General features: G+C 37.7%; 1 protein-coding gene across 1 annotated transcript; it reads right to left on the bottom strand.

The window, feature by feature from the left end:
* Positions 1–40,252: 40,252 nt before the first annotated feature.
* LOC134805772 (uncharacterized) lies at positions 40,253–44,888 on the bottom strand. Its single transcript, XM_063778998.1, has 4 exons — positions 44,210–44,888; positions 42,229–42,396; positions 40,595–42,179; positions 40,253–40,283 (listed from the first exon to the last, which is right to left on the bottom strand). Exons 1-4 carry the CDS (start codon positions 44,886–44,888, stop codon positions 40,253–40,255), a joined length of 2,463 nt encoding a protein of 820 aa, XP_063635068.1.
* Between the last annotated feature and the right edge of the window lie 27,201 nt (positions 44,889–72,089).

Raw genomic sequence — 72,089 nt, 5'->3', positions numbered from 1 at the left:
CGGAGCAACGGCTGTTGAAGCAGCCAGAGTGAAATTTACAACTTTAGTGGGTTCAGAAGGAACCGAGTCATAACGCATCTGGAAAGCGTATTAATTAACCGTGAAGAAATGTATGAATACAAGTTGGAAATCTGTGTAAAATGCCGTATGTAAAGTGTAGTGTATCTGTGTGTAAAGTGTAATAGGTAGGCATGCCTAATGTTATTTGTATAAAAGGTACTGAAAACTTTGTGAATGCGCTTTATTAATGTCTATTTTTTTATTAAGTTGCCAGTTGCCAGTTTTCAGTGTATATTTTTGTTATATGTAAAACATTTTTTAATAAATAATATATATAATGTTATAAACATAAACATGCCTTTTATTTAAATCAATTGATAATACCACAAACAAGGGGTAATATTTGCATCTTGCATATATTTCGTGATATGAAGATAACAAATATGTTTATCAACAAAATTACTACCTACCAATACCCGCCAGGCTAAACCGGTTGTCAACTTTAGTTCCATTGGTACACAAAGACGGCGCCACTAGTATAAACGTATTAACGGTTGGGACATTTTTTTGTATGGAGTTACCGTTCTTCTCCTAGTGAGTATTATATTCTTTGGGTCCGAATGGCCATGACAAGACGTGATCGGGCGATCCGGAAGTACAAACGCAGCCGGTGTGACGAAGACTGGCAACATTATAAGGCTGCTAGGAATCGGTGTAATCGATTGGTAAGAGCGGCTAAGCGTAAATATATACATGAAAATATTATTTCTTCATCCCAAGCTGACACTTGGAAATTCCTAAAATCTATTGGTGTAGTCAAATCTCAAAGCCCATGCAATTCATTCTCTTCATTTTTTATTAACGATTTAAATCAACATTTTGCAAAACGTTCTTCTTTAGACCCTGACACCAAAGATTTAAGCATTTCGTACATTTCTTCTTTACCTTCTATTTCTAATAAATTTTCTTTCGCACCTGTCACTGATGATGAGATCCGTAAAGTAATCTTGTCCATTAAAGGGTCAATTGCATCAACTATATTTCACAAACTGATCAACGTCAGCCGGCGCGCCCCGGCGCTTTACTATGAAACTTTCCATATATAAAAATTTAGCGAACTCTTTAACGATACGAACAGTTTGGTGCAACCGACCCTAAGTCCAATGCAGTTGGTCATAACGACTTGAGTAGGTTAATGATTATCTGCATCCTAGAATGCATTCTCCCAGTTATGACTTCTCTGATCAACTCTTCAATGTTCAATGGGGTTTTTCCTTCAGTGTGGCGGAATGCCCATGTTATCCCTTTACCCAAAATTTCTAACCCCATTTTACTTAAAGACTTTCGGCCAATATCTATTTTCCCATTCATGTCAAAAATATTAGAAGCAGTGGTTCACAAACAACTATCCACCCACATTTACTCAAACCAACTGTTGTCGTCTTTTCAATCCGGCTTTCGCCCTGGGCACAGTAGTTCGACAGCTCTGCTGAAAGTGGTTGAGGATGCGAGGCAGGGCATGGAGATCTCTCTGCTAACTGTATTGGTTTTAATAGATTTTTCCAACGCCTTTAATGCGGTTAATCATGATCTTTTACTTGCTGCGCTAAAACATTTAAACATCTCATCATCGGCGGCGGAGTGGTTCTCTTCCTGCCTCCAGGATCGTCGGCAGGCGGTTCGCGCTGGTCAGTCCTTTTCTGACTGGCTAGAACTCACTTCAGGCGTTCCACAGGGTGGTATACTTTCTCCTCTTCTATTCTCTATATTTATAAATTTGATTACTAATAGCCTTGGCTGCTCTTACCATTTGTATGCAAAAATGCCAATGACATCGGGTGTGCAGTCGTAAAAATTAACGACCATCTTAACCGCAACGCTGTTTGGTCCCGTGACTTTGGAATCGCCGTTAATCCCACCAAATGCCAAGCTATTGTTTTGGGAAGCCCCCACTTGCTTTCGTCAACTGATCTTTCTCTCGTTGCACCTATCGTATTCGAAAGCACCGTGATTCCCCTGTCAGCGCATGTTAAAAATCTGGGCTTAATTATCGACAGTGGTTTGAGATGGGAGCCACATGTGTCTGACGTCAGTCGCAGGGTGACCAATACATTGCGGGCGCTTTATAGACATAAAAACTTTTTACCGGCAAGCACTAAAATTTTACTTGTTCAGTCCCTAATATTACCAATCATTGACTACGCTGATGTGTGTTGCACAAACATTACACAAGCCTCGCTGTCCAAACTTGATCGTCTCCTTAACAATTGCATCAGATTCGTTTTTAACCGCCGCAAATATGACCAATTGACCATGTCTCTGCCTTTCGCCGTAAACTCCAATGGCTCCTAATTCGTGAACGCAGGTCATTGCGAATTTTATGTACTCTGTATTCAATTTTATTTGACCCAGCTGCACTGCACCCAGTTATCTCAGGTCTAAATTTGAGTTTATAACAGCCCGTCCTGGTTGCATTCTCCGTGCTTCTCGTAGTCTAATGCTGGCTGTCCTCCCTCATCGGACTGGATTCTTGTCCAACTCATTCACCTGCCAAGCAATTCGTCTGTGGAATGCTCTCCCTCTGCCTATCAGACAAGCTCAGAGCAAACATTCATTCAAAAGCAAGTTGCGTAAGCATTTATTTGAAAGCATTCGAGACTACGTGACGTGGGTCTACGTGGTGTCTCACACTAGGTACATAATTATTATATATATGTATGTTTATTTATATATATTGAATTTGTATATACGTAGGTATATTTAAAATGTATATTTGTGTAAGTAAGTATAGTATCATAGTATGTAGTCTCGACTTGTGTCTATTCTCATATCCACTATTTACAATCCTGCACCAAACTAACTGTCTCTGTTTAGCCCAATGGTTGACTGGTAGAGAATGCCTCAATGCGTTAAGTCCGCCAATTGTACTTTTTTTGTAAATTTGTGCAATAAAGTTTAAATAAATAAATGTCAACTGACCTTCAGTACATAATATATGAACAATTGGAAAATATAAGAATTTCACTAAGAAAATTAGGCAAGCGAAGGGAAAAGTACCAAGAAAATGTTCACTTAAAGTTTCAACGCGGTACTGAATTGTATGAATGTTATAAATCGATTATACTCGGTTTCGTCCTCTATATTAGCATAAGAGACACATGTAGTATCGCATAGCGCATGCCATTTCACACTATTTTGAGAATTTAAAAGTATTTTTTTTTTGTTTATTGTAAGGTAGATTGCCTACCCGCTCTCGACTTCATATCGCTTTTTAGTGCCCCGCCGTTTCACATCGCGCTCCCGTATTAAAGTGATAAAATATCAGTGATTAACGTTTTAAAAGATGCCTAAACGTAAACGTGAAAAGGATAAAGATAGTTACGATTATCTTTTAAAGAAAATGAAACGGCTTGAGAAGAAATTACGATCACCAGATCGTGACAAACATCGTGACTCGCAGGATGAATCAGGTGGGTCATTTTCTGAACGCGATTCATTTTGTGGCCGAGATGAAAATCGGAAGGTAGCATCAGATAACACGTTCCCTTTTTTTTATAAGGAAGTCACACTTCCACATCGCGGTCAACATGAATTCACTGATTAATTTGTTTTTAGGGTACACTTAAAAATATTTAAAGCCTCAAATTACTACTTCCGTGCCCTGTCCGGAATCTGTTTTTGAGTATAATGAAAATTCCTACTAAAAATTGTACATTAGTATCACTTGTTGAATATTAAATACTTAAACTAGATGATATTTACTATCACTAAGCATATAAAAAAACATTAACTTCTTTGTGGTAAATAACTCGTGATCGATGATTATATTTTGTCCGAGCTCGAGAGTATTTTTTTGTTGAAAATTTTCAAAGCCAATCAACATCGCGCGTGAAGCCTTGACTTGTACTGCACTTCCCTTTTCTTGTTCTGTCGTGTGTCTTCTAACAGATAATATAGGTACGATTTTGACAAGCCACTGAAGTTTCTCGATATTTACGACAGAACAATGAAAACGGGTAGGGCGACAATTTTTATCTAATTTCCATGGCCACAATAATAATTTCCGTGGCCACAATAATGTATATAATTTAAACATCTTTTCGTTAACGAGCACTAGTGTGACATAGCCATTTCTATCTTCATATTGAGGATAACATAGAATTTCTGTAATATGCGAGTTACATTTTAGACGATTTTATTTCCTACGAAATCTAATTCCCATGCCTCGTTTTCTAGGCACGGTAATTAGAAATCATCATTTATTTTAATTATTAAACGCTATTACTATGGACGTTATAGTCTTTTAGCGTTATTTAGGTCATATATCGTGGAACAATTACAACTGGGCCATTATTATGCGAATTTTAATGAATACATAGTAAATATCGCTTTTTTATTAGTTCACTGCGAATCCACGAATGCTAAACAATTCTATCGTTAAAGCTTACGATTCTGATACTCAGACTCATTAAAAAACCAAAACAATCTATGTTATTCATAAATATTAGTAATATACTACTTTTAAACAAACCTACATAAAGGCTGTCCAAGTGTTCATACGATATTCCATTATATAAAATTGAAATCAACTACGACGATGTTTCTTAAAGTCAGATGATGGCTATTAATCATTAATAATAATCTGACTAAAAAAATAACATTTATTCTTATTTAATTCAGAAAGATCCTTAACTTCATTAGTTAAGTTTTTGAATCATTAGTTTTATTTGTATGATGCTTTAAAACCATGCAATAGATCTCAAATGTGAAATAGGTCATTAATAATCCTAAAAGTCCAATTTTACTTTTGATTAATAAAAAAACATAGTTTAAATACGAATAATTCTTAGAAAACTAATTCCCGTGCTAGCAAAATCCAATTCCCATGGATAGAAAAATTCCCGTGCCCGGATCAAATTTTCAAACTGAAATATCTTTCAAAATTTCATGAATATGTGTACCCTGAAAGTAATATTGGCTTTATTTTATTTTTCTACGAATTATCACATCACATTTTGTTATATCTTATCAATATTTCAAAATTCCATGGAAATTTGATAAAAACGCTCGTTTGGTGAAATTGACCCAGGTATGCGATAGGCAACCTTATTATAATAACCGATTCGTTGCGCGTTCCATTTTCGAAAACTTTTGGCTGTGGCGCGGAACAATCATTTCATGACACGGCACCCATGCCATGCGCCATAGAATATGATGACACGCCTGCCGTGTCATCAGCCATGTGTAAAAAATTATGTACTTTTTTGTTTTTTTCACGGATTTAGATTTGATTGAGCTCAGTTGACATCAAACTAAGGAAGTGAACGGATTAAAACGTTGTTTTAAATTTTTAGTAGCGCTTAAACTACGTGGTTTACTTGAAATGGAGGGTAAGTGACTTTAAAAATTCAGATGTTATAAACATTTTCTACTAAGTAAGTACCTATAATTTTTATACCACGTGTCCCAAAATTCACCGATAAGCTGGCACCAGAAGATGGACCTGCTCATGACTACTCGAGGAAAAATAATAAAAAAAATATATCTCAATTTATTATAGAATTACAAAAAAGAATTAAAATCGACACCTCTACTCGGCTTAATGCAAGCCCTAACCTCTAGTAGTATTTAGCTTTGTTCTTATCCTGTTTTAATTTCATTCCAAATTGCCAAAATTAAACATATATTTTGCACCCGAAAATGTTTAAAATATAGGGATTTAACATAAAAAACAACCACTAAACAATGTCGATTCAAGACGTGATATCGCCGCACTAGGCTGTACGAGAAGTCTTTTATACAAGACAACGGCGCGCATGGACTGCCCGCAGTGCAGACTGACAAGGACTGTTTCCGCGCGGATCAAGTAATAATAGTCTCTAGGTCAACGGCGTAAGCGCTTGTTGGTACGTAAACTTTATTGGCGTAACGTTAAAGCTGCGCATCATGTGTCGATAAAGTCAATATACCGGAACTGTTTTAGTGAAAATTACACGTGGGTTGAATTTTTAATGAGTGAAAGATATTATTCCGGAATTAGAATCTATCATTATAATTTCAGTTTGGTTTACATTAATCTATAGGTAAACTCTTATCAAAAAAACGTTCAACGACTTGTTATTAAAAAATTACACATTAACTTCAATGTTATAACAAAAAACTAAAGTCTGATAAACAGGTATGTCCCTGTACCACTCTTGTGCGAAGCGGTCGCTGCGGTGTATCCCTTCCCACTAAGCTATAAAATAACATCAATTATTATTTTTATTTATCTCTTCTGCAATTAAATAGTCCACAATCTACAAGGGCAAATTTACTTGTCTGACTCTACTTTATAGAGCCAAAGAAGCTGCCTGAACTTTAAATATAGTTATGCCTATCTGACTCTCGTTCTACGTATTCTAGTAAGTAGTTACCTACTGTTCGTTGAAAAAAATTGGCGATTAACAAGTGTTCAAATACTTAGATAAAAACATATTTCTGACTTTATATTTACTTTAAAAATTCCCATATCGAGTTAACATTCCCATCCCTAGCTGTCTTTTATACAAGACAACGGCGACGAGAAACATAAAAATTTTGAAAATTGGAGCAATTTTTTTAAATGCCTTATATTAAAAGAAGGTATTTATATAGCGGCTTAAAAAGCAAATAAATGAAAAAACAAAGACCTTAAATATGAACACGAGTGTAAATGAAATTGCAATTGTTATTATTTTCACATTAACTCAGTGGTTGAATATCTGTCTTGTATACAAGACGACGGCGCCAGCGTATCGGTCTATCGTTGTCTTCTATACCGGACAACGGCGGTCAAAGGGTTAACCGAATAACTTTAACCACGCATTTCTGAGGTCAAAAGAAAGAAAAAATGTAATATCAGTTTAGGTCTACTTCGCCAAAAAAAAAATTTTTTTGTTTTGTTTTTTAAATTTTTTGAATGTATTTGTACATAATAAATAAATGTTATTTGATGTTGATTGGTAAACTTTTCACTTAAAATTGATTTTTAAATTTTTTTTCGTAAAACCTATTTTTTGCAAAGTGTTAGAGTGACATTCCATTTCCAACTGCAGCTGCAATACTGTTCATTTTACTATGGAAACGTGTCGCTGTCATTGTCAATTTCCATAGTAAAATGAACAGTATTGCAGCTGCAGTTGGAAATGGAATGTCACTCTTACTTGTCACTTTTGGACATCTATCAATAAGGATATTTAGACTACGTCTCATAGCAGCAACATCACACAACTTGTAACAATAAAAACTTGTTTTTTTTTTAATCATATTATCTTTGAAACTAGGCGAATTTCAAAAAAGTTTATAGGACATTTTTGTCTCTAAATATGATCAGGAATACGCTGTTAAAATTATTCGGCTTCCTAATGTTACACGGTGTATGTGTCCGCGATTATCTCGCGTTTAGCTGAACCGATTTTGATGTGGTTTTCAGAAAAGTGTTTGTTACATTCTGGAGAAGGTATTAGTATACATAGAGCTGAGCTGATGCTGACCCTGGCCGTACCTAGTGGAACTAGAAAAGACAAAACTGTGGAAAAATACAATTGGACAGCGCGGCAATGCCGCCAGCCTTCTTGGCACCCTGCCCAAAGGCACAGAGCTGGAGCCAAGTTTTTATTTATAATTTTAGTTTATCTTGTAGTTAGTTGTAGCTTTATGTAGTTTTTATTTAGTTCATAATTTTTTGTAACATATTTGCTGTGACTTATTTTTAAAAAGTATTTTTTTTTATAAAAAGGACGTCATGATCGATTACCTTTTTTCTAATTGGGGCATTTTACCCTATTCCATATTTACTTAAAAATTAATTGGGAGGAAAACTAACTTTTTATCCCGCCAGGCCCCTATTTCACGGAATTTCGTGACAATTGTCGTATCGTATTTCTTGTGACAATTGTCATTAGCTTCGCAAAATAAGTACTTATTAACTGGCACACCGCCCGTCTGATGGTAAGCGGTTACTGTAGCCTATGGAGGCCTGTGACGTCAGTAACAGTGATGTCGTCAATTGTCGGACCTGTCACGTTGGTGAAATAGGAGCCTGGTGGCGAATTAGCGATTTTACCTCGCTTTGACATAAAAACTGTCAAACCACATACATTTTTTGTTTTTTGTAAGTAAGTTATTCTAAACTTGTACAATTTTCTCAAAAATGCCTGAATGTAGTGCGCCAAATTGTACAAACAGAGGAGCTCATTTATTTCCCAAGGACCCAACACGAAGAAAACGTTGGGAAACTGCTCTGCGTATTAAAAACTTTAGGGCAAGGGATTCAGCCCGCTTATGTGCAATGCATTTTAAGGAAGATGATTATTTTGGAAAAAGTAGATATACAGGTAAGTAAATTAATAAATGAATAGAATAGAATATCTTTATTAGCACAAAATGAAATACAATTTAACTTTAATGCTAGTAAGTTCGGCATAATTGTCTTGAATTCTAACATAAACTGTGTCACTTAACTTCAAACTTAGGTAAATCAATTCTGCTGTAAGGTTGGTTATTTAAAAAATAATATAATAATCTGAATAATAATCAACCTTAGAGTAGAATTAATTTACCTGAGTTTAAAATTAAGCGGCACAACTGATATGAGGTGATGTGATGTGTCCTAGTTAATACATACCTGGCTCAGTATTAGTACTATTTGTACTTTCTAAACATTATTTTTTAATTTTCAGACAATGAACCAGTTGCAAAGTTCTTAAAAAAGACTGCAGTACCAACCATATTCTGTTTCACTAAAATAAAACAAGTAACACCAGAAGCGCTTAAACGGCAGGAGCGTTATGAAAAAATAAGTCACAGAAAACTGTTTAAAGATGTCAAACAGGTCTTAGTAGAAGCAACACCATGTGTATTACTATTGTATTGTTCACAAGCATAATGCTGGATCTATAAGTGACAGGCAGACAGTTGAACGAAGTGGTCTAGTGTCAAAGTGTGAAAGTGGTGACAGTGTACTAGCAGATAGAGGATTTACAGTACAAGACGTGTTTATAGACAAAAACATTACTGTAAAGATATATATATCGCAGTCAAAAGTGTGAACTGGTCAAAAGAACTTTTAACCGACAAAAACAGGCAAAACTGCTTTTGACTGAGCATGTTGGTCAAAAGTAGTTTTACCTGAGCCCGTTTTTATCGGTTAAAAGTTCTTTTGACCAGTTCACACTTTTGACTGCAACATATATACTTTTATGAAAGGAAAATCACAGATACCAGGTTTAACAATCATAAAAGATAGACAACTTGCAAGTAAACATGTCCATATAGAAAGGATTATTGGATTGACAAAATCCTGGTACCCTGATAGGCTATAGCCATACCTTGCAAAAAACAGATTTATATAGTAGAAACACTTTTTGTATGAGCATAAAAACCTATAATAGACTGGATAATAACATCAAACAGTTGCCTTTGAAAATGTTTAAGGGGAAACTAATAGCATGGCTCGTACAAAAGGCCTTCTATTCCATCGAGGAATACATGGCATCTTTTGACTGAGGTGGGTGACATAATATAATATTAGGCCTCGACTATTATGACTTATGACTGTTTAAACTTAGTTTTAGTTGTAGTTTTAGTTTTTTGCATGCCAGATGCTGGTGATGTGTTACCCAATATTGTCTGACCATCTTTTGTACCATATTTCATGCAAAATAAAGTTATTTGTATTTGTAAAAACCTACAAAATATTAGTCTTTTATTGGAATATAGTCCATTTCGGCCGCACATCAAAAGGCTCCTCTTCACGTTGGGCCAACCCCAACGCCAACGAGGGACGCATTTATGCGTTAGAGGGAGCAAGTGATATTGCTATCTCATTCTACCGCATGGCTGCGTCCCTCGTTGGCGTTGGCGTTGGCCCAACGTGAAGAGGAGCCTAAAGGGATTGGCCAAGCGTGGTCCAATCGGCACTATCGGCAGTGCGCGGTCGAGGGTGGACGTTCATGTTTTTGTGTTTTTTAAAATTAAAAATGACGAATACGTGGCCGCCCCACGAAAATATAAATTTTTTAGAGCTATATAGGGGAGAAAGCGTAATATGGAACCCCAAACATATAAACACCACAAGGATAAAAATAAGGTAAAAATATCGTTTTACTTATTTATATGTTTGTACAGTCAGCAGCAATAGTTGCTAAGCTGGCTAGGTGTTCAAAATGATCTTGCCGCGACTTTATTGTTACGAGAATAAGAGCGTGTCAAGGTAATTTTGAACATCTCGTCCGCCTAGCAACTTCTGCTGCTGACTGTATGTATTACCTGTTATGTGCAATAAAGTGACGTACATACATACTGTTTGTTCGCGATTATTTCGCGTTTGGCTGAACCGATTTTGATGCGGTTTTCATAAAAGTGTTCGTTATATTCTAGAGAAGGTTGTAGTATACATAGAGCTGAGCTGATGCTGAACCCTCGCTGTACCTAGTGGAACTCAGGTTTGGTGCAACAATAGACACACTCTGTTTTGGTCATCCGACACGCCTAGGTGAGCACTTGGGAGAGCAGTACCCAAATAGAGCTGATGCTGAACCCTGGCTGTAACTGGCTTCCACGTCCACCTTGGAAACCGGTCAGATCACAACTGAAAGTCGCCATCGTGTAGTAGCGTTCCGACCAAGGCACGGCTAAAGGCTCCTCTTCACATTGGGCCAACGCCAACGCCAACGAGGGACGCATTTATACGTCAGAGGGAGCAAGTGATATTGCTATCTCATTCTACCGCATGGCTACGTCCCTCGTTGGCGTTGGCGTTGGCCCAACGTGAAGAGGAGCCTTAACTCATGGGCCAAGCGTTGGCGGAGCGTTTGGCCAACGTGTAGAGGAGCCATGATATGAATATTTGGCATATTTATTTTTAGAGACGTCAAAGACGAACCCAAATAAATAGGTACCTACGTAGGTATGTATGTAGATTGTAGATTTCGTATTAAGTAACTAAGTATTTCTATCTTTACATAATATTAATGAATCTATTTATCTTTAAGTAGGTATTAGTAGTAACGGGGTGGTGTGAGCACAAACCGATTTTGCCTAAAATTTATTAGGTAAGTACCTACTTACTAAGTAAGTAAGTACCTTTAGTACCTTCTTAATTTCCAGCGCACGGGCGGCATTCTCAGCAGGTTAAAACTTGTTCATGGAATTGTATTAGGGTTTCCACGTGTCCAGTTTCTGTTTCTTTGTCCAATGTGTGTTTTGTCTCACATTTTGCTTGAGAGAGAGAGAGTGAGATGCCATGACATTGGACAAACATATCATTGGACACATTACCGCACCGCACCAAGGTCATTGTGCGACGCACCCATAAGTAAGACCTTGACAACAACCTTGACAATGTCCTTGGTGCGGTGCGGTAATGTGTTAGCACTGTTAGCAGCTTTATGGTAACATTCCATTTCTAACCGCAGCTGCACTACCGGTACTGAACGCGTCGATGTCATTGTCAATTTCCATAGTAAAATTGACAGTAATGCAGCTGCGGTTAGAAATGGAATGTTACCATTAGGCATTAAGTAGTTTGTTTTCTATTCTATGTATGTAGGTAAAGGATAACTCACGCTCACGTTAGACCGGGCCGCATCCGGGCCGGAGCTTCCGGCGCTTAGGTACTTTTCTATGACATGACAGGCGAACACGTGATGCTTTCCATAGAAAACGATGCGCCGGAAGCTCCGGCCCGGGCACGGCCCGGTCTAACGTGAGTCACCCTTAATGGGTACTCGTATGTTACCAGTGTTGGGCACGCAAGAATAAAATCATTACTTATTTGAATATATACATATACCTAGTAGTTAGGAGTTCGTAAAAATAAAATCATATCGATTTAATTCCCGTCAAAATTATTCAAATAATTTCTTCGGGAATCCATATCCATACTTCCATACTATATATAAATAAAATAAATATAAATGCTAAAGCTAATAAATGCGAAAGTGTGTCTGTCTGTCAACAACCTCTTCACGCTTAAACCGCTGAACCGATTTAGTTGAAATTGGGCATAGAGATATTTTGAGTCACGGGGAAGGACATAGGATAGTTTTTATGCCGGGAATCATCCTTAAAGAGAGTGAAAAGGGGGGATGAAATTGAGAGAGAGTTAATGAATTGCCTGATCACTGATTGAATGAAACTTATGCTCAAATTGAATGATTGCTATTACACTTTCTTCAGGCGCTATTCTTACACTAGCTGGTAGCTGCTGTTACTGATTCCACGCAGACAAACTTGCGGGCAATAGCTAGTAATTCATAAATGTGAAAAAAACTCGCCCACCGAGGATTCCGTACTTTTTAGTACTTATTTATTGTTATCACTCACACTTAATAATGAGAGAGTGAGACACTGACATTGGACAAAGAAATTGAATGCAAATTTGACAGGTGGAATACCACCCTAAGGGCCCCTTGCATCATTCCACTAACCCGGGGTTAACCGGTTAAATCTGGAGTTACCTTGGTTACCAGTACAATTTGACACTGGATTAACGGTTTAACCGGTTAACCCCGGGTTAGTGGGACGGTGCAAGTGGCGCTAAGTTAGTTAAGTAGTGGTTTGGTATTTTTCCTTTTATGCTGTTTGAAATGAAATGAAATGAAATGAAATGCGTTTATTTTGCTTAACATTATGTACAGATAAGTTGGTAGAGTCAATTGTATTATGTCCAGATAATGTCAATACCTTATACTAGTAGGCATGCAAAATATTTTAAAACCTATTTACATTATATTACAATAAATTACATAATCAATTACAATAACATTAAATAAGAATAACAATAATTAATAATAAATAAAATGTCACAATATTAATAAAAATCTAAGTTTAAATATTCCTTAATGCTATAAAATATGTGCTCATTTAAAAATATTATAATTTCTTTTCTAAATTTAATAAGTGGCATGTCTCTTAAGTATTGTGGCAGTTTATTATATATTATGTATGTCATCCCATCGACATTATTTCGACAAAGAGCCAAATTGCTTTTTGTACCGAGAAGTTTGTTTAACCGATTAGCTCTAGCATTTGGATTTACTTGAGCTATAAAGGTAAAGTATTGGTAATGTTTTTTTACAAAAATGCATATTTCTGCTATGTATACACATGCCAATGGCAGAATTTTAAGTTTTTTGAATAAGGGCTTGCACGATTCTCTTGTACCAATACCGCCTAATGCTCTAATGCACTTTTTTTGGGCTTTGAATGCTCTATCAATATCAACACAGTTACCCCAGATTATAACGCCATATCGTAACACAGATGACACGTAGCTATGATAGGCGTTTAAAGCTGTGTCTAGGGATGCGATTTGTTTTAGCCGTTTGAGTGCGTACACAAATCGGTTCACTTTAGTGCATACAAGGTCAATATGTTTCTTCCAGTTACAGTGTTCGTCAAGAGTTAATCCCAAAAAGACAGTCGAGTTAACCATGTCTACTTTAGTATTATTATACATTAGATTTAAAGATAATACATGGCTCTTATTTGTTCTAAATTGTACAGCTTTGGTTTTACCAATATTAATTTTAAGATCATGTATATTCAGCCAATTTACTATGGCTCTAATAGTTTCATTTATTTCATTTTCAAAGGTATCAACGTTCGTACATTTAAACAATAAAGTCGTGTCATCAGCAAATAATATACATTTGTGTGTTGTTACATCGGGAAGGTCATTAATATATAAAAGAAACAATAATGGTCCTAAAATGCTTCCTTGCGGAACTCCTCGTCGATTAAGTTTATATTCTGACATGACACATACTTTTTCGTCATTAATTACTTTAGATACTTCTGTACACTGTCTCCTATCACTTAGGTAGCTAGTAAGCCAGTCATGGGCTTTCCCTCTAATGCCATAATCGTAAATTTTATTGAGAAGCGTTTTATGATTTACAAAATCGAATGCCTTAGACATATCTAAAAATAATGCTATAACAGGCTCTTTACGATCAAGGCACTCAGTAACATATTTAACTAAGGAAAAACTAGCCAGAGACGTCGATTTACCTGACTGAAATCCGAATTGATCCGTGCTTAGTAGTTTGTTTTTTTGTAGAAAATCATATAATCTCTTAGCAATCACTTTTTCGAACACCTTTGAAATTATTGGGATAAGAGTGATAGGTCTATAGTTATTCATGTCTAGAGCGTTACCTTTTTTGTATATTGGCTTAACTATCGAGTATTTAAGACGATCCGGAAATATACCTGTGGTGATAGAGAGATTAATTAGATACGTCAGAGGAATAGCTAACTTCTGGGCGCATAATTTTAATAATTTGGTGCTTATAAAGTCATATCCAACCGAATTTGTGTTATTAAGTGAAAATATAATGTTTAACACCTCATTTTCGGATACGGGGGTTAAAAACATAGAGTTTATTTGGTTGTATTTATGAGAACTATGTAGAGGCGCTGTAGTCGTGTTAATTGTACAAGTAAGATCTATAAAGAAGTTATTAAATGCTTCCGCTAGTTCTAGGGGATCATCTATGAGTTTTCCATTGTTGTATACTTGGTCTAGCTGTTTTACAAATCCCTTGGTGTTAATATTCCGATGAATTACTGACCAAGTTGCTCTACATTTGTTTCTAGCAGTTTTAATTGTCTTTTTGTTGACCATACGTTGGGCTTTATTAATGCAACGTCGTAATGTTTTTGAGTAGTTAATGTAAATACTTTTACGAAGTGGCTTATCACTTGCAGTTGATTTTCTGTAAGAGAGATAGAGACAGCGCTTTTGCTTGCAACATTTCCGTATCCCTTTCGTTATCCAAGGCGAGTTTTTAGTCTTTTGAGTAATTCTCACTTTAATTTTCGGAAAACATAATTCAAAAAAGAGAATTAGTAAATCATGGAACTCACTGAACGCTGCATTTATCTCATTATTAGTATATAAATTATGAAAAGACAGAGAATGCATAGCATTGATAAATTTCTGTGTATTTTCCGCACTAAAGTCTCGTCTATGTTCGTACCAGTTCCTAAGATATTTTAGTCTCCCTAGATCAAATGAGATAAACTGTCCTGTATTATGATCTGACAAACCTAAATGGTCATTTCGGCTCAATACCTGCGCTATGTTGCTGGCAACGAGGTCTATACACGACGATTGTCGCGTCGGTGTAGCGGTATGAATTATAAAATTATTGGCTTCCAAAATGCTAATTAATTCTTGGCTTATCTTATCAGTTTTGAGTATGTTAATGTTCCAGTCTCCACACAAGATAATTTTGCATTGTTTTTTATTTATTTTAGAAAGCAGATAATTTAGTTTTTCTAAGAATGCCAGTACATTCGAGGAGGGAGTTCTGTATATACAGATAACAATCAGTCCCATCTGCTCTATCTGTATCCCACAACATTCAAATATATAGTTTTGTGAAATTTGATCGCAAATATTTAATGTTTTATAATCTAATTCATTTTTAAGCAAAATACATGAACCACCTCTTCTTTCACAGAGGCGTGAGAAAAAAGCTGCCATTTTGTATTTGTTAATACAAACGTTTTGTTCCATTCCTTTTTTAAGAAAAGTTTCAGTTAGGCATAGAATATCAATTGGCTGTTTTTGTGCGGAATATTCTTCCAAAACAATTTCTAGCTCATCCTGTTTTTTTAAGACACTAGCTATATTCTGATGCAATAACTGGAAACTTGTATTACAATCGTGGTGAGTTTTTGTAGTTTTTAATTTCGTTTTAGGCACGAAAGGAATGAGAGTGCGTTGTTATATTAGAGTTTTTTCTTAGAGGTGGCTGCGGGTCCGTTTGTATACCTATATCATTTTTTTTGGGCGAGAAAAGAGCTTTCGGTTCCGGTTGGTTGAACTTATTAAATTGCTCTATATACAAGATAGTTTTCTTGATACCTTGAAATATCTGTTTTACACCGTTGTTATTTATAAATCCAGACGCTCTGCTAAACATATCGTACTCAAATGACAGTTCGAGATTTGAGTCAAGTAAAAATGAGTACTCATATTTTAAGTTATCACAATAAAGTAAATTATTAAAAGTTTCAATCCTCCAATTAAACATTATACCTGTATTTTTACACCTGAATGTTGGTGAACATATAATGAAGTTTGTGTAATCTAATTTTGATAAAGTGTTTCTTATAATGTTCACTAAACGCTGGTAATCTTTAGTTTCCGTAAAATCTTCTTCCCCGATACAGACAATGCAATAATCTTGTTTTGTGAAATTGATTGTCTTTTTGTCAATGTCACGAAACAATTCTGTAATTCCACAATTCGGCATTAAGTAATGACATATCTCTAAAGTGTCTGAAAGTGCATTCTGTGCCACTTGCAGTATTTTGTTTCTTTTGTTAGCACTTATTAGGCAAAGTTTCGACTTTACTATATGTTTCGTCGTTTCTATTGTGACTGATGGTGACCCACTTATTGAAGAATCAGCCTCCGGTGTTGTAGTCCGTTTCTTGGGATTTGCAGGCGTCGAAAGTTCTTTTTGGGCTAAGTCCGAGATTGGCGTGCTACTTATATGTAATTTCGTAGGTAGAGGTAATATAGAGTTTCGAGATTTAGTCTTGCTAGCGGATTTTTTCTTTTTCTTCCCTCTTCCGGCTGAAATTGAATTATTTGGTGTATTTTCATTTAATATTTTACGATAAGTATTTATTTTGACATTGCATTTGTCAACTGTATTTTTTAGTTTAGTAATGTCACTATTCAAGCGAGCAATTTCTTCGTGAGCACTTAGTAGCTGTATCGTTAATTGCTGATTTGCAGACTGCAAGTTCGCTATTTCAGAGCTATTCAAATCGGGTATATTGGGTAGACTTAGCTGTTCCTGTATACTACTCGATTTTGACATAGAGCCGTCCGTATCTGTAGATATATCAAGATTTTCGTCCGAAAAATGGTGAGATTTTCTAGCCTTTCGTTTTGTGACATAGTCGATACTGGTATTTATTTTGCTATCGCAAGAGCAATCTTCCAATGCCTTCGAGGTGTTAACGCGTGTAGGAGACTGTTTAGGAGACGGAGACGTCCTCGAGGTGTTAACGCGTTTAGGAGACGCTTGTGTCTCACACAGGTTAGTACTACTTATGGCAGGCTGTTCCACACTGCACCGATTGCCGACACACGGGTCCTCGTCGTCGCGCTGTTCCTCGTCATGTTCCACTTTGCGGTGCTCTTCGTCAAATTGTTTGGAGTGGTTTTGCACCGTAGTAAGTTGCTTCTCGGTGGGCTGATCTCCGTCAAGCGGTTTCAACTCTCCCCGTATTCCGCTATCTTGGAGGCACTGACTCTCGTCGCTCTGCCGCTCCGTAGACTGTGAAATTTGACTCTTTTCACGTTCGTCAGCTGTACATGACGTTTTGGATGGTAAATCACGATGTATAGAGTTTGGTGTTAGTTGTGTAGAGTCCTCGTTTAATTTGCTTGATGATTCAAGAATATGAGATTCCGATGTCACACTCTCTGTTGGTGTGTTTAGGTTTGTTACGCAGTTGCTACATTTCCATGTCTGTTTATTTTGATTTGTCATAAGTAAAAACCTTTTGTAGCTAACATTAGTGGTGCATTTTTGATGGTATGTATGTTTACACGTAAAGCATTTCAAATATTCTTTTGTGGTAATAGTCGTTTTGCAATTTTTGCATACAATTTTAGTCAATAATTTTCTGGAACTCGAAGCTTTGTCGGTTTTTGTTGACATGGTGCAATATAAATATAATAAATAGTGATTCTTAATATTAACGCCCTCTTTGATGGATTCCGTGTACTAAGATTTCTCTATGTCTTCGATCACAATCTTGATTCACGTGGTAACGCTATTTCATCATAGATGGCGCTGTATTCAATATATGTAGGCGAGTCGAACAAACTGTTATTTTTTGTCTAAATTTAGAGATTATGTTGTATGTACTGTCCAAAATGAGTAATTATTCCGTTTTTTTATATTGTTGACACATTAGTAATGTATGTGTTATTAATTTAGTCACAGAAATCCACGAACTCTTGATATTGTCACTCAAAAACACTTAGTCACTGTCTAAGTTTTATGCACCGTTTTTTTTTTTATCCACTGATCAGTTTATATAAATAACACGTGTTGTTGCGAATTGGTCCATTGTTGCCATTTTGAACACACTTTAAAGTCAAAAACACATTACAAACTATTTTTTGTTTATTTTAAGTTAAATACGACACACAGAGCACTGTTGATAGTTGTAGCGCCATCTAGCGAGTGTTTAACTTGTTTGAACTAAAATAAATAAAAATGTAATGTAAAGACACACATTGAAATAGTAAATTTGCAGAAAATTAACCCATTGACCGCCACAGACGGCTGTGGACGTCATTGGAAAGTTTTGCCAAGGGCGCCAACGACGGCTACAGCCGTCAGCTTCGCCAATTCAACAGGGAGTTACGGGAGACTCCGTAAAGTTCAATTTCGCTTAAATATTCGCGATCGACTGGTGTCGGCATGTTCCTTTGCCGTCTGGCGTTCAAAGGGTTGGGAAATTTCATTGTATTGTTTTTAATTTTACTGGCATTTTTCTGAATATTACATAAAAGATAAATAAATTTACATAAAAAAAAAATTCACGAAAGTATCACGACACACGACATTATGTAAAGTTCCCCAAAGGGTTGGTCGAGCACCACCTAGGTCTGACCGTTTGGCCGGGCCGTCTAACATTTTTCTGACCGGAAGCGGTCAGACCAAAAGTCGGAATTTTCTGGAGATCACGAGACCGCCCTCTATATGAAACTGTCGAAGTCTAACACACCACGAACCTCCTTCTGGGAGAACAATTGTGTCATCAGTCAGTCGTGTTGCAGCTATATAATATAGAAATACGTACATAATAAAATTATTTTTGTCCCTGACATTCCATGTAATTTTACAGATTTTATGTAAAAGTCCATTGTCTTAGTGATTACTATACAATACATATTGAATATGTAAAAAAAAAACATATTCACGGCCTCCTTAGCCTATTAGTTGATAGTGACCTTGCCTATAAAGCAGGACGTCCCGGGTTTGCATCCTGGTTAGAGCATTTATTTGTATGTCTATTATCACGTATATTTGTTCAGGAGTTATGGATGTTGCCTATGTATTCAAGAATTTATCGATTATACATATATATATACCTAAAGTGCCCACAACACAATCCTTATTGAGCTTACTGTGGGACTATGTTAATTTGTGTAAAATTGTCCTATATATTATTTATTATTTTACCAGTAAATTTACAGAAAATATATAGGTATACCATTAAGAAGATATTGGTAAATATCATAATATTGTTTGTAATATTACTGACATGTTTCGGAATATTACATAAGACTTAAGTAAATTTACATAAAAATGTATTTTTCAAACAAAATAGTAAATTTGCGAGTTTTTTATGTAAAATACCCGTTCCAATTGTTGAAAATCAATTGTAGTATTACAGATATTTATGTAAACGGGCATTTCTTAGTGACTATTACATATTTATCGTGTAAAAAGACACATTTGAACAGGAAGTTTACAGAAAATTTGTAATATTAAAAAAATGTTGGGAAATTTCATAATGTTTTTTGTAATTTTTCTGTTATTTTCGGAATATTACATAAGAAGTAAGTAAATTGTAATAAAAATGTGTTTCTCAATAAAAAATGGTAAAATCACGAGATTTTTATGTCAAATTCCCGATTTAATTGTTAAAAAAATACATTAAACAAGTATTTGTCCCAAAAATTCCATGTAATTTTACAGATTTTATGTAAACTGTCATCTCTTAGTAATTATTACATATTTATTATGTAAAAATACCATTTAAACAGTAATTTCTACAGAATATATGTAAATTTGAAGAAATGTTGGGAAACTTCATAATGTTTTTTGTGATTTTAATGACAGTTTTTGGAATTTTACATAAGACGTGAGTAACTTTACACAAAAATGTAATTTTCACAAAATTAGGTAAAATTATGAGATTTTTATGTAAAATACCCATTTTAATTGATATAAACACATAAAAAAATGAATTTGTCCCAAACAATCCATGTGATTTCACAGATTTTATGTAAACTTCTATCTCTTAGTGATTATTATATATTTATTATGTAAAGCGACACATTTAAACAGTAAATTTACAGAAAATATGTAAAATTAAAGAAATTTTTGGAAATTTTATAATATTGTTTGTAATTTTCCTGACATTATTCCGAATATTACATTACACGTAAGTAAATTTACACAAATATGTAATTTAAAAAAAAAATGGTAAAATTACGAGATGTTTATGTAAAATTCTTTTTTTAATTGTTAAAAACACATAAAAAAAGTATTTGTCCCAAACATTCCATGTAATTTTACAGATTTTATGTAAACTTCCATCTCTTAGTGATTATTACATATATGTTATGTAAAAAGACCATTTAAACAGTAAATTGAACAGAATATATGTAAAATTAAAGAAATGTTGGGAAATTTCATAATGTTTTTTGTAATTTTACTGATATCTTACGGAATATTACATAAGACGTAAGTCAATTTACATAAAAATGTATTTTTCACGAAAATAGGTAAAATTGCGAGATTTCTAAGTAAAATTCCCTCTTCAATCGTAAAAAATACATGCCAAAATGTATTTATCCCGAACATTCCATGTAATTTTACAGATTTTATGTAAATATTCATGGCTTAGTGATTATTACATAAATTTTATGTTAAACTACATAAAAATTATTGATTTTACCGAAAAAATTTAAAATTTACGAGAATTACGTAAAATGTCATATTTTTCCGTAAATTTCCCAGATTTTTCGGGAATTTTACAGGATTATGTAATTTTTTTGCATGTAAAATTACATAATTTTTAACAGTGCACTGACGTTGAGTTAAAGTTCAAATTAAGTTTTTAACTAACCTGGATTGTTCCTAAAGCACTTGCGAACACTCTTTATTTATTACACATACGGAATCCACTACGCAGACGCCGATGCCTCCAGGAAGCAGGTCCAGGGTTAAGTGGTGACGTGGATGACCAGCTCGGACACCAGATGCCGGCCGGAGCTCATCCCTCGAAATCGTTGTCAGGTCAACCTAAGGACCCAGTTTTGGGATTTTAAGTGTTCATGAATGCGACGACTCCTCCAGTTTTATAATTTATTTTTTACATACTAACTAACGTTGAGGTAACTTTGAATGCCAGGAATGCGGCCTACAAATATCTTTTGGCTTCATTTTGAATTTAACTCTTACAATGTCCTTCCAGTCACCTCGCCGTTCGTATCGAAAAAGGCCGCATCCTCTGTGATGCGCCCCTATCACGGTTGCGGATTACACCTGAACTAATTACTTATCTAATTCGCTAAATTCGCTTGCGCACGAGTTGGGTTCATAGGTGAGCCTAATCGTTTTGTGAAGCACACAGAGAGGGCGTTTTTATCAATAACTAAATTTCTTTATATTTTTTTTTTTTTATGTATTTATCTTAAAGATTGTAATATTTATGTTACAAGGTGTTCCTTTTTTTTCTAATATCACGGCACCTGCACCGCACCGCACCGGCACCGGCACCGGCGGTGAGATGACGGCACCTGGAGGATCCGGAAAAATGCCGAGATCGAGGAGTTAGTGGCCGAACCTAATATCGTCGGCGAAACGAAAGCGCAGCACAGACTTCGCTGATTCGGTCACCTACTCAGAATGGGAGAGGATCGGGCTGTCAAGAAGGCGTTCTTGGGACGACCGACTGGTAGCCGTCCGGTGGGTCGGCCCAGGTATCGCTGGGAAGATAGTGTGGCGGCGGATCTGCTTCAGCTTCGCGTCAGTAACTGGCAGGAAGTTGCGCAGGATCGGGACAGGTGGCACGCTCTCGTTTCGAAGGCCAAGATTCTCTTTGGATCGCTGAGCCAAAATAGTTAGTTAGTTAGTTTTTTTCCTAATAAGAACACACACGATACTGATTACGCCGTTAAACGAATAACCAGCATTTTTCTTACACCTATGTAAATATGTGTTGAGTCTTGCAAAAAAAAAAACGCATAATAATTATTATATATAAACAAATCCGATAACTTCCTAACCCTTTCCGACCGGTTCGATATAATCCTGCAAACTACTTTTAAAAAATCCTGTCCGCAAGCAAATCGTCTTTTCGAGCTCAAACCTATTCCGATCTAAACTGCAGATATTAGCGACACGTTTGAGTAGGTCAATGGCCATAGTCTAATAAAACATGGTCTTCCATTCCCAGAGTGACACGGGGCTACGTCACAACAACATGGCCGCTATATATAGCGCTATCGCATATTATCATATAGCGCTGTCGCATGATGACGTAAGCCCGTGTCAGTTAGGTGACCTAGAAAAGACGGAAATGGAGTACCAGGCGGAGTATATTATTATACCATGGTCAATGGCATCAGTCGGTCGCAAGACAGTGTTGAAGAAGGTGGCGTATTTTGGTGTGAGTCACGTAAGTTCATAATTTCGTATAATTTTGGTTTGGTGGGTTTTTTCAAAGTTGCTATTTAATACTTAATTATTACAGTAAAAGAGTTAAATGAGTTTATTTAGCACAAATTAGAGTAAAAATATGTTATTTAGGGAAAACTACACGTTCGTAAAAAATAAGTGCACGAATTTGTGGGTTCGGCCGTAGCCCGTGAATCAATTGTCATAATTATTTGCAAGTTTGTGCGTATCCGGCTTTTGCGCAAGAAATAAAATCACAATAGATAGCATATGTATGATCATTTTATAATATATTCCGTTTCTTATGTTAGACGTCCATTAGGAGCCAGACAAATCCTTTGAATTTTGTGTTATGGTGATATAGGTATCAAATATTGAAGAACTTAACGACGACCTTATTCCCCTTATTCGGCTTCGCTGCGTCAGGTAGTGGTGTATAAAACCCGTCCAGTAGGGTTAAAAACATGGTGATTATAATTCCGCCGGATTAATGCTTGATTTTGTTACATCCATATAAAGAAGCTTAAACCAAGTTTGGCTGTGATATTATGTCACTGGGGTTAGGTCCAGCTGTTGGTCTATACTCGATCTTTTCTCGAAGTGTATGCCAAGGTAGTTAGTTTATATCGCCATAGATTCTTTACAACTATATTACTTGCTGTAAAACTCAACAATAGCAGATGACACAGCACGGGTAAAGTAATGGTGAATCGAATTCCTGACAGATCGAGTTTGACATTCAAAGACGACAATGATAATATGTGACGTGGAGAGAGTCGGCTGATGGTGACAGATTCAGTAACATTCTAGTTATGTGGAAAGACAGTATATTATATGTTCCCCGACTTCAAACTGTTCAAGTGTTCAGGCACAATCAATGGGTTGTGAAGAGATGAGAGAAAAATATTCGATCAAAACGTTGATGTTACAGCTCCAGAATTAGTTATAAACTATATTAAACACATTTTAATTTTTAACAAGCAGAAACGTCTGCGAACGATGCTATTAAGCTTAGAATAAATTTAAAAGTGGAAAAATTACTGTCTTGGGTGAGACTTGAACTCACGGCCTCTGGATCGATACTCCAGCGCTCTGCCATCTGAGCCACCAAGACCTCATCCATAGCCAGCAAATCTTTCCACCATATTACAGGTCAAGGGGACCCTTATCGACATCTACCGCAAGAGTGTTACACTACTTAAACGGCTACCGGAGTTCCAAGTCATATTGGAAATTCACCAGTTACGATGTGCTACCCATATTAATTTTAATTTTTAACAAGCAGAAACGTCTGCGAACGATGCTATTAAGGGTCCCCTTGACCTGTAATATGGTGGAAAGATTTGCTGGCTATGGATGAGGTCTTGGTGGCTCAGATGGCAGAGCGCTGGAGTATCGATCCAGAGGCCGTGAGCTCAAGTCTGACCCAAGACAGTAATTTTTCCACTTTTAAATTTATATTAAACACATGCCAATACTTTCTTTTTACTTGTGAATGAATCAATATTCATTTTATGAGAACTTTTTCAAGGATTTCCATATGATGTATGTAGTTGAATTGAGATTACTTTATAATTGTTGATTATTGTTTTCAATCATTCTATAATCGTTTCGGTGTTGATTCTTATAGAGAACTGTGATGATTATGTAAAATTAAGGACTTATTATTATACTAGTGTATTGTTGTGTAAAATGTTGCGTTTTTTTTCATATTATTTTACAAATCCAAATGAATTTGCACGTTCGTGCATTTACAGATAATTCTTGAACGTCACTTTCGTGCATGCGATTTTTTTTATGATGAAGGGTCGTTGGATTTTGTTAATCATTTTTTACGTGTATTTTATAACAAATGAAAACGGTTCACATGCATTTTTCATGAGTTTTTGCAAAATATTTTTCCCGGCCGTAAAGGGCTAATTAGTTACGTCACTAATAATAGAAAAAAACCGGGCAAGTGCGAGTCTGACTCGCGCACGAAGGGTTTCGTACCATAATGCAAAAAACGGCAAAAAAAAACGGTCACCCATCCAAGTACTGACCCCGCCCGACGTTGCTTAACTTCGGTCAAAAATCACGTTTGTTGTATGGGAGCCCCACTTAAATCTTTATTTTATTCTGTTTTTTGTATTTGTTGTTATAGCGGCAACAGAAATACATCATCTGTGAAAATTTCAACTGTCTAGCTATCACGGTTCGTGAGATATAGCCTGGTGACAGACGGACGGACGGACGGACGGACAGACGGACGGACGGACGGACGGACAGCGGAGTCTTAGTAATAGGGTCCCGTTTTACCCTTTGGGTACGGAACCCTAAAAATACTTTCAGTTACAATTTAGTTGACCAAAGGAAACCTTGTAGACGTAAATTAGAATCAATTTTAGATTGGACCATGTTATATGACAATATACCACAACGTTACTTTTCTTTCTGATTGAAATAATCTAAACGAACTTTGACGTTACAGCGAGAAACCACATGTTATCAAAGATAACAATATTCATCTCCTGTAACCGTCGGCACTTTAAAACAATTTTAAGACAAGGGCTTTCTCCACTAAATGGGCCGGATTCGATACAATTCCCTGTTTAGTTAATTTTAAATTGCCGATAAATTATCCCTTAAACAGGTAGTGTATCTATAAGTACCACATAGCAAATGATTTTTTTTGGCGAGCTGAGTAAATACAACGACCGCAAAATGTCATTGACGTAAAGTCTATTAAGTGGGTGATATCGGAACGTAAAAAAATGACAGGTGTCAAAACAAATTTCTTTGACAATTTAGTTGTCAAGTTCAAATCGACAACAAATGGCAGTTTTTGTACGTTTCTCCCGCTGTATAAGTTCGCTACGCCGAAAAAAAGTACTGTAAGTATTTTGTTTTGTATTTTTATTGTAGATTATTAGATAATGTATGTGTAGTAAGTCATAACTTTCCTTAGTTATTGTTTTCTGATAAAATATTCGATCTAAAAGTTTGTGGTTTGTATGATCCCTCTGCCCGTCTGGGGCACGTTCGAGTGGTTTATAAGTGGCCTCTGCCCTGCAGGGAGTTTTACATGACATTTAAGGGTAAGATTCATTACTATGAATGAACCCTCATAGTACAAAAGTAATATATTTTCCTTTGGTTTTTAAATTAAATATTTATTCAACGGTCAATCTTACGAGCCACGACATCCATGCGAGCCAAGAAAGTGCTGGCAGTTAGTGCATTTTGTGACGCAAGTGTAAATGTGATGTGCACATGACTTACCCTTAAAACTACTCTGTATGGCTAACAAGGCAGTGGCCATATAAGGACCACGTAGCACCATTGGTAACGAGCAGTGGGCATATAAAAACCACCGGGTTTTTTATGCGTCAGGCCTGTTTAAGGGTTTAAACATGCATTTTATAAAAAAAAAAACTGTTTGCAACCGCAGTTTCTAAATTATATTACTGTCTAAAATATGACGATACGATTGTGCTTATATTATTTTAAATTACAGGGAACTGTTTTTGAAACCGTGGGTCTCTTTTTTTGTTATGAAGACTATTATCGAGGCCTGTTAGTTAGGGAAAAAATAATGAGTTAATATTTGAACAATCTGACTCATCCATAAAGTTAACTGTATTAAAAAAAAAATGTGATTACTTTCTAATAAGTTTCGTTATTTTAATTTATTTCAATACTTACATACAGTTACCACGTCATTAACTTTACCTTGTATAATGACCTTATATAATGACGGGAGTAACCCTATACATACATGAATTTCAACATGTCTGAGACTCACGGGAGTTTTATTAATTTGCTAACATAATTATTTCGCCAATAGTGGAGAAATACCCATAACACAAATTTAATTAATCAATAGCGAAGAGGGTATCCATTACTTTCTTCGACTTGTTTGAGTCTGCTTTTCATGCTCGCCACCATGTTTGAACAAGCGTTCGAGTTCCTCAACAATTCCCAGGTCCTGTGAACTTCGTCGTCTTGGTTTTTTTATGGATCTGACTTGGGTAGGGTCCCAGTTAAGCACCATTTGACCCCACAAGTTCTCAATTGGGTTCAGGTCAGGACTTTTAGAAGGCCAATCGAAGACTGTAATGTCCGCCTGAGAAGACAACCAGTCTTGCACTATACGCCAACGATGCACGGCACTATTGTCTTGCACTAAATAAATTTGGCCCTCAGGGTAGGCGACGCGAACTGATGGCATCATTACGTCACGCAATACCTCAAGGTATCGCTCACCGTTCATTCGTCCTCCTACTTCTACAAGCTCACCAGGGCCCATGGAAGACATCCACCCATGAAAATTTTTTTTTTGATAAATATCGTTTATATCTGTGACGTTTACACAATAAAAGTGCAGTGCGAACTACCTGCAAGTCGACATTCTATTGTCAACTGTCATGGCGTGCGGGCGGGTCGCAAAGCACCTGACTGACCAACTGAGTTTTATTTATCACCTTGTAATACAACGGAACCTAGCCGTCACAATGGCGACGAGGATAAAGAACGTAAGAAAAAGAAAAAAAAAACCGATGTAGTTGCTAAATAACCGACAATAAGTTATCAGTTTGAAAATTTTTTTTTTCAATAAAAGGGAGGGAGACGAATGACCCAAATAGCACAGGTATGATGGACCCATTGTGGACTTAATTTATAGCTCTGAGCACATAAACATCTTTATAAGGTACACTTCTGGTATTTAAACTATATTTTGGTCGAGAAAAGAACTATTTTTACGCTAATAGTATTACTATAGGGCACATTTCAACGTCTTATTCAGTTTAAATACTATTTAATGCTTTTACCTTTCAAGAAACGGGTCGGTGAACAGAAATTAAGCCAAAAACACTAAAATAAGTTATTATAAAATAGAAATGAAACTTTTATAGCGACTGTGAATTTAAGGAAGCGTGTAAAACTATAATTAAGCTATACGTATAATAAATAAACTGTCGCGCATATTGCTGTGTAGTGCTGAATATGTCTGTTCACCGGTAATTTACTACAGGTAACTAAGTATACCAACGTGGTGCTGTCTGCGTTAACGGTTGTTGAAACAATATCTGGGTGCGCTGTAGTTTATTATTAGCTCACAAATGTATCAAATCAAATTTTGTGGGGTTATATGGCAACTACGAATAAAATGAAAAGAACTACAAATAACTACAAACGATTCTGAACAAGAATCAATCGTTAAAGTGTAGAATTTTCCAAATTTTTCACGAATTATGGAATTGTCATGAAAAAAGCTCTCGTAGTGAAATCAAATCAATTTTTGTGGGGTTATTTGGCAACTAAGAAAGAAATGAAAAGAACTACAAATAACTACAAACGATACTGAACAAGAATCAATCATTAAAGTGTCGAATTTTCCAGATTTTTCACTTATTATTGAATTGTCATGAAAACAGCTCTCGTAGTGAAATCAAATCAAATTTTTTGGGGTTATTTGGCAAATACAAAAGAAATGAAAACAACTACAAATAACTACAAACGATTCTGAACAAGAATCAATCATTATTATTCTAGGGATTAGCCTGGCAACCCCGGCCAGATAAACATTTGAAAGAGAGTGCTCGCTAAATTTTAATTATAAATAAGTGATAAAAGCTTACGAATATTGTGGTGAAGTGAACAACAGTGGTGTAGGGTAGGTCACCCCGCGGACCAAAACACATCGAATTCAACTACGGTGCGCCACATTTCAACTAGGGCTTCCAATACCGGGATCCCGGGATCCCGAAATACCGGGATCCCGTCTGTTTAAACGCATTTTTCAATACCGGTGTTTTTTAATGCAATACCGGGATCCCGGTATTTTCAAAAACAAGGAAAATGTGCCGATTATAACGTTAAAATCAACTAAAATGATCAAATTCGGCTGTATTAAGAAGATTACTTGCCCATTTAATTAAAGTAGATCATTTAATTGAAACAAGATCTGTGGATATGCGTTAGATAAATATTTGGTAATGAATTCTGATGTTCAGGATATTATATTAATATAATTAGTTCTTAAAATTTTATCAAACAATGGAAAGAAATGAACTGTAGTATGGCACACGAATTTTTGGTGTCAATTTCGAATATTTATTGGCTGGTTTATAGGTTGACCTAAAAATGTGACTGGTGAAGCCAACAAGGCGGTTAAAATGATTGCCAACCTGGAGGATGAAATGATAATTATTGCAGATGGCGATTATTGTTTAATATCCTAAGCCAGGCGTGGCCCACTCCGCGATTTCGTCGCTTTGCAACAGGTAGCTACAAATACATCCGTTCCACACCAATTTTGGTGGCTACCCTTAAGCCGCGCGTGGCGCTGTCGCCACCTAGCGGCCATATCTGTCCTGATCGTAACAGACGCATTTTGTTAGAGAGTGAGTCTTCTGTACCTAGTACTATTATTTATTCGGTGCCTAAGCTAAGAACATACATATCTGGTGTTACAGTGAGCCTTTCTTAAATATAATTCAAAATTTTTAGGCGATTCATAGTCAATACCGGGATCCCGGGATCCCGGTATTGATGAAGACAGTTTCGGTATTAATACCGGTATTGAAAGAAGTCCGGTATTTGGAAGCCCTAATTTCAACGTTTTAGACCACGGTAAAGTACACAGAAAACCGTTTATAGTTAAAATCACTAAATTTCGCCAAACATAACGGGATAACACAGTGACGTACACAGCTGTTTGTGCAAACTGACGTTGACACCTTGACAGTGACAGACTAGCGATTGACACATGTCCACGCATACCAACATCATAAATTGCGTACCTACTGTCAGCGGAAGGGTGCGTTCGGAAACCACAGCGAGTTGACATAATTATCATAACCAACATACTTAACGGTCTCATCAAATATGGCTTTGTGTGCTGGTTGTCAATTGGAAGCCGATGATGGCAGATACATGAAATGCAATAAATGCGGTCAATCATACGATTTATTGTGTGCAGGATTGACTTTGGATATGTACCTAACTTTGTCAAATGAGGACCTCAATTGCTGGATTTGTATGGATTGCCGACGTACAATACCGAAAACTGGAAACACAAACACCTGTACGTCTCTTTCCTAGCTTAAGCAACTTGGGTAATGGCAGTTCAATTGCTGAAATAGTTGATACCTCGGTTTTGGACTTAGAGAATGGCTTTGAAGATGTCACCATAGGACGAGGACAGTACAAGCCACAGAACTCACAGAATATTAATGTTTAATGTTTTTTTATTAGTGTTTTTAACTATAAACGGTAGAGAATGCCTTAAGGCATTAAGTCCGCCATTTGTACCTTCATGCATTGTGCAATAAAGATTAAAATAAATAAATAAATAAATATTCATCGAGTGGACGAGTTGCCTAAGTGTGCATGCGGGGGTGCGACGCTGAAAACAATTATAAGGGAAGAGCTTAAAGCTCTCTTTACTGACGCGACCCTTCGTGGCTCTTAGATGCCGTCATGCCCAAGACAGCTTACACAATTGATGAATGAGTTTCTAAACACCCAGAGTACCCAGACAGCGCTGTTAGCTAGACTAAATGAGTTCACCACCCTATCGTCATCTGTAGCACCGTCTAGCACATGTAAGAAAACGCAGCCGGCAAATATATCTGCACATTTACCACCCAAACCTGAGACATCTAAATTGAACTTGCTTATTTCGACAACCGGCAACTCCGTTGGTAGAGTAAGTTCCCCTAACATATTGACTGCACCTAGCCCCAAACAGCAGCAACAACTCATTCCAGACAGTGCTACCCTTTTTTTTTAATTAGGGGGAAAATGCATTCCGCATACCACCCGGGTGCGGGGGGTGACCCGAGTGGTTATGTGGGACTCCCGTCTAGGCTAATGAGGCCCACGGTATACCCACTAAAAACCCCCCATATGCCGCCTCGCCGCCCTATTGGTGGGGTTACAGGAACGCTTGCGTACTCATCCGCGACCCCACCGGCGGCAGCCGCCCACGAGCGGCTCCTTCGCGAATGCCCGAAGGCCCTTCACGCTAGGCGCGCCAGATGGTTTGACGCGCCTTCCTCCTTGGCCTCCGTTCTGCACTGTAGCGGACCCCCCCGAGCCCGCCACAAGGAAGCCACGGGCGCCAGAAAGTTCTCCGGCACCCGGCGACAGATCAGGTCTATGGTTCTGCCGCAGAACCACAATTCGGCTGCAGAGGACTGGGAGAACGGCACATCGTAACACCGACACTCCTCTTCCTCTGCAGCCCCACAAACGCCGCTACAGCGGAACGGCCCCGCCAAGTTCGCAGGGGATAGGGAGAGTGGCGCATCGTAATACCATCACGCCTCTTCCCCTGCGATCCCACCTTGGCCGCCGAAGATAGGGAGAACGGCTCACCGGAATACCGACACTCCTCTTCCTCGACGGTCCACCTCCAACGCGTCGCAAGCGGGCTTAACACCTAAGAAACGAATTGATGACACACATTCAATCGCATGACCATCATAGTTTATATTCCTCGGTTTACCTTGTGGTGCATAAAATTCCATAAATTTTGTCTTAAGTAGATTAACTTTTAGATTATTATTAACTAGCCACAAGTTTACATCATTAAAGACTTGGTTGATTTCATTCTCATAATTTTGGGTATCTTTTTCTTGTACTACTATTAGATATGAGCGCCGCGCCGGCGCGCCGCCGCCGCCGACAAAATTTACGCGCCGCCGCCGCCGACGCTGCGCTATCGGCGTGGCATCGGCGTGACCTTGTTAGATACTACTACTTTCAGAATCATATAATATATATTTTATCTAGTTTAGATCTTTAACGGCGCCAGTCTGAATAGCTTATAGACATTCAAAAGGTATTTTAGGACCATATAATTCTAAAATATCGATGGTAAATTCAAACTTTTCTGTTTGGTAACCGCGCTACTAGTGTTAGAGCAACGAAATGACTAATTTTGCCAGCTGGCTAGCTCATCCGTCATTCACCGCGAATTCAATTATTGCAAGCATGGTTTAAATGTCTTAAAAAGGTGTAAAAGGGGGTTAATTTCAGATATTAAGCGTTTTCACGCCCAAAGGTCCGGCCGTTGGCTTTGCACGGAAGGCATCGGAAACGGAATCAGGTCTCATTTTAAGCTTGGCCATTGTTCAAATTTCAAGCTTTGCTCTCTCGCAGACCAATCTTTGGCCTCGCATCGCTCGCATAGAAGTAAGCCGCTATCTGAACCTCCAAGTTTTCGGCCCTGTTTGGAGCGTAACTTTTGACCTCGCCTTTAAAATGCTTGGTTCTTCTCCAATCTTAGCTCCACTGCAGCACGGCCTTTGGCCTCCCACGAATGCAGCTACAGGAGAGCCCCAGAGGTCTTTAACACTGTGGCCACGGTCTTTATCGGCCTTCGGTCTTGCTTACACTGGACCAATTCCAAGCTCTGCCCTCTTGCAGCTTGGCCTTCGTCCTCGCACAGAAGCGCGCCGTAATCGGCACTCCGCGCATTCGGCCGTCAGCCAAGCTCACACTTGGCGTTCGATTCTAAGCTGTATGCTTACCTGCAGCTCAGCCTCTGGCCTCGGATGGGAAGGCGTCGGAATCTGGTCTTCGGTGTTAGGTGGAGCTCGGCCTTGGGCCTCACTTTTTGACATAAACCGGTTTGTTGGGTCGATATTGGTTAATAACGGAGCTTGATTTTCCTCACTTCGGCTCTTTGGACAGTCGACCAGATGTTTCCTGATACAGTCAATCCGCTACTTTTTGCTTAGGGGTCATCCATTTATTACATCACACGTTTAGGGGGAGGGAGGGGGTCACGAAAATGTGACATGTGTGACAAGGGGGAGGAGGAGTCACAAACTTTGTGACGTCACTTTAACTTCATCAGTAATCGAAAATTTATTTAAATTATTTTATACGCTAATATACATTTAAATAACAAGTTTTTGAAACGAGAATCGTTTTTATTCGTTTAATTTTATTTCTTAATCAGTTTGGGTTATAAAATTACTAATATTTCTTTTGTCAAAAATATTAAATAAATATTTGCCGATTTCGGTGAAGAAATGTGACGTCACACCAGGGGGGAGGGGCTTGCCAAATGTGACCAAGTGTGACAAGGAGGGGGGAGGGGTAAAAAAACCTAGAAATTCTTGTGACGTAATTAATGGATGACCCCTTAGCACAATAGATAAGGGCCTCGCAAAGATCTTCCGGCCAGGGCCTCGCCAAGATTAAGACCGCCTCTGATGCCGCTCGATACCGTTTATACTATATAAAACTTTTTTCGTACCTTTATTCAATAAATTTTGCTTGCAATTGAAAAATGCACTTATTTTATAACTTTCTTACAGCAAAAACGTGTAAATTCGGTAAAATTTTGGTTTTAATTATTTTTTCATTAATCAAAGGTGTTTCAAGGCCACGCCGCCGATTCGCCGCCGCCGCCGACCGATTTTGACCGGCGCGCCGCCGCCGGCTAAATGCCTATCGGCGCTCATATCTAACTACTATAGAACAGTCATCAGCAAAAAGCGTCATCTTGTGATTAGTAAGAGATGGCAAGTCGTTAATATAAACAAGAAAAAGCAATGGTCCAAGGACGCTGCCTTGAGGGACGCTAGTTGTAACTTTAAGACAATCGGATCTATATTTTATTAAAATTTTTGTGGTATCGTCATATTTCGGTATTTCTGTACATTGCACACGCTGGTTTAAGTAAGTTCTTACCCATTCATGGCAGTTCCCTCTAATACCAAGGTGGTATAGTTTTGTTAATAATATGTTATGATCTACTCTGTCAAAAGCCTTTGACATGTCCATAAAAATGCCAGTGACAGGTATTCTATTATTCCTACAATTCAAAACATTTTCCATAAGATCTAGTACAGCTAATGTTGTAGATTTATTTTTACGGAAACCAAATTGATCTTTTGATAAAATATTATGTTTTTCCAAAAAATCTGTCATTCTTTTATGCAAAATCTTTTCAAAAATTTTGGATAATATTGGTATTAGAGCTATGGGTCTATAGTTTAATGGATCGGTTGTGGCACCCTTTTTCAGTAATGGTTTAATAATAGTGAGCTTAAGTTTGTCAGGAAAGACGCCTTCAGCCATTGACAAGTTTATCAAATGACTTAGTACAAAAGCAAACACTGTAGTATTTTCTTTTATAATTGACGTGGGTAGTTCATCATAACCAGCTGCTTTAGAGTTTTTAAGTGTCGTAATTACTCTTGCAACCTCAACTGGGCTTGTCGGATATAAGTAGAGTGTTGAATCTAAGTTATGTAATTTATATTGGTATTTGCTTGTGTTACTGTGTACGTTGTCTGTTACAGTAGTGAATTGATGATTTAGTTTATTTGCCATTTCTTTTGCATCAGTAATTTGTTGACCGTCAAAAATCATACTGTCAGTGAAATGGCTTGGCTGGCGCTGCCCTATATGACTGTTTATAACTGACCACGTTGCTTTCCCTACATTATCCGCTTTATATATATAATTGTGATTCTGTAACCTATGTGACTTCTTAATGCACTTTTTTAGTAGAGCTGAGTATTTCTTATATTTTGCTTTATGCATGTTGTCAGATGAATGAATGCATTGATAGTATAGTTTTCTTTTTGTCTTTATAGCTTTTTTTAATCCTACAGTGATACACTTAGGTTTGCAACTTGCATTTATTCTCACTTTTTTTAAAGGAAAGCACAGATTAAAAAATAGATTAATTATATTATGGAAGTTATTAAAGGCACTGTTCGTATTATTGGATGACGAGATAATATCAGAAAAAGATAGGCTTTGTATAGCTTGCTGAAACTGATGTGTGTACGGTTGAATCCCTTAAGCCCCGTGGGAACTATTCGTCATTTAAACTTGGAGTGCCCACAAAGTTCTCTGAGCTGGTGCTGTCAGCTAATAACTGGGCCGAAGGAATATGTGTCAAATATTGGCGACAGAACTTTCGTTCGGGCCGGGGGAAAAGCCGCGTCAGCGGCGCGCTCCCGGCTCATAAAAAAACTTTTATTTTATTACCAAAATATTCGGAGACTGCGATCTAAGACTGACATGTTTGTTAAAAATGTTACCATTTGTAAGTTTGACATCATTGGCCTTACTGAAACCTTCTTGACAAGCTCCGTGCGCGACGCTGAGCTCTTCCCCAGTGGGTGGCGCGTGGCGCGACGAGACCGCGCGGGCGACGCCGGCTGGGGCGGGGTGCTGCTGGCCGCACGCGAGCGCTACCGACTCAATGCGTGTCCTTCATGACATCGATGGGCTTACCAGATATGGAGTTGTTATTTGCAACAATTAAGGCAGGGACACACTTATCCCACGTACGCAACGTTATGCAATGCATTATGACATCTGACAACTGAAAAAAAAATATTGGTCTCTTACGGCATACGTGGCAATGTTCTTGATCTGCTTAAATCATACCTTAGCGACAGAGAACAGGTAACTGAACTTGTGCAAATATGTCCAAAAACCAAAAAGGAAAGATCGTTTGTGTCCAATAGACGCAAAATAGTCTACGGAGTCCCTCAAGGGAGTGTTCTAGGTCCCCTTTTGTTTCTAATTTACATCAATGATCTCCCTAAACATGTAAAATATCCAATGGTCTTATTCGCTGATGATAGCACTGTAATTATTGAATGTGATAATGATAATAATTATGAATCTGAAATTAACATGGCATTATGTAATATTATTGAATGGCTTCCCTATAATAATTTATTAATCAATATCAACAAAACAAAAATTATACACTTTTACCAAAGGAAAATTCCTCTTCCAATCAAATGTACCTAGGAACTGAAATAGAGTCTGTAAATGTAACCAAATTCTAAGGTATTAAAATAGACAGTCAATTAACCTGGAAGCCGCATACCGAAGAAGTCTGTAGAAAACTAAATATATACTCATATGCGTTATCTAGACTTCCAAAGATAGTCAGTAGGGATGCGGTTATGGCTGCGTATCATGGTTATGTTGTGTCTACTTTGAGGTATGGAATTATCTTTTGGGGTAACTCTACTAATAGAGAATTAGTCTTTAAAGCCCAAAAAAGGTGCAGAAGATCAATATGTGGCTTAAAAATACTTGATAGCTGCGCCCCACATTTCAAAAGTTTAAAATTGCTTACTCTACCTTCGCTCTTTATCTATGAAATTGCTGTCTTTGTTAAAACAAATCCCACGCTTTTTAAAAAAGCAACGCATTCACGAAAGAAAAGAATAGTACAAATCGATTTTCATACCGAATTAGCTAATACTGCCCTTAAATTAAAGAGTGTGATTTGTTTGGGAAGCAAAATTTATAATAAACTACCTGACACAATTAAAAATAAGAATACCAGTGAATTCAAACAGATAAATGCTACTATTGTCTCTCGGATTATTTGAATATTTACTTTTTATTTTTTCTCATTTTGACTTTTGTATTCTTATTTACTATATAGATTTAAACTTTGACATCCATTTTAATTCCTTGATATTGATTTCTATTCATAGTTACTGCACATTATTTTAATTTAGATTTAAGGCAACCTATATCTTGGAGTGATTTTAATCTTAAACATACAACAATATGCTTAAGATTGAAATCATTTCTACATATGTACATATGTTTTTTGCATGCCTGTTGGTCAAATATAGCGACACCACTTATTGTAAGATTACCATCACTGTATGTACTGCCTATATTTGCAAATAAAACATTTTGAATTTGAATTTGAACCCTGAAATGTGTATGCTTAGAAACATACTTGTCATGCGTTGCGTTGCGTATGACAAGTATGTTTCTAAGCATACAAATTTCAGGGTTCAGATGTCATAATGCATTGCATACGTTGCGTACGTGGGATAAGTGTGTCCCTGCCTTTACTTATAAGGATTTGAAATTTTTGTGTTGTGTCGTATATCTACCTCCAAGCTATAATACTGAGCAGTATACGAATGTCTTGACATGTATTGAAAATGCTGTATGTTGTGACACTGCATTTTGCATGGATAATTCAGTTTAACGTTTTTAGGATTGTCTCGAATATAGTATAGTTTTGTTTTATGGCAAGGAAGTCATTGATGTAGCAACAATACATATGACAACCATTTGGCCAAGCTGAAGCTGATGGTGTTGCTACTTCAAATTAAATCCTAAATTGATGGAATAATATTAATTAAATATTTAAATCAGAACTTAATTTATAATAAATACAAAAAAGGTTGAAATATGTTTAGATAATTAAATATGGTTTATTTCTGTATGTTGAACTTACATATAAAATTATTCCATGAATTTCATTAGTCACTGTTATTTTGATTGTGTTATCCGAGGGACAGTTAGGCTTGAGATCATTTCCTGGTTGGTCTTCGCCCTGGATGGGCATCTCTTACACAGAAAAAGAATCGAAGTACATCGTGCTCTGGTAACATCGACCTGAGTCTTGGATAGGCAGTAGCCGCTGCGCCCATGAGCTAGGAAGCTCACGCAGTAGTTATTTTGCCACAGATATCTGCTGGTGAAACAATGTGGTTGGGTGGGAATAGTCAGAGCTGAGAGATAAGTCCACTCTTGGAATTTCCAGCTGCTGACTGGGTGTATTTTAGATATGGAAATCTGTCCATAAACACCAAAGGTTGTTTGTGCCTGCTGAACAGTTTGCCATGGAAGTTTTGGTCTTCTGCTGGATGGAGGAGATGCCACTTTCAAATTGAAGCCTTAGTCCTTCTGCGCTACTCCGCGGTGATGGGTCAGTCGCCTGCTGCTGTAATTGGCTCCGGCTCAGCGGAGGATCGCACAACGGACTTGAACTGGCAGTAACCCATGTCCAAAGGTTGGTGACGTTTCCTTCTATCCTAGAAGCATTAATGTAAATTCATATTAGTAAAGTTAGTATAAATCGTATGTGATGGCAAATGATAGTTTATGTACTAACAAACTTAGGTAGGTCTGCTTGTAAATCATTGTAGAACCGTTTTTTGGCACGACCCAGCTCTACCTCTCTTAGGGCGGGTTGCACCAAACCACCTGCTAACGTAAGCCCAGTTCGCTAAATTTTAACGCTGACGTGGGGGTCTTAACGATTGCTAAATAAAATGCGTTTTTTTTTAATGGCTTTCCCCTCTTGTGTGTATTGGCAGGAGGGATTTTGCCAATGACGACGTTTTAAAACGTACCACGCACGATAAGAATGTTCGGTGAATAATTTTGATTTGGTAATAGGAATTGTGCTGGGAACCTAAAACAAAAACATTTATTGTTATGGACATCACAGACAACACATGACATATGTACAGTTTATTAGAAAAAGAGCGGGAAAGGCGATAGTTTTGACAGTTAGGAAGCATGCCAACATAAGGAGAAAAATAAGAAATGGACAATAGATATAAGATGACAAGTATTATAGAAAGAGTAGAGCAAGTAGAGCCGTTAAAGTTTTATATTATCTTCTTGTATGTGTTTAAGAATAATTCCAGTGATGGGAGGATCCATGAGGACCAGAAGAGTTTGAAAATTGATAGGCCGCGGAATATTTTTTGGTAAAACATCATATAAAGAGTGGTTAAGTCTGTTGCAAGAAAATAAAAATGTGTTCCGTCGTTCCTTCGTCAAGACCGCAGTCGCATAAAGAACTATCCCGCACCCTAATTTTTGCAAGGAATACAGGAGTGCAAACGTGACTCAAGCGAAGCCGACAAAGTGTAGACGCGGCCCATTTATATGCAGAGCGAAAACGGAAGAACCATGGTTTATGAGGTATAACTGGCTGTATGTTTCCATAGTGTTTTCCTACAAGTCGTCTAGAGGAATCCCATAATTGTTGCCAATCGTCCCTTAAGTCACGGCGAGCTTTAATCATTAAGTCAGATGCGAGAATCATGTTATGAGTCTCCGATCCATTGAGAGTGGCCTGTTTAGCCCACATGTCGGCATCCTCATTGCCGTTGATCCCACAGTGACCCGGAATCCAGACTAATGTTACCTGTAAGCCTATTTCTTCACATCTGTATAGTAATTGTTTAAGTTTCAGGATGAAAGGGGACATCATTTTCATTTTGAGCTGTTTACCAGATACGGCTTGGAGGCAGCTTTTGGCATCAGAGAATATGATAACTTTGGGAATTTTGTGAGACTCAACATATGCAACTGAAGTGAAGACGGAAGACTGTGAAGGAAGAATCCAAATTGCTGCTCCTACATAGCTATTGGAGTTGCCATTTTTCTAATTCTTTATTTAATTTGATATTAGCTCCTAGATAATTTTTATTGATATTAAAATCTAAAATTACATTTGGGCGGAAGGTTAAAGAATTATATTCAAATTCAAATATTGGATTTTTGTCTGTGCTATAAAGTGAGGAAGGGAGGTTTTCAATTTTTCTAAAGCTGTTAATAAATCTTGGTGTTTGTTTATGAGTCCAATATGCATTTACAGATACCACAGATGAGAGAGCCTGTAAGCGAGGAATGAGGGGGTGGTTGGATATTGAACATGCCCTCAAAACATATCTGTCTGCAAGGAGTTGCCTGCAGCGACAAAGAGGAGGATCCACACACTCAACCTGCATGGCATTCTTTGGTGAGGATCTCATGGCACCAAGGATTATCCGAAGACATTTGGCTTGGATAGCATCTAGTTTCTTGAGAGCTACTTTATTGCATGGTTCTAGAACAAATGAGCCGTAGTCCATTTGGCTACGAATTAAGGCATTGTAGACAAGTTTTTGGCAGTAGGTATGAGCCTTTTTCACATTTCGACGCTTATCTAAAATAACTCGGTATCTAAAAATATAGGTTTTTCCAAAAGAGACATTTAAAAAAAACACGAAAAATACTTCCTCATAACTTTTTATTACAAAAACCAATCGGAAATCTTCTTACAGTCACAGATTCCTTTTTTATATAAGAATTCGAAAACTACAAAAATAAAATGAATAAAACATAAATCAATACAAAAAACCGTAAAGAAATACCACACTTAGACTTGTGACACGATGAAATCGAGTCACAACTCAAAATAAGTAAGTATTTATGCGCATTAACGTCACAATAGAAAATGTTTCAAGAATGATAATTTTTCTTATGAACAATAATGTATTATTCGTCTTTGAAACAAACATTAAAAAAACATTTATAAAGAATAGTGACTTATTTTGTTTTATTTCTTTAATACTGTTTTTTTTATTTGAACAATAATGGCCTAAAACGACATGTGTCATAATAATTATTAAACTTTACAGGTAATAACGGTATATTTTAGTTTGTAACATAGGATATGGTTGTATTTTAGTAACTTCTAATTATAAAAATGCGTCTATTATTAGGTAACGTCTAGTATAAGTTTATACAAAATAATTATTTCTCCGTTATCAAAACATATTACAACATAAACAAACTTCAGAAGTAATACTTCTCTAAATTATTAAAGAAAAAAAAACAATAATCTTCTAATAGTTAATCACAGCCATGGTAACACCATAGATAAAATTAAATTATTAAAAGTCCTTGACAGTTGCTAGTTTAGGATTATTTTAATGAGATCTTTTGAGCAATAATAAATCAAGTGTAAGGACTCTTACTAAATTAAATATAGTTTAAAATCCTACTAGTTTATTCTTAATAATAAATCAACAAAAATCTCACTACTGGACCAAATCAGTCTACAGCATCAGTCTTACAAATTTTTATAAAAATTGCTATAAGATCTTGGGACAATATTTTTGGAAATCAATTCAAGAAGACCTTTCTTCTTTGCCTCTGCTACTGGGATCCGTTGTTGATAAACCGGTTTTATAGAGCTTTCATTGTTGTTTCTCGAACTCCTGGTTATTCCTGTATCAATCAAAACTCTTTTGTAGGTTTCTGATTCATTGAATGAAGTCTTATATAAGAAAGAATATTTATTTGTTTCATCCTTTGTTACTTGCACTATTTTAATGTCTGATAATTTTACTACATTGTTATCTGTGTTTTTTTTATAGTTTTTCCCCAATCCTGGCGCTATGTGTTTGATATCGATAAAATCAGTATGCATCATCTCTGTTACTTTATATGGTTTTCCAGTTTTTTTTGCATTCCGAATCATAAAATAATATTGATCTGGTGAGTATATGGGACCAGTTTTAAGAGCTTTTTTCACTTGCCTTTCTATAACTGAGTGAGCACTATCACCCTCATTTTGAGTGTGCCCTTTGATCAAAAATTTGTGTGTTATGGAATTTATGTGCTCAAAATTATTAACAACATATACGTAAAGTGCGATCATAAAGTGGTTTTTATGTTGGCCAGTGCAGTTGTCAGAATAAAATATGACATCAAGTTTAGATTTAAGTTGAATTGCCTTAACTTTGAGATCTTCTATGTATTTCATAACACAAGTTCCAATTTCTGCAACTCCGCGCCTAGCTTCGCCCTCATGCCATACATAGCAAGACACATTGTTATCCTTCATGTTGCAGATTGTGAAATTGTAAACATTCAGTTTCGAAAGATAATAAAATGTGGAAACGTCCCCTTTTGGGCACGGCATCGTTGCTTGAAGATCGTAGACGCACACTATAGTAGTATTGGAACTATATTTTTTATCTTTATCCTTTTCAGATCGCGCTAGCATTTTTTCATTTATATGAGTATCAAATTTATCTTTATTTTTTGCTTTTTCCGCCTCTGTTGAGTTCGCATAAGAAACGCAATCCTCACATTGGTCTTTTTTGGGCTGATAAAATGAAATATTGTGTTCGTTAAAAATATGATTATACATTAAATAGTTCGCATAAGGAAGATTTTTCAATTCTCGTTCTTTAGTATAATCCCGATGTAAGTCCGCGATACTTTTGCCTCCATCGATATACTCTTTTGTAGTGCAAGCACGACAGTAATGGCTTTCTACTCTAGGGATTCTATTAATGTGCTCCCGCACGCTGTCTTTAATTTCCGGGTCAACGGTTTTGTGATTTGTGTGCTTACCACGTTGATCTAAAGATAAAACACAACTGTCATTTTCATCCTCAGTTTTTTGTATTACAGTTCTGATGACACGATCTGTGATATCTAATGTGGCCTTGAAAAATGTCTTGCACACCCTTATCCTCTGCTGATTTACAGTGAAATAGAATGCATTATTGTGACCACGGTTGCTGTTGTGAACTTTGTACGAGTATTTTGGGTAGATAGGAGAAATATGCCGTAAAATGTACTCACGTTGTCGCTGCAAGTCACCCATTTCCCAGTAATTTTCAAAGATTATTTTGCGTTGAGTTTCGGTGAAGATTTGGGTACAATTTCGCTTACATTTTATAGTACAGGGTGGTTTCAATGTTTTCTCAGGTACAATACGGTTCGATCTTGAAGTATACGACTTACCATTATTTTTCAGTCTCTTGGCTGTGTTGCGAATCCAACTCTCAGGTGCCGCTTTTCTTTTTCGTGTCCCTTTATTATTACAAGAAGGCTCGTTATTTTCGGCAATGTTAGATCCAGTTGTATCATTTTCATTATTATGACATCCATTTGAAGGAGTGGTATCGCTATCTGAACTGGAAGAGTCGTCAGTGGAAGAGTAAGGAACAATATTGATGTTCGGTTTACCCTGCCGAGCTCGTTTATCGTTCACAGTTGAGCTCAATTGAGTATTTGTGTTGTCATCCTCCTCACTATCAGCAACGGAGTTGCATGAGGAAGGTATTTCGATTTGTTCAGTGTTCGGATAGTTGTCGATAACATTATACACTGGGGAAGATAATGGCGCGATATGGGATACCTCATTAGAAATACTGACCTTCTTCACTCGGACTTGGTTGGAATCGTCTTCGGAATCTTCTGAACTGCTCGAGGAAGAGCTGGAAGAAGAGCCGGAAGAAGAGCTGGAAGAAGAGCTGGAAGAAGAGCTTGAAGAAAAGCTCGAAGCTTTCGGCGGAGATTTCGGAGGAGGAATTTGAATACACTCCTTGGAAGTCACATTAAATGCATATATTTGAGTGCTGTCATGCGTGTTATCTCGACCTTTAACGTCAATATTTTGTGAGTCTGTATCTTTCATGCTAGTTAACATCAAGGTATTATTTTCTTTTTCCGTTACCGAGCCCCTAAAATTCGTGCTGTAATTTTTTTGAAATTTTATGACATTTTCAGGATTTGCACATACCATAATATCTGGTTTTTCATTTAGTACACTGCAGCTGGTTTTTGAGTGTAGTTTCCGTTTTTTGCGGGGTGCACTTACGCCATTCTCACTAGAACTCGAAGAGGAATATGAACGACGTCGTGGGTAGTCTGTAAACGTGGGATCTTTCACACTGTCGTCTGATGAATAATCTTCATGGTCAGTCAAATCTGCTCTACAAGGTGGCCGTTTTTTTCCAATGTTCAGGTTGATTTTTAGATTTTGGAACATTTTTCCTGTTCGTGTGTTCATTTCTGTAACCAAAGTGTATAATCAAGTTATAATCTACCGAAAGAAAGGCTGGTTCTCAGACGCAAAGTTGTCCATGAAAGTAATAATTATGGGACACAATGGGCAATTTTATAAGACTTATTCTACAAGCGCTTCGAAAAGTGACATTTCAAGAGAAGAAACGCCGCAAAAACTCTTTAGTTAGTCGTAAAAAAATACATTTATGTAGTTTAATACAATAGCATAAGTACAGAAAAGTGTGAAGTAAGTACAGTCGACTACAAAGAGATCGATACAGCCAATGTTAGAAAAATAATCTGACAGACATTGTATACACTACTTTACTGTCTTGACATTAAGGTTTTGTTTACATAATTATTTTTTGTAACATTCGCTGTATGTATGTTATTTTAGTCAACCTGTACATAGATTTATAAGTTTTTTGCTCAATAAGTCTTGTCGTCTAGTACCCATAAGGGTACTAGATGTTAATTTTATTATTTAATAGATAATAATTACTTGAATACGTAAGAATGCCAGTTATTATAAAAAATATCCACGTAAGATTATTAAGCATGATAGTTATTTATCGTCTGTAGTGACTGTATTCGTTTTGAATCAAATTATAAGATGCTTAATTATAATGAACATGGTCTGAATTCGTATAGTATACCTCTAATTAACTAATTTTATGTAGTATAGGAGCTTATATCGCTTACGTGAACAAGTCAACTTTCATTATTTTCGTGAATACTCGCTTATTTCTTATTAAGTCATAACATCTGTACTTACTGTTTCACGGATAGTGTCCCATCCACTAATAATTCTGTGTTGCACAAAATGTTACCACTGTTCCACTGGACTATTTCGTGTTATGCCACTATTGTACATAAAGGTTAAGGTGTGTTGTTGTATTATTTCGAGATGTGCCGTTAGTCTACAAACAACCATAGTGACCGTGTCAATTGCTATGGCTCAACTGGCCAACGGGCGGTCTTGCAGATAAAATGGCGTCGACTCCCCACCAATGACATAACGGCACAGTGCTGCCACGGTGGTAAATTTTTGAACTAGAACACGGGAGTCTTAGTCACGATAAACTTTAGCGTATTCTGCGCCTTGTCTTATACTTATTTGCAAAATGGACTATTTCGTGATACCGACTTGTTTTAGATAAGCGTCGATTTGTCAATGACATGCTTTAAATGTGGAACGCCTGTCATTTTGGAGTCAAAAATAACACCCAGAAATTGTACACTCCTGCTGTTGGGAATAATCTGGTCTTCGTACTAAAGAACAACATTAGGAATGGTATGGCGTCGTGTAAAAGTGACTGTGCAACATTTGGAGGGTGAAAGTGAGAGACCATGCTCATCCAACCAGTCTTTGAGGTACACCAGGGCCTCATTCAATCTAGAATATGCATCATCTAAATTGTGAACTGCAGTATAGACAACCAAGTCATCGGCATATTGCAGGATGTTGCAGAAGGGGAGGACAGATTGCTCAACATCAAATGTATACAGGTTATATAGAAGAGGGCTGAGGACGGAGCCTTGGGGGAGGCCTTGCCATACTGTTAAAGGTGGGTGGAAGGTATTCCCAGTTCTAATTTTAATGATTCTTCCCATGAACAACCTGCAGACAATTTGTACAATTCTCGCAGGTATGCTCAGCTGTAGCAGTTTTGCTCTGAGCAGAGGGAGTTGCACATTGTCGTAAGCAGATGAGATATCTAGGAAGCACCCAACAAGTTGCTGTTTCTTAGAGAGGGCCAGTCTTATATCTGAAGTTAAAATGGTTAAGCTGTCCAAGGTACTTCTTCCCTTGCGGAATCCAAATTGGGTATTAGCTAGGATTCCTTTACTCTCAACCAACCATTCCAATCTGTGCTTCACCAAGTGTTCAAAAATCTTTCCTATAATTGCAGATAATGCGATAGGGCGGTAGAAAGATGCTTGGCGAGGATCTTTGCCTGACTTCAAGATTGGGATTACTACTTGGGACTTCCAATACTCAGGGACCTCGCCGGACATGAAGAACATATTGAACAGTTGTAGAAGGTGGTCTTTGGAAGGGGGGTTCAATTTTTGGATGAAGCAATACAGAATTCCATCTTCTCAGGTGAGCTGTTACGGAGACCGGTTAGAACCATGTCGAGTTCTGAGATAGAGAAGGAGTTGGCTAATGGAACTAGGTGTGAAGCGGAAACTGAATTTATACAGCACTCTTCTGGGACAGATGGAGGGGCCAGTTTGTTTGCAAATTCTTCCAGCCAGGTAGAAGGATCGCACGATGATGAAGGATCGGACTTAAAAGGTCCTCGAATTTTTTTGATATTTCTCCAAACCAGTGAAGATGGGGTTCTGGGATTAAGGCTTTCGCAAAATCCTTTCCATCCCTTCTTTTTTGTTTTGTTAAGAAGGCGTTTGGTTTGGGCAGAGATTTTTTTAAAAGAAGTAAAATCTGCAGTGAGTCCGGTGTCATTATACCTCCGTTCTGCATCGTCTCTCTCCTTAACTGCTGCAGTGCAGTCCGAATTCCACCAAGGTGGGGAAGGTAATTTAGAACTAGAAGATTTTTTCTTAGGTATATAATTATCAGCTGCTTCTAGAATTATAGATTTAAACAAGGAATACTTTTCAAGGGGACTTATTATATTATCTAATACTTTCAATTTATCCTCAACTTGAGCTGAGTAATTGGGCCGGCTGATTGGCTATTGGATATTATCAAGCTTATATTTTAAAGGAGGTTCCGGAGATGGAAGAGGAGATACTGTAGATGGCTTAGAAATTATTATAGGAAAGTGATCACTTCCGAAAGATTGATTTAGAACCTGATAGGAGAGCAGACTAGAAAGGTTAGGAGAGCAAGCAGACAGATCTAAGACCGACTTGGGGTTCTGGCCAGGGTATACTCGGTGAGTGGGAGTACCATCATTAATTATTATTACATTGATATGGTGACATTGGTGACACTGCACTTTGCATGGATAATTCAGTTTAACGTTTTTAGGATTGTCTCGAATATAGTATAGTTTTGTTTTATGGCAAGGAAGTCATTGATGTAGCAACAAAACAAATGACAACCATTTGGCCAATTAGAAACTAATTAAATCTGATGGTGTTGCTACTTCAAATTAAATTCTAAATTGATGGAATAATATTAATTAAAATTTAAATCAAAAACCTAATAAATAAATACAAAACAGGCTGAAATATGTTTAGATAAATAAATATGATTATTTCGGTATGTTGAACTTACATATAAAATTATTCCATGAATTTCAATAGTTACTGTTATTTTGATTGTTGTCATCCCAGGGATAGTTAGGCTTGAGATAATTTCCTGGTTGGCTTTCGCCCTGGATGGGCATCTTTCACATAGAAGAGTGTAGCGATAAACATCATGCTCTGGTAGCATCGATCCAAGTCTTGGTTAGGCAGCAGCCGCTGCATCCATGAGCTAGGAAGCTCATATAGTAGTTATTTCGCCATCAACATCTGCTGGTGAAACAATGTGGTTGGGTGGGATAGTCAAAGCTGTGAGATGAATCCACTCTAGGAATTTCCAGCTGCTGACTGGGTGTTGTTATTTTGGATTATGGACGTCTGTCCATAATTAGCAAGCATTTTAAGTGTCTGGTGAGCAGTTCGCCATGAGCATTTCATCCTTCTGCTTGATGGAGGAGATGTCATCTCCATACTGAGGCCGTAGTTCTTCTGCGGTGCTCCGCGGGGTTTGGGTCAGTTACCTGCTGCTGCATTTGGCTCCGGCGCAGCGGAGGATGTCACCCCGGATTTGAACTGGCGGTAACATTTGTTATGAGGTTGGTGTACCTTTACCTTCCATCCTAGAAGCATTCATTCAGATTTAAATTAGAAAATTTAGTACAAACGTATGTGATGGCAAATGATAATTTAGGTACTAACAGATTTAGATAGGTCTGCTTGTAAATCATTATAGAACCACTTTTGGCGCGACCCAGCTCTATCGTCTGATATTATTAATATAAGGTGCTTATGCTAGCTTATTGATTTACTTGTAGAACAACTGCCCGTGTTCGTAATAGAAATAAATGATGTTGCACAAAACTAACATTTCATTTCATATCCTTGATTGCCCTGAATAGCTGATGGAAATAAGTGTTAGCACCAGCTTGAGCTTTTGGTAAGATTTAGTTTGGTTAATTTAGTAACTTTAATTGTCCGTGGGTTTCCTCTGGGTAAAGCCCACAGCCGGGCTAGGAAAATTCACGTGACAATTTGGCGCCCATTAAAAGAAATTCCCTTTTGTTTTAGGCTAATTATTTCCATCAAATTCAGTCGATATCATTACCATTACATATTGATGATAAGAGTTTTGTAATACTTACGTTTAAGTATTAAATTTTGAGCTTGTGCTTTGGCTTTGCACACTTTGATACCATCCAGGTTAAGCTTTAGCTGTTTTACAGTTAGTTTTGTCCAATTTGCTGCACGAAATTCAGAATATCTTGTGAAAACCGTAAATTACATGCTTTGAGTTTCAGTTAGTAAAATTTGTGCTGACATTTTGCCAGAAAATAGTCAGTTGGAAGTGTCAAATTTTGAGCACATTTTGCTACTTTTTATGCTTGTGAGCTAGTCTCTAAAGATTGAGACCTAAGTTATTTTGCATTTTTGAGGATGTTAAAAGGCATTTTTTAATGTTGTTGTATAACTTCGTTAGTTATGAACAAATATTTTAGGCAGAGCTTTTATAAGTACTGCAATTGAGTTTTATGTCATTTTGTTAGGTCAAGTTCGAAAAGCTTTTAAGCTCGTACAGGAACTGTTAAGAAATTTGAGTATTGTTAAGTGTAAAATTTTAACTCAGGATACCTTTTAATTTAATATAGGCATTTAGCCACAAATTCAAAGCCTAAGTTAAAATCCGGTGTATTTTTCGGCTTTAAGAAGGTAGGAAATGGTTTTTGGTAAAATGTATGAACATACAGTGTACATACTTGATTTTTGAACGTTTTTTCTAGAAAGACTTCAACTTGAAAGCTTGCAATTAGGACAATTTTGTGTAATAATTTATTTTAGTTAGTGGCTTGCTTTCACTGTTATCAATAGCTTTGATCTAAATTTTGTTTATGTGAAATATGTAAGATACTTACACAGAGCTAAAAAAAAGGGTTCATTGTAGTAAAAAAACAATAAATTTAGCATTGTTTATTATAAATAGCAATGATACAATAGTGCCACATCAAATTGTAAGTCTTTTGCCATCATATTTAAATATTTTGAGTTAAACTTATTATACAACGGCGGTTTCAGTACAACTTTAATGTTTAATGCCCGTTGAACTTATTTATGAGGTGTAGATCCAAACAGAGGCGTCGCTTGCAGTAGTTGGAAGTTTGCAGGAACGGCGGAGAAGTGGAAATGTTTGAGTGTCCGGCAGCAGCAAGGTTGATAGTCTCCGGCAAGTGACTTCTCTTGTGTTCCTAATTAGTAAATGATTTTGATTTGTGAAGATATACTTCTTCAGCGCACTGCCAGTGCCTGTGTTCTCATGATTTAACATTGTTTGATTTTCAAAGTTGCAAATTCCTGCAGTCCGGTGTCCAGTTATAGGCATAGCTGGATATCTATTGCTTTTATGGTGGTCTGTTGTTCAAATTTAGCACAGTTTTATAGTGATCTGTAACAAATTCATAAAATTAGAGTTGAATATACATACTAGTTTGGTTAGTTTATAAAATACAGGGAATTTTACAGAGATTTTGCGTTCAGCTTAGAGTATGAGAACGAAAGTTGACTCCTTTTATCATTATTTGGTAGATTACCTGTGTTTATTAGTAGATTTAATTCCATTCCAAGTTCGCATTTTGACAAACTAAATATTGAAGTTCTAAGTAGGTATTTGTTCGAGGTTGATCACACTCGTATCTGGTTTTCCAATTGGTTATTACAGTAATGGCTAAAATATAGATAAATCTAGTAATAAATGCGGCGAAAGATAGTTTTTTTGGCAGGTAAGGTTATAATTCGCAAAATATCTCAGTGACATCATGGTATAATAATATACTTGAGTGACATTTAACTTTTTAAAAGCAAGAGTTACAAGAGTAAATAAATAAGTTCAACAAAGGGTGCGTTCAGAAACATGATATTTTTAGGGTCCAAACTTAAGTCGTAACATGTCAGCGTTTAATAAACGCACGTTTTTTGAAGTTATTGATTAACTTGGTTTATCATTACGGGGTGTTTCAAAACATTCCATTTAATGATGTAATGTCACGATGATGTTTTTTTAGCACCAAGTTTTAAGTTAAATTGAAATTTTTTGGACAATTTAGGTTCAGTATGGTGCTAGTTTGAAGTTTCGTTTTGGATTTTGGACTTTGAGTTTGGATCGTGGCGTATAAAGGATGTAGACACAAGGTTTTTGGTAGGTTTTGGAGGTGGTGGTTTTCTCTGGACGCAAGATCCCGTGTTTTTATAGCCGTCATCTTGCCGCCAGAGTAAACGCCCTCGCTTACGCCATAACGTTTCGTTCTACGGTTGTTTCGTTTGGAGTGTTGGATATTGTGGTAAAAATATTCAATCAGGACTCTATGTACGGAACGTGGTGAGCAGCAATGTCTGGTTTCACTACAATTTTTTGTTTTGTGTGATGAATGAAAGGGTTCTTGGAACAGGTCTCTGAAAAGCGTGAGGTATGACAGAGGCGTTACAATCTAGCTCCCTTTTAAGTTTGCAGCGATCCTTAATACGGCCAGTAGGTTTTTTGAGAAGTTATCGGGTGCTTACCACACCCGAGCGCCCTGTTGGTGCGTTTTGTGTTTTGGGTCGATAGGGGTCCACACCCAGGAGATTTTGTGAGGTATGGCGGGGCGCGCACTGCATACCACGGACGTTTTGCGTCCTTTTTGTGTACTCCGATGGGTTCTTGCTCTTTTCAGGCGTCGACTGGTACTCGCTGGTGGGTACCTTTTTGTGTACGTGTTGCCGATAAGTCCAAGCCACAGAGGTGTTGGTAAGGCACACGATTTTTTGTGTTCGCGCTGCCGATACAACGACAAATATTTTTGTAGGCGTTGATGCGACACGCGGTATCGCCGCCAATCATGCCTGGCGTGCGTTACTGTTTCTGTACTCAACCAAACGGTTGAGATTTTTGGGCATGTTGCAACCTGAGAGTTGTGTATGGCTTTGGTCGGGTTGTTTTGTGATCCGGAGAGTTGGGGGATAGGTTACTCTCACCAACTCGAAGGGCCGAGATGTTTTTGGTACAAACCGTACCAAAAACATCTCGGCCCTTCGAGTTGGTGAGAGTAACCCGTTTAGCCTTGTGTAATGGAAGAGTTGGCACAGTTAAGATGTGTCCAATTCAACCGTTTGTTGTTGGTTTTTTGAGAATTGGTATTTTGTTGGTTTGGTTTTGCTGTGGTTGTCAACCTGAAGGGTTGAGACAATTATTGGTGTCCTCAACCTGTAGGGTTGCGACATGTTAAGATTCGAATGGAAATTTCGAAATTATGGATTATATTTTGGATTGAGTTTTATTTAGCTTCTCAGGTTTATGAAAGTAAACTTGGAAGTTGGAATCATTCGGATTTTTATTTTGCCCGGTCTAGTAGAGACAAAAATGTTGGAATGCTGATCATCAGTCCTGGCAGTTGGTTTGGTTTTTCCAGCGCAACGATGCAATGTTGGGCTGGTAAAACCAAGGAATGTTTACTGGAATTAGGAATTATGTTGTGGATTTTTCTGATGTGTTCGGATACCACACAGGCACACACGTTAGGTTTTTAGTATTTAGTGTTACGTGGGTTCGAGAATTTGTAGATTCGAAATTTATTGGTTTAGCGGTTCTGGATAGGGTTCTGCGGCAATCATTTTGGTTGTGATTTTTTTGAGGTGCTCCTATACTAGGTATGGTCGAGGTAGTTTAGTTTGGTTTTGTTTTGCTTTCTTTGTGACATATAATTTAGGATAGTCGCTGAGGACAGCGAGCGTTTTACCCTTGGTAAAACGCAACAGCGGGGAGAGGGGTATTGCGACACTGCACTTTGCATGTATAATTCAGTTTAACGTTTTTAGGATTGTCTCGAATATAGTATAGTTTTGTTTTATGGCAAGGAAGTCATTGATGTAGCAACAAAACAAATGACAACCATTTGGCCAATTAGAAACTAATTAAATCTGATGGTGTTGCTACTTCAAATTAAATTCTAAATTGATGGAATAATATTAATTAAAATTTAAATCAAAAACCTAATAAATAAATACAAAACAGGTTGAAATATGTTTAGATAAATAAATATGATTATTTCGGTATGTTGAACTTACATATAAAATTATTCCATGAATTTCAATAGTTACTGTTATTTTGATTGTTGTCATCCCAGGGATAGTTAGGCTTGAGATAATTTCCTGGTTGGCTTTCGCCCTGGATGGGCATCTTTCACATAGAAGAGTGTAGCGATAAACATCATGCTCTGGTAGCATCGATCCAAGTCTTGGTTAGGCAGCAGCCGCTGCATCCATGAGCTAGGAAGCTCATATAGTAGTTATTTCGCCATCAACATCTGCTGGTGAAACAATGTGGTTGGGTGGGGTAGTCAAAGCTGTGAGATGAATCCACTCTAGGAATTTCCAGCTGCTGACTGGGTGTTGTTATTTTGGATTATGGACGTCTGTCCATAATTAGCAAGCATTTTAAGTGTCTGGTGAGCAGTTCGCCATGAGCATTTCGTCCTTCTGCTGGATGGAGGAGATGTCATCTCCATACTGAGGCCTTAGTTCTTCTGCGGTGCTCCGCGGGGTTTGGGTCAGTTGCCTGCTGCTGCATTTGGCTCCGGCGCAGCGGAGGATGTCACCACGGATTTGAACTGGCGGTAACATTTGTTATGAGGTTGGTGTACCTTTTCCTTCCATCCTAGAAACATTCATTCAGATTTAAATTAGAAAATTTAGTACAAACGTATGTGATGGCAAATGATAATTTCGGTACTAACAGATTTAGATAGGTCTGCTTGTAAATCATTATAGAACCACTTTTGGCGCGACCCAGCTCTATCGTCTGACATTATTAATATAAGGTGCTTATGCTAGCTTAATGATTTACTTGTAGAACAACTGCCCGTGTTCGTAATAGAAATAAATGATGTGTCACAAAACTAACATTTCATTTCATATCCTTGATTGCCCTGAATAGCTGATGGAAATAAGTGTTAGCACCTACTTGAGCTTTTGGTAAGATTTAGTTAGATAGATAGATCTAGGAAAATCACGTGACACTGTACCAATTTTCAAAACTACACGAATTATTTCCGCAGATTTTTCTAATTTGCTTAGGCTACCATACTTTCTTGCAATTAAAATGACCAGAATAGCAAGACCCCTCACAAATGGCTTTTTAGCATTAATTAGCATTAGCATTAGCATTAGCGTAATTTGTTTGTGATACCAAAATTGTATAACGAAATTAACTACCTAAGGGAAGAAAATAAATGTAGTAGGGCTAAATTTAAAAATGAGTTAAAAAATACGTTATTGGAAAATATACCCTAATATTAAAACTGTACTTACACATGCCTTTACCTGAATTTAGTTGTTAAAATATTTTCAAATGTAATGACCTACTTTCATCTTTTTTGATTTGTCATCATAATCGCCATGCATGTTCGCTTCTCGGATAGTACGTATTTTAAGTTAAGTATTTAGTGCATAGTAGTAGTGTGTTTATGCCGCTCCGAGCTAAAAACTTTTCCGCCAGAGGGCGCCACTTTGTATGCGCAAGGTAGTGACTATTTAGTTCCAAAAATCCCCGCTAGATGGCGCTGCTAGTTAGTTCACACTACTCCCCGCTAGATGGCGCCACTTTGTATGTGAGTTATTGATTCGCTTAAAGGTTCTCTAAGAAATGTATAGATGTCGCTAGTGCAGTCGCCTCGTCAGTGGACGCCGCTAGTTAGTTCCTAAAACATCCGCTCCCCGCCAGAGGGCGACAGTATGTATGCGCAACGTTAGTTCCAAAAATCCCCGCTAGTGGCGCCTTCGTCAGTGGACACCGCTAGTTAGTTCCAAAACCATCCGCTATGAAATGAATAGATGTCTCAACTTTGTATGTGAGTTGTTGATTTGCTTAAATGAATATTTGTAGCTAGTGGCGCCTTCGTCGGTGGACACCGCTAGTTAGTTCCAAAACCATCCGCTATGAAATGAATAGATGTCTCCACTTTGTATGTGAGTTGTTGATTTGCTTAAAGGTATAGATGTCGCTAGTGGCGCCTCGTCAGTGTACGTCGCTATTAAGTTCCAAAATCATCCGCTCCTCGCTAGATGACGACACTTTGTATGCGAGTTGTTGATTCCCTGAAATGAATAGATGTCGCTAGTGGCGTCTCGTCAGTGGACACCGCTAGTTAGTTCCAAAACCATCCGCTATGAAATGAATAGATGTCACTACTGAGTAGTTCTAAAAAAATCCGCAGAGTCAGAGGAGGTTCTCTTAAAGGTTCTCCATCAAATGTATAGATGTCGCTAGTGGCGCCTCGTCAGTGGACACTGCTAGTTAGTTCCAAAAACATCCGCTATGAAATGTATAGATGAGCTGCCGTCTGACTCGTCTGAGTAGTTCTAAAAAAGTCCGCAGAGTCAGAGGGGGTTCGCTTAAAGGTTCTCCATCAAATGTATAGATGTCGCTAGTGGCGCCTCGTCAGTGGACACCGCTAGTTAGTTCCAAAATCATCCGCTATGAAATGTATAGATGAGCTGCCGTCTGAGTAGTTCTAAAATTGTACGCAGAGCCAGAGGGGGTTCATGGTAAGTTCATTAATCTTGGTCAAGCAAATCTTGTCAGTAGAAAAAAGGCGGCAAATTTGTTAAAAATCGCGGGCTGGCAGCATTAGGTTTGAACTGTTCGAAAATCGTGTGTCATTTATATCTTATCTGTGGAACTGTTTTGTTTATCGTTATTCGATATACATTGCTGCTTTTTGTTCGTTTTCCTAGGGATATCATACTTTAGTTTGCTTTACATTGCTACTGACATATCCGGCTTGACAGACTATATCGATTCGCTTAAAGGTCTAGATGTGGCTAGTGGCGTCTCGTCAGTGGACACCGTTAGTTAGTTCCAAAAACATCCGCTATCAAATTGCAAAGAGGCCCATCATGTTTGTTTTAAAATATGGAGCATATATCGGTTTTAATACCACGTGGGTGGCAAACAAGCATACGGTCCGCCTGATGGTAAGTTGTTACCGTAGCCTATGGACGCCTGCGAATTCTATAGTTTACACGGATGCACTTTTATTTGCGGTTGGATTTGTCGCTTGTGCTTATTAAATGTATGGAGTTGGTAGTTTACCAACCGCAAAAAAGACCCAGATTTTTTTTTATATACTACGTCGGTGGCGAACAAGCATCTGGCTCGCCTGATGGTAAGCAGCCACCGTAGCCTTTGAACGCTTGCAAGATTGTTGGACCTTTGAAACCTATACATCATCATCATCATCATCATAATAGGCCCTCAGGAAACCTCGACCTCCCCCTGCCCCCCTGCTCATGTAGTATTTGGGTTTCTAGCACACTTATTTGCGGTTGGTTTTGTCCTTTTGGTTATCAAATGTATGGAGTTTGTAGTTTGCCGACTGCAAAAAGGCCCAATAACTTTTTTCTTTTTTTATGTATACCACGTCGGTGTCGGTGGTAAACAAGCATACAGTTTTGCTTTGAGGAAAGTCTGAAGTATCAAATCTACTTAATAATGTGAAATTAGCGTGTTTGTGGACTGCCAACATATTCTAACCTGGAAGAACATGTGTTAAACAACATGGAATAGAATAAATATGACGTCATCCGATTTCCCGAGTATATGCCACCTTAGTGAGACTAGGCGTCATGCTAAATTCACGTGTATCGACGAACAAACAAGCATACGGCCCGCATGATGGTAAGCAGTCACCGTAGCCTATAGACGCCTGCAATTTCGAGATGTTACATGCGCGTTGCCGATCGTTGAAACGTAGACCGTGACGTTCGAAAACAAAAAGTCGTATGCGACTGTAAACTTCCTATTATGACATGACTATTTGGCATTGACCGTAGAATTTGACAGATAGAGAGAGTTTGATGTATTAAACGTTACCGTATTTAGAGGTAATAAGGTCTACTGTCCTTAAAATTTTGTATGAAATTACAAGCAAATATCAGCCGTCATGAATTAACGATTATGAAGCCTATTTTAAAGACTATGAAGTCTTAAGTATTAGAAATAAAGTAGATTTTACTAATGCTGTAATTCTGTAATGCAACATGGTAATGAAACCCGTGCGATGTTGGGGGTATACTCTTCAATATTTTCAAACAAAATGGTGAGAGCATAGACCTATTATTTAATATAGACTTGCCGTTGCCGTGAAGGGACAGAACATACGCAAAGTGACGAAATTAAACCTTCTAAAAAAATCTTTAATTAAGCCAATACATAAAAAAGGTTCCAAAACTGACCCTAATAATTACCGCCCAGTGGCTCTCCTACCAACGACCTCAAAGATATTCGAATCCGCAATGAATAAACGCTTGTACTCTTTTTGCGAAAAATATAACATCTTCGATGACGCGCAAAACGGCTTCAGAAAAAACCGATCTACGACTTTAGCAGTATATAAATACATCCAAGATATATTAACCACACTAAATGATAAAAAATACGCTATCGGAATATTGCTAGATATGTCCAAGGCCTATGACATGGTCCAACATGATATACTCTTAAATAAACTTTGGGGAATAGGGGTGAGGGGAATCACACACAAATGGTTCATTTCTTACCTAAAAAATAGACAACAATATGTAGAAATTGAAAATGTTGACTTGACAACAAGACAAATTAAACGCATTCGATCTGACGTACACTATATGACCCATTCCATCCCCCAGGGTGGAGTACTCGCATGTTTGTTATTCTTAATATATATTAATGACATTCCAAAGTCTATAAAAAACGACTATACTTGCGTTCTCTTCGCAGACGACGTATCTCTCCTTACTTCATGCAAATACAGTACGAGCATCGACAATGAAATAAACCTAACGCTAACTTCGTTGATAGAATGGATGGAAGACCACAATCTAAAATTAAACATATCCAAAACCAAAATCATTCAATTTAGGCCGCATCAAAAAGACCCCCTAGACATAAAAGTAACGCTTAACGGCATGGACTTGGAATGCACAGAGACAGCAACACTGTTAGGGTTTGATATCGATACTAATATAAATTGGAAAAAGCATATTGCCAAATTAAAAACAAAATTGTCATCTTTTATTTATGCATTGAAAGAGCTTAAGAGAACGACGGATTTTCAGTCCGCGCTTACCGCATACTATGCGTACGCCTACTCGTGGCTTAAGTATGGTATAATACTATGGGGAAATAGTACAGATGTGAAAGATTTATTTATACTTCAAAAAAAATGTATTAGAGTATTAGCTAATATTTACTGCCCAGAAAGCTGCTTAGGGTATTTTAGGGAATATAAACTTCTCACGCTGACCTCTATATATATCTTGGAGATGGGTAAATTTGTTAGAGAAAACTCAAACCTATTTACCTGTATCGAAGATCAACCGCGACGATATGAATCCCGATTTAAAAATAACCTGGTAGCAATAACAGGCTCTAAATTAAAATTATACAGCTCAAGCCCGTACGCCATGGCCATAAAAGTGTACAACAGAATAGATGACAGTATAAAAGCAGAAAAATGTAACAAAACCTTTTTGACTAGACTTAAAACTTATTTGATTGACAAATGCTACTACAATTTAGAAGATTTTTTTACTGACCAGTCTCTTTAGCAACACCACTAATTTTGTGCACTAATTTTAAATTCGGACATTATCTGTATACTTACAAACCTTACTAGTTTAAATTGAATCAATTTGTTGACATATTGCATTTAAATATTAATCCACTTTTACTGCATTAAATCTACATTCTCATTATTTTTATACTCATTAACTTGACATCACTTAATAATTAATTCGTTGCCTATTTGTATTGAATACACATACTGACAATTAACTGATTCAATTCGACTTTCATATAAAAACTTGACTTACTTTCATATTATACACATAGATTTAAGATTAGATCCTAAGCATGTAATATTGCTATGCCCTCACAGGGTCCATGTGGAACTACCCAGACATTGTAATATCTATAGAAATACCATGGTTGCAATAAATAAATATGATATGATATGATATGAATTAAATACACGTTTTAAGATTCCTGACAACATACCAAGCATAACCTACGTAATTTGGTAGGGTTATTTGTTACCCACCATAAACTATACTAAATTCACAGTGGGGAATAAAAAAATGTGAGAATGTGACAAGGACAAACAATAATAACGCTTTCTCTGCTACTCCTACTGAAAGATACATAAGACTATCTCGTTTGGTCATTTCCCCCTCCTCCCACCAGTTCCAATTATACGATCATAACCACAATACTGGATTGCCATATCTACTTCAAAGTTCATTGTCTTCGAGATATTCGACATCAAAGTTGAACAATTTTAGGCCAAAAACCTGGTTTTCTGGCCATAACTTTTGTGTTAATTATTTTAAAATTAAAATCTCTGACCAGTTTTTAGAGACGTCAAAGACGAACCCAAACATGCAGATTTCGTACATGTAAGATCCTTCACAGCAATCCAGTTACGAAAAAAGTGTTATTTTAGACAATGTTTAAAAAAATCATAACCAAATAAAATACTTATTTGGTTATGATTTTTTAAAAACAGAATGAGGTCATGGTAAATCGTACGGGGTGCGAGGCTCTCCTCAGGTGCACCCGAGTTGCATACATCACCATTGTTAGTAGCTCGGTACTACTTACAGGGTTCTTTGTATTACGGGCAGTTGTGTAAAAGTCTGTAACAACCCTACTGTGTTCTTGTGCGGTGTCTGCATTTACGCAAACATCAAAGGCGTCGGTTCACTGTTACTTTTTACACTGTGGTTCTGTGAAGATATTGCCCAAACTCATAAAGGAGCAAGAACTTACATAATACTCTCCAAGACACCAACCAACTATCTCGGTCTCCTTAAATACCAGATGGCACATTTATGAACACGGAAGAGGAACTTGCTCAGAGACACCCACTTCCCCGGTTCGTACTCAACCAGTAATACACACAGCTTTGCGTCCATAGGAATCCTCCAATCCGCAGGGCACGCAATATCGATTGGAATATAGCAACAAACATCTTTAGACCAAACAAAATTAAATGGGTATTGGAAAAATTTAAACCAATTTAAATCGGCGGCGCTTTTACAGCAATCTGCATCTGGCCATAATATTCCGAGCAAGTTTCGCGTGGGGAATCGTACCAGATAAATGGACTCGGGTCAAAGTAAACTTCATACCAAAAGCAGGGAAAAAGGACTACTACTAACAGCCTAAATCCATCAGTCCATTATTAGTCTAACATCGTTTCTACTCAAAACCTCTTCTTTTCCTTTTGCCTTTATCAAAGGCCCCTACCTCCACACGATATCCAACCTAATGCAAAGAGCTCTAAAGACAATATTCAAATGGTGGCAAGCAGTGCGTCTACATAATATTATGCACGCAAAATATGGCCAAATGCACATGACGCTCTCAAGCATTAACCAAACTCAAGGCCTGGGTTTTTGCAAATATAACCCTTAGCATACCCACTGAACACGTGCTACACCGAATGTCATTTTACCAAACTCTAAGACAAATGGACCAACGAACGAAAGTACGTTGAAGAGTTCCAAGAAAGGCAATGCAATAAGCTCAGAGGTAGCATCAGCATGAGCAGACAGACCACAATCTTCCAGCCATCAACAAATATATAATGCTTCTCTGCGGCCTGGAAACCTATGTCGCCAATACGCACACTACTACAAACGCAACGCTATCGAAATGATGACTGGCCATATTTTCTTATTTCGAAAGAAATTAACTATGAGCTCTAGCCCATTACAATAATTTCAACTTTACAGTAAAGGAAATTATGTCGAAATTGCATTTACGATTTTTATTTTTGAAGATAGCCCATCTAGCGTCCCATAGTTGAGCTACAATCACAGAAGTTCTGCTACTTCGCAACATAGATGTCAAGTTGTCAACCTTATTACATTTAAATAAAGTTGATTTTTGTACTAAACGATCAAAAAATCCTAGCGAAAATATTGAAACACTAGCTTTTGCCCGCGACTTCGTCTGCGTGGAATTAGTGACAGCAGCAAAAGTAGGTATAGCGCCTGGATAATGCTAATAGCAATAATTCAGTTTGCGCATTACTTACTTCAATTATTAGGTAATTCATTAACTCTTTCAATTCCACCCGCCTTTGCACTCTCTTCAGGGATGATTTCCGACATAAAACTATCCTATGTCCTATGTCCTTCCCCCGGAACTCAAACTATCTCTATACCGAATTTCAACTAAATCGGTTCAGCGGCTTAAGCGTGAAGAGGTAACAGACTGACATACAGACAGACACACTTTCGGCTTTATAATATTAGTATGGATTAATTAAATAATACTTAGCGATGATATAATATCCCTTCTTGTAATTTTAAACGGATTTGTTTTCACATTGACATTGCTTAAGTGCCGTACTGTGAGTGCAGCTAATCCTAACATTACCACACGCTTCACACGTACGTTATATTTCTATTACAGGTCAGGTCTTGTTTTTGTTTGAAATCGAGACTTGATATATTTTTAACGACGATGACGACACACGCATAGTAACGCCGCCACATTACTATAACAGTATTTGCAGGAACTATAATTTTTAAATGTTTTAATGTTAATAATGTAATTAATGTGTAAGTGTTTTGGTCCAGCACTGTAAACTTGCATGTGGTTTTAAATAAATGAAATGAAATTAGCACCGCACACTGCGCATGAGCGAGAGCGCACCCTCTCTTACCTCTACATACTATTGTCCACAGTAATCAGCTTTTACCAGTACACAACCTCACCTTAAGGGGCTCCCCGCGGTTTTCATCGATATTTGACACGTGTTGAGCCGTTACTCCTACATTTACACTACAGATAAAATTATAAGACAAATGGCTATCGGTTCTTCAATCTTTAATCTCCATTCTTGTATACCGGATTTTGAAAGTAATGAATACTTATTTGGTTATGATTTTTTTAAACATTGTCTAAAATAACACTTTTTTCGTAACTGGATTGCTGTGAAGGATCTTACATGTACGAAATCTGCATATTTGGGTTTGTCTTTGACGTCTCTAAAAACTGGTCAGAGATTTTAATTTTAAAATAATTAACACAAAAGTTATGGCCAGAAAACCAGGTTTTTGGCCTAAAATTGTTCAACTTTGATGTCGAATATCTCGAAGACAATGAACTTTGAAGTAGATATGGCATACTATATTGCTTAAAGTCGTTGCTATTATAGCTACAAAAAACATACGAAAACTAAGGGATTCAGATCGAATGTCATTGGCGCCAAGGAGCCCCTTAACAACGAATTTTGAAAAACCAATTGTTTTCTTTATGTAGCTGGAAAACCGCTCCCCATACTCACATCGGGGCATACATTGCAAATAAATAGTCAATCACTGTTAAACTTTTTCTTTTATTTTAGACATAAACAGACATATACTTATTCACAGTCCAAAAACACATACGTTCTTTTTATGATTTTCGGGTTAATCACATCCACGAACCACATCCCCGCGTCTTTCCAGATTAAAGTTTTCTGTTTAAGAGGCACGGAGAGCAACGATCTAATGTTGTGTTTTCTTAGGACCTCTAGCAGAAGCCCTTCCGCATGGTATCCCGAGTGTAACTGAAGGATGGGCCTCTGCTCCAGCAGTTCTTTGATCAGCTTCTTGAGATCGGTCCGGGCTGCCTCCCACTTGTAAATGTCCATGTCAGGTGTTAGTTCCTCGATTGCTGAGATGAATGCAATATTTGTTTCGTCACTATCTCCGCATTTATAATTGTATCCCAACCCCTTGTTACTAAACCACAGCCTAACAATGAGTTCAATGACGTAATCCATTGTTATTTTCTAATTATTTAATTAATTTTAGAATGCGTATGCGCCAGTTGCAGGTTGCCAGTATTGTGGTTATGATCGTATAATTGGAACTGGTGGGAGGAGGGGGAAATGACCAAACGAGATAGTCTTATGTATCTTTCAGTAGGAGTAGCAGAGAAAGCGTTATTATTGTTTGTCCTTGTCACATTCTCACATTTTTTTATTCCCCACTGTGAATTTAGTATAGTTTATGGTGGGTAACAAATAACCCTACCAAATTACGTAGGTTATGCTTGGTATGTTGTCAGGAATCTTAAAACGTGTATTTAATTTCGTCACTTTGCGTATGTTCTGTCCCTTCACGGCAACGGCACGTCTATATTAAATAATAGGTCTATGCTCTCACCATTTTGTTTGAAAATATTGAAGAGTATACCCCCAACATCGCACGGGTTTCATTACCATGTTGCATTACAGAATTACAGCATTAGTAAAATCTACTTTATTTCTAATACTTAAGACTTCATAGTCTTTAAAATAAGCTTCATAATCGTTAATTCATGACGGCTGATATTTGCTTGTAATTTCATACAAAATTTTAAGGACAGTAGACCTTATTACCTCTAAATACGGTAACGTTTAATACATCAAACTCTCTCTATCTGTCAAATTCTACGGTCAATGCCAAATAGTCATGTCATAATAGGAAGTTTACAGTCGCATACGACTTTTTGTTTTCGAACGTCACGGTCTACGTTTCAACGATCGGCAACGCGCATGTAACATCTCGAAATTGCAGGCGTCTATAGGCTACGGTGACTGCTTACCATCATGCGGGCCGTATGCTTGTTTGTTCGTCGATACACGTGAATTTAGCATGACGCCTAGTCTCACTAAGGTGGCATATACTCGGGAAATCGGATGACGTCATATTTATTCTATTCCATGTTGTTTAACACATGTTCTTCCAGGTTAGAATATGTTGGCAGTCCACAAACACGCTAATTTCACATTATTAAGTAGATTTGATACTTCAGACTTTCCTCAAAGCAAAACTGTATGCTTGTTTACCACCGACACCGACGTGGTATACATAAAAAAAGAAAAAAGTTATTGGGCCTTTTTGCAGTCGGCAAACTACAAACTCCATACATTTGATAACCAAAAGGACAAAACCAACCGCAAATAAGTGTGCTAGAAACCCAAATACTACATGAGCAGGGGGGCAGGGGGAGGTCGAGGTTTCCTGAGGGCCTATTATGATGATGATGATGATGATGTATAGGTTTCAAAGGTCCAACAATCTTGCAAGCGTTCAAAGGCTACGGTGGCTGCTTACCATCAGGCGAGCCAGATGCTTGTTCGCCACCGACGTAGTATATAAAAAAAAATCTGGGTCTTTTTTGCGGTTGGTAAACTACCAACTCCATACATTTGATAAGCACAAGCGACAAATCCAACCGCAAATAAAAGTGCATCCGTGTAAACTATAGAATTCGCGTAACAACTTACCATCAGGCGGACCGTATGCTTGTATGCCACCCACGTGGTATTAAAACCGATATATGCTCCATATTTTAAAACAAACATGATGGGCCTCTTTGCAATTTGATAGCGGATGTTTTTGGAACTAACTAACGGTGTCCACTGACGAGACGCCACTAGCCACATCTAGACCTTTAAGCGAATCGATATAGTCTGTCAAGCCGGATATGTCAGTAGCAATGTAAAGCAAACTAAAGTATGATATCCCTAGGAAAACGAACAAAAAGCAGCAATGTATATCGAATAACGATAAACAAAACAGTTCCACAGATAAGATATAAATGACACACGATTTTCGAACAGTTCAAACCTAATGCTGCCAGCCCGCGATTTTTCAAATTTGCCGCCTTTTTTCTACTGACAAGATTTGCTTGACCAAGATTAATGAACTTACCATGAACCCCCTCTGGCTCTGCGTACATTTTTAGAACTACTCAGACGGCAGCTCATCTATACATTTCATAGCGGATGATTTTGGAACTAACTAGCGGTGTCCACTGACGAGGCGCCACTAGCGACATCTATACATTTGATGGAGAACCTTTAAGCGAACCCCCTCTGACTCTGCGGACTTTTTTAAAACAACTCAGACGGCAGCTCATCTATACATTTCATAGCAGATGTTTTTGGAACTAACTAGCGGTGTCCACTGACGAGGCGCCACTAGCGACATCTATACATTTGATGGAGAACCTTTAAGAGAACCTCCTCTGACTCTGCGGATTTTTTTAGAACTACTCAGTAGCGACATCTATTCATTTCATAGCGGATGGTTTTGGAACTAACTAGCGGTGTCCACTGACGAGACGCCACTAGCGACATCTATTCATTTCAGGGAATCAACAACTCACATACAAAGTGTCGTCATCTAGCGAGGAGCGGATGATTTTGGAACTTAATAGCGACGTACACTGACGAGGCGCCACTAGCGACATCTATACCTTTAAGCGAATCAACAACTCACATACAAAGTGGAGACATCTATTCATTTCATAGCGGATGGTTTTGGAACTAACTAGCGGTGTCCACCGACGAAGGCGCCACTAGCTACATCTATTCATTTAAGCAAATCAACAACTCACATACAAAGTGGAGACATCTATTCATTTCATAGCGGATGGTTTTGGAACTAACTAGCGGTGTCCACTGACGAAGCCGCCACTAGCGGGGATTTTTGGAACTAACGTTGCGCATACATACTGTCGCCCTCTGGCGGGGAGCGGATGTTTTAGGAACTAACTAGCGGCGTCCACTGACGAGGCGACTGCACTAGCGACATCTATACATTTCTTAGAGAACCTTTAAGCGAATCAATAACTCACATACAAAGTGGCGCCATCTAGCGGGGAGTAGTGTGAACTAACTAGCAGCGCCATCTAGCGGGGAGTAGTGTGAACTAACAAGCAGCGCCATCTAGCGGGGATTTTTGGAACTCAATAGTCACTACCTTGCGCATACAAAGTGGCGCCCTCTGGCGGAAAAGTTTTGAGCTCGGAGCGGCATAAACACACTACTCATAGTGCATAGCATAGGTAATATTGTATAAGTTTAAAAAGGTTTAAAACGTAAAAATGAGCGCGATCTCGCCAACAAACTGCAATCGCAGTTTGGCGAGTAATATAATTTGTAACAAAATTTTTGTGAACTTTTTGATAAATAAATTAAAAAAAAAAGCTCTTCTAGCTCATTAACCTCTTGTTCGACCCTGCTCAAAATATAATGCCCTCAACTAGACGTTCACCCAATTTCATTTAAATTAGAACAAATTTACTTAAGTTATTGAGTATCAAAGTATCCTCTGATAGTTCAGCTTAAAAATATCGAAATGCCGGGACGTGCCCCTAGCCACTCTAGCCAGCCGTGTGTTCAAAGTTGAATGTAAGAACTTCACTTCGCTTCGCTCGCTCGTTCGAATATATCTTAAGAGTCTGAGACAACGTAAGTTATTTACCTATCTTATAAATTGACAACCATGCGATTTGACACTGACAGCGACGTTCCGTTTCCGCTCATATTATTCTGACACAATCCGTTATCGGTGCGTTTCGTTTTTGATCTTAACTTGTCAAACTTGGCAATTTGTGTCGGCTTGCATTGTTCAACAATTAAAATTAACGTATGTCCATACTCCTTACAACTCACTGGTAGGTAAGCGTGTAACGGTTATTATGGATGAATTTGCACAGTAAAAGTGGTAACACACTATCGCACCGCACCGCGACCTTGGTGCGTCGCATCCATAAGTGAGAGCGAGAAACAGATATCTCTTTCTCGCTCTCACTTATGGGTGCGACGCACCAAGGTCGCGGTGCAGTGCAATAGTGTGTTACGGCCTTAATCTCTTACTCGCTTGGCGAAGTAGTACCTATGCATTCACTGCCAATAATGTTCGTCTTCGGAGTTATTTTCACGCATGTAGGAATAAGATCTTTATCTCGACACTCTGCATACACATGTAAATCGGATGACAATAATATTATATTAGGGGACATCTGTCAAACATTGCAAACTAATTGTAAACTACGCAAAACTTTGCGTAGAGGGCGTCACTAACTCAATCACATGGCCTACCGTGAAACACGACGATCGAAAGTTCGGTTTCTGCCTCTCTATCACTCTTGCTCATTCGATCGATAGAGAGGCAGATGACGAAATTTCGATTTTCGCGTTTCGCGGTAGGCCACCTGTAAACAAACCGCCTTGATGCATCAATATCATAGTAAAAACTTGTACAAAAACTGTTTAAGGCCTAGTATTATACAGCTTGGCAAAAAAGAGTAGAAATTAAAAAGTGGCAACACTGTAGTGTCGTCCCGTTTTCTTATATTTATTGGTTTGAAAGGGACGACACTACAATGTTGCCACTTTTTAATTTCTACTCTTTTTTGCCTAGCTGTAAGTTGCTCTATGGTTTACTAAACAAATTAGTGCTGCACTCTGGTGGCAGAACATTGCAGTAATACTCCCTATTAGTTGCCCGTGGAAAGAGAAGTCAGACGGCAAAAGCCTGTACCAAAAATGAAAAGTTTTACCAAAAACTTATTTTACGATTAGAATTTTTCTAACCAAAGTAGTTAACTTTTTCTTCCGAAATGCTAGGGGTAACACTGCTTTAAATAATTTTTAAGAAAAAATAACCGACTTCTATGGGGGCCGGTGAAAGATTATTGTAGATGGTGCACTATGTAGACCCACCCACTTTTGTTCGATTCTGTGAGGATCGCAGTTCAAGCCTAACCTAACCCACTTAACGGCGCATGCGGTGCGGTGTACGGGGGTTTGAGCGGGAGGGGCTATACCATAGACATAATATACTTAAAGATTACGTCTAAGCGAGCTGTCACTGGGACCACTTTTGTTTAGTGTACGATTAACAATGTCGAACCACCTTGCTGTAGCCATGTCGATAAAGTCATATCGATAAACTATCGACATTTCTTGCAATTTTAATTTTACTTCAAAGGTTTAACGATACCTAAAATGAACAAAAACGCTTTTATTCTTTATTGTGGTTATCAGATCACAATTTTATCGTCACGCCCCAGCCGGGAACCAAGGGAAAGTTCAGATATTTAATTAAAATACAAAAATACCTACTAAAATATGTGTTCCGCAATAATTGAATTATTTTATTATATTAAATATATTCATTATCCATTAGCATTTCAATTATGTTTATGTTTAACGAAGATATTGAAGCTTCAATTAATCGCTATTTCGTTCCGCTGTGTAGCGTTTATCGATATACAGTGCAGTGTTGGGCATTCAAGAATAAAATCATTATTTGAATAAGAATTCGTAGGAATAAAATCATCTCGATTTTATTCCCGTCAAAAATATTCAAATATATTTGGTCGGGAATAATTCGTATGAGAAAAAATTGAATGAGAATAACTTATTCTTAATCAAATAAATATAATCATGATTTTTAATTGAAATAATATTCCACGAATAAAAATGTAGTTCGGGTACCGTATAGGTACTAATTACGTATAGTTAGGTAGATGTAATAGTAGTTAGTCTCTTGTCTAATTTATACCTATTTTATGGAATAAAATCTTACAAATTGACTGTCGCATAACGCATAGTTTCAGTAAACGTATTATTTTTAATTTACTAATCAAATCATTAGGTTCAATTTAACTGGTCAAGGGGCCTAGCCAAGATGCCAATCGTTTGCGCTCCGACAACGAAGCGCTTTGTCTCTATCACTCTTACATATTAGTGCGATAGAGAGACGGAGGTAGCGTTTCGTTGAAGTAGCGCAACCCATTGGCATGTTGGCTACGCACTCAAGGTGCCTAGCCAAGATGCCAATTTTTGTTTTTAATTTAATAATCAAATCGTCAGGTAAATTTAACCGTTCTGGGGGCCTAGTCAACATGCCAATCGCTTGCGCTCCAACAACAAAGCGCTTTCTGTTTCTATCACTCTTACATATTAGTGCGATAGAGAGACAGAGATAGAGTTTTGTTGTCGTAGCGCAAACGATTGGCATATTGGCTACGAACCCAAGGAACCTAGCCAAGATGACAATTTTTGTTTTTAATTTAATAACCAAATCATTACGTAAATTTAGCTGTTCTGGAGACCTAGCCAACATGCCAATCGCTTGCGCTCCAACAACGAAGCGCTTTCTGTCTCTATCACTCTTACATATTAGTGCGATAGAGCGACAAAGATAGCATTTGTTGTCGTAGCGCAAACGTTTGGCATGTTGGCTACGCTCCCAATGTGCCTAGCTAAGATGCCAATTTTTTGTTTTTATTTTAATAACCATATATTAGGTATAGCTGTTCTGGGGGCCTAGCCAACATGCCAATCGCTTGCGCTCCAACAACGAAGCGCTTTCTGTCTCTATCACTCTTACATATTAGTGCGATAGAGAGACAGAGATAGCGTTTCGTTGTCGTAGCGCAAACGATTGGCATGTTGGCTATGCACCCAAGATGCCTAGCCAAGATGTCAATTTTTGTTTTTAATTTAATAATCAAATCATCAGGTAAATTTAACCGTTCTGGGGGCCTAGTCAACATGCCAATCGCTTGCGCTCCAACAACGAAGCGCTTTCTGTCTATCACTCCTACATATTAGTGCGATAGAGAGACAGAGATAGCGTTTAGTTGTCGTAGCTAGGGCTTGCAATTCGAATATTCGAATATTCGAATTTGTCGAATATTCGACCTGTTTTGATATTCGAATATTCGGCCGCTCAGTTTTCGAATATTCGAATATTTTATATTAGTATAAAAAATCTATTTCATCCGCTGTAGTTAAAGTTTCTGTGTATTTCTGTGTTTTCTGGGTATTTACAGTGAATGAGGAACGGTAGGTACCCAAATACGAAGGAAATAATATTTTTACTGTATTCCTCTCGATAGACTTCGTGAATACAGTGAAACTTAACTCAATTTGAAAGAAAACGAAATCAAAAAGTATGTTATTTTTACGGTGCGTAAGCTTTAAGTTAAAGGCTCATTCTGTTTATTCAGTGCAAGCGTACGTTAAGCGATTTTTGAAGACAAAACCTTGCCCGCACTTATCGCAATTCTCAAATTTGATCGTACCAAACCTGCCCAACTAGATCTATGCACCTACTACTACAATCTAACTATTGTAGTGTATAAAAATATGATTTGAAGCTAGATAGAATGTAAGACAGGAAAAGTGATGTTTTTGACTGATTTCGCTAATTAATGGAAATAATGTCACGGGTAGGATCTGCCGTAAAACATTGAACTTCTGGAGTACAAGGGTCCTCTTGTTATCCTAACCTGGTTAATGGGGACTTGGTAGGATACTGAAAAGACAAAACCAAATATATGGCATGCGTTTTTAATAGTACATACTAGGTAAGTTACAAGGCACTCCGCTCCGGGGCGGGCGCTGTCAAGAATACAATTTGTGTGTACAAGCCGCCAGCGGCTGTGGGCCGACACTATGGTAAGTCCTATCCTACGATCGCGAGACGGGCGAAACGCGGGGTTTTGGCCAAAACCTAAGATAAAAGTCTAGTGCACTCACGGGTACCGAACGTAGCTATCATCCGCAGGCCTACTGGTATTTAACGCAGCAGGCGGATCACTATCGGTGGGCGGCAGGCGTTCCTCAAGCTCCGGCTTTGGCAAGCCAGGGCGAGAACAACCCGCGGCGCTCGGAGTTCCACAAGAAGGACCCGCGCGATGACGCCTTGGGGTCGCCGGACCGCGGCAACGCTGTCCGACACACGGCTCGCGGGTCAAGGCCGTGCACTACGGCTCGGTGGCGGCACCAACATGTCGCGCCGTGGAGTTGACAGGCCACACCAGTGGGGGAGAGAGACCTGTGTGAAGCACCTCGGGATCGCCGGGCGGCACGCCGTACCGCTCGACACGCAGCCCACAGGCCTAGAAAACTGCGCCCTGCGGTGAGAGACAGCGTCAACACGACGCTCAGCAGAGTCGGGAGCGCGCAACAACGCTCGGGGGAGCACGACTACCAGCCATGCTCGCACTCGCCGGTGACGCGGAACGCACTCGGTGGGCTACGCCCTTTTCGCGCACAACACACACACACGGCGGTACACGCACTTTACATCTAAATCTTCCACCGGCCGGGCCAGGCGGCGGAAGGGGGCGAAAATGGTTTATTCCAATACTTAATTAGGATCTATCTAAATGCCAGCGATACCCAATTCCGACTGACTCATCCATCATCAAACCTCAACTACCGCAGCGCTCCGTTTCGATCCATATCAACGCATCAAACGTCAAACCAACTTAAATCTTTTCTAAATCAAATGATTCTCGAAAAATATTGGTGCTCATTAATACTTGTAATATTTTAAGGGGTCAATAATAATTATGGACAATTACATCTTCTATTGCTGTTTTCTACATTGTTTCATTCAGAATATCTTCCTTCTGATGCAGTAACTAGACACGTAACTTTTTTTTGACAGTTCATCTGTCAAGAATCCCGACTCCTAGACACCGTCGAAATCGCGATTTGTGTTTCATAAAAATTCCGAAAATGATTCCAAAATACGAATTAAATTAGGATGTGACCTACTTGAGCAGTTAGGGTGGATCACGAGGATCATTTTGATATGCGTGAAGCCAGGTTTGGTTCAGAAACCTCAGTACAACCTGGGTGACAAGTTCCGTTCAAGTGGCATGCTCTTCAGACTTGTTCCTTCGAAACCAGTCAGCCAGGAGGCAGGATATGTTAATCAACCTGCAGCTAGGAAGGTACGTTACCGTTTTACATAAGTGTCACACTGTGGTGTATGTTATTTTGTTGGAAATGCAACAGTCATGTTGTACAGGTTATCTTGTATGGGAAAGTATGTATCCATCATAGGCAAATATGTAGCATCGCTACAATATCCCCTCTCTCGGCAAAGAGGTTAAGCACCGCTTAACCGAGGCAGCCGGGGTAACAGTAGAAAAAAAAAATCTTTTCTCAAAAAAATCATGGAGTCCATTAGGGTGTTAACTATGCATGCAGATATATACATGCGTTTAATATTTATTATTGTTTGACACTAAACCTAGTTTCTATTTATTTAGTATGCTAATTATTATTTATATTTAATTTACCTATGTAAGTTAAATTATACTTCTCTAAAACTACAATTTACACTTTTACCTTTTAACACTATGTTGTGGTTAGACCATGACTATCATGTGTTATATGTTAGAAATCACAGTGTGTGGCCACCACACTGTGGTTTCTGCTACTTAACTAAAAAAAATTATACCCTAGATTTCCTTTGAACTGGTTTTAAGTTGTGTAATCTAGTCGCTATAGCTAATAATGAGCTAACTCCCCTTTTAAGGTTAATTAATACATTTTAATGTTAACAAAAAAATATTAGTTATCTTTGGCTAGGCTAATTTATTCTAATTGTTTAGTATATTACATGTGTTTCTATACATAATGTAATGCTACCTATTGTTATACTAATAGTTATGTTTTACTGTAGCATGCTCTACTATGTCTATATGCCTACAACTACAAAACTGCTAGTGCCTTAATGTAATGTGGTAACTAGTTGGTAGTTTTTATTTATTAATTATACTAATGGTAGTGGAGGCTCACTTGTAGCTCGCACTTAAGTCTACTTCCAATATGTAGCCAGCGGGCTTGCATTAAGTGAAAAAGAAAAACTTGGTTTTCTTTTCCATGTCTTAGTTAGTGTATTATATTCAACATAATTGAATCACCCTGGGCCCTTAGGGTGTGTAGTTACAAAAAACTTGATTTCCTAGGAAATGCTTGAAAAAATCTTTTTTAATACAGTTGCTCACAAAGTGCTACTTTACGTAGCTGTTTAGCGTGCGGAAAGTTGGTTATGTCGAACTAGTGCTTTTTACTTTTCCAATTTTTTTAAATTTATACTTGTTCCAATTCACGACTACTTATTGATGAGTGTTAATATTAGTTTCCTTTAAACGTCGTAATCAGCATAAAAACCTACTGTTAATGTAAGAATATGAAAAATATACATATTTCATATTTTAATACTTACCTCTTCATCATTATAACACGTTTATTTTTTAATATTGAATATTGAAAATTCCGTTCTTAATAAGGTGTCTGAATGGAACGGAATAGCTGCCAAACGCCCATAGATATAATATACTTAAAGACGACGTCTAAGCGAGCTGTCACTGTTACCACTTTTGTTTAGTGTACGATTAACAATGTTTTACTTATTTTTTCGCAACTGTATTAAAAAACGTCGTTCGATACACGTGCGGAAATGTCATTCTTCACTCGTCCCGAGTCTTCCCACTCGCCTGCGGCTCGTGGCAAGATATCTCGGTACTCGTGAAGTAATGACATACCTTCCGCACTAGCATCGAAATGTACTATTTAATACAGTTGCTCACAAAGTGCTACTTTACGTAGCTGTTTAGCGTGCGGAAAGTTGGTTATGTCGAACTAGTGCTTTTTACTTTTCCAATTTTTTTAAATTTATACTTGTTCCAATTCACGACTACTTATTGATGAGTGTTAATATTAGTTTCCTTTAAACGTCGTAATCAGCATAAAAACCTACTGTTAATGTAAGAATATGAAAAATATACATATTTCATATTTTAATACTTACCTCTTCATCATTATAACACGTTTATTTTTTAATATTGAATATTGAAAATTCCGTTCTTAATAAGGTGTCTGAATGGAACGGAATAGCTGCCAAACGCCCATAGATATAATATACTTAAAGACGACGTCTAAGCGAGCTGTCACTGTTACCACTTTTGTTTAGTGTACGATTAACAATGTTTTACTTATTTTTTCGCAACTGTATTAAAAAACGTCGTTCGATACACGTGCGGAAATGTCATTCTTCACTCGTCCCGAGTCTTCCCACTCGCCTGCGGCTCGTGGCAAGATATCTCGGTACTCGTGAAGTAATGACATACCTTCCGCACTAGCATCGAAATGTACTATAACCAATTGGGTCAAAGAAGCACGCGTGCCTGAAAAAAAATGGGTTTTAACCTAAGTATACCCCAATAATATAGAATAATTTGTTACGTGTGACATACACCTTGTGGGACTTTAATTATGTCCTTGACATGATACTTTCCGATTTTCCCTGTGTCTATCTCCTGAAGATCGTATACGACATCCGAATGCTTCTTGATGACTT

Source organism: Cydia splendana, unplaced genomic scaffold, assembly GCF_910591565.1.
Source record: "Cydia splendana unplaced genomic scaffold, ilCydSple1.2 scaffold_59_ctg1, whole genome shotgun sequence".
NCBI lineage: Eukaryota > Metazoa > Arthropoda > Insecta > Lepidoptera > Tortricidae > Cydia > Cydia splendana.
Note: the sequence above shows the minus strand (reverse complement) of the source record. Positions and strands in the feature narration are given on the sequence as shown.

Coding starts and splice junctions, on each gene's coding strand:
- LOC134805772 (XM_063778998.1), bottom strand. CDS start 44,888: ATGTTCTTCATGTCCGGCGAGGTCCCTGAGTATTGGAAGTCCCAAGTA. Junction 42,397..44,209: donor AGACTGGTTGGATGAGCATG/GTCTCTCACTTT, acceptor GTGACTTCCAAG/GAGTGTATTCAAATTCCTCC. Junction 42,180..42,228: donor ACCAAGTCCGAGTGAAGAAG/GTCAGTATTTCT, acceptor TATCTTCCCCAG/TGTATAATGTTATCGACAAC.